Genomic DNA, 72,089 nt, shown 5'->3' on the forward strand with positions numbered 1-72,089 from the left:
TTCAAGAACATTCTTACTTCGAAAGTCTCCCTGTGTCCAGTTTTCTCCTTCAGCCATCCAGCATAGGTGTCCCTTCATATATTCTAGAATCTTCCGGAAACTGTTACCTCATTCTCACTCTTCCAAGTCTGGATCCATAGTCGCTAAATGTTATTGTTTTCTTCCCGCTGTTGTTGTTGTTGCCAAACCTTATGACTGGCAACTGGGAGTCGTAGGAAAGATGCGAAAGAAAGGTGACTGACTAAAGATGCTTAGAGATGAAAAGTTGGTTTTAGAAGAGGCAGGAGTTAAACAGATGTCTTGCTAACTCCGCAATGGCTGCGGTCTCCACTCTCTTCCCTCATCTTGCCGCCTCATCAAACTCAATTACTCTTAGCTTTTGTAATGTGCCAAGTGCCACAGCAGGTGACTCGCTTCTTTCCGTCTAGACCATATGCCTGCACCATTTAGAACACCCAGTAAGGTTGAAAGGTGTAATTTTTAGCAAACGTACGGGAATAATACGGTAATTAACGTTGACCGAAGTTCATAAGAACCGTAAGGGCCATTTCTTGTTCTGATAGGTCCCCAGTCCTTTACTACTGTCTCTGCTACATTGTATGCTTATGCGATTGTGTACAACAGTGGCAGCGCATATGAGTATCTTTCTATTACATGGAGTTTATTTTCAGATACTACGCTGGTTTTCATGTCTGTTTGTGTATGCGACAAGAACATATCAAATTAATCACTCTTGCCACCAGATGTGCGGTAATCAGTTTTTTGTCATTTTGTAACCATTATAATGTTCGTTTGATGAGACGACTTTTCTTTCATCCACAGCTACGGCTATGAGCCTTCTGTCACCACGTGCACGATCAACTGGCAGAAGAACGACACGAGTTACAAGTGGTACATCATGACCCTCACCGTCCTGGGATACGTCATCCCCTTGATCCTCATCTGCTCCTGCTACTACCAGGCCTCCAGGTTCCTCCACAGGGCTCACGAGTCTGGGGAGTCAGTCTATGCCTACGACTGGGCAACTGAAAGGAACGTGACGAGGGTATGTGCACACAGTACTTGTGAGCAAAAGTAAAAGAAAAGTTTGAACTATCCATTGAACAAGAGTTTCAGTAGAACCAGCTGTCAGCTGAATGATTCTATAAACCAAGATGCTATTCCAACGCTTCATGAAAGTTTTATCCCACGCCAGTTTTAAATCCTATACATATATATGTGTGTGTGTGTGTGTGTGTGTAAAAAGACAAATCTTCATCAAAACAAGATATGACACTGAAAACGGGGCACATTCTTTCTTTTTAATTTGACAAATAAGATATAAGCTTTCATCTTTTCCGGTAGTATTGCCGCGTGTTATATAGGTACATTATTGGTTATAATTTCCGGGTCGTCAGGATTTATCGTCGTAAATTAAACATAACAGAACTAATGTTGAATGAATGTGTAGATCTCTCCCTAAAAAAGGAATTTGTTTATTCCCACGTGCCATACCACAAAGATAATTTATGTTAATTTGTTTATTAATCATTTCAAAAATTCAGGGTCAGGATTTTTATTAATTATTACATAAAGTAGTTTTTATTCATTCTGTACCATTTAAAAATTTTGATACCCCTGAGATGTAATTTTGGTTCACTAAAATAGACTGCAGCATTTTGCATTTACTAAGCCTTTACTTTTTTTTTTTTTTTTTTTTTTTTAATTCGTTTGCTTTCCGTTGAGATGCTTGTTTACCCTTTTTAGATGGGCATCATCCTAGTGCTGGCTTTCATGGTCTTCTGGAGTGCCTACGCTGTCGTCTGCATCTGGACCGTATTCAGGCATCCGTATACAGTACCTCTCATCCTCACTCTCCTTCCTCCTCTCTTGGCAAAGGTAAGTTCGAGCTTCTCTCTCTCTCTCTCTCTCTCTCTCTCTCTCTCTCTCTCTCTCTCTCTCTCTCTCTCTCTCTGTATATGTCTTCTTATGGTGCATACAAGTATGAGTCACCTGTCCTTTTGCGTGTTTATTAGTCGTTCAAACCACCCCTAATATTTTCGTGAATGAACTCTGTGCCACGAGTAAAAGATTTTTGGGTGGCTGAGCAATTTTACTATGTCAGCAGAATTAGTTAAGGATATACTGATGTAAAAAGGCCTTTCATTAATTGGTTCATCGGCGTTTATACAGTTTTCTTTCAGAGTTTGAGATATATATTTGTTCATGTTTACACATTTACCTAAAGATTTGCTAAGCAGTATTTCATGTTTTTGCTGTTGAAAGTGATTGCATTCATGGCCTTGTAGTATACCTCATGTTTTGTGATTGAAATGTAAAATTTGATTACTTGGGGCATGACTGTAAAGTAACCATTTTGTTGGTCAACATGCAGTGATACTGTGCTCATAATCCAGGTACCCACTGTCAGTCAAGCGCTTGAATCTTTTCAATATTACTGGACAATGCAAATTGAAAACTTGGAATAATATAAAAAGAAATGGAATAATGCAGCGAATAAATTGGTACTTCTAAACGCTGAGGGTAATGGAATTATTTTAATAAAACGAAAACAATTACTCACAAGAACAAAAGCAGGGGCGACAAAACTTATCTTAACCCTTGAAAGCTATTGAAGTCAATCGCATTTATTTGATCATTAACCAAAGAAAACTTAATACGACCATATTTGATTTTGAGAAGTCTAAAGAAAGTGTAAATCCAACGAATATCTCAACAGTCATGGCGTTGCATAGATACTCATTGATGCCTTGGTAGACAGAACTGATACATGTTGATGAGAAAATTGATAGGGGAGTGGCACTACAAAGGTCACTTCCGTCTATCACAAGGATACAATTACTCCAGAAATGGCGGGAAGGAAGGTGAGCAAAGGGCGTGTTGTGGATCACATTGATGTAAATACTAAGGATGAGAATGAGAGAAAGGAAGTTAAGAAGAGTAGAGAGGGATGGCCTTCACAAGATGGAACATTAACACCAGTGCAATTCTGATGAGGTGATTATCTTGGAATGGTGCTTAAATTGGTCATTTGTTTGGGAAATGGGTCTGGGTCGAGTTGTTAATCTCCATATGTTGATCTTGGTATAACGGTGTTCCGCTAAATGCTGACTGATGTATGTCACAAATGCCAGTTCTTTGCAGTTTGAATGACACGCTCACATACTAAGTCGGGTATAATTTTTTTCATGTTTTCAAAACTTTTTTTTACCTCTTTACATCGCCAGGGAAACGAGTTCAAAATAACAGTAACGGTTTATGCTCTGATTCCTACAGGCATCTCCAGTTCTGAACCCCATCATCTACTACTACTCTCATCCTCGCCTGAAGAAGGGAATGATGGCCACACTTACCTGCTGCTTCCGCGACCCTCCTCCAGAGCTCCTGGAACTCCCCGAGACCAAGAGCATGACTGAACACAAATGACACTTCCAAGCAAGGATACTCGCGCACTCCTTGGGATGTATCCACAATCAATGCCTCAGGGACAGACCCAATCCGGGGGGCGTTGATTTAGATGGACATATTCCAAATCATGTGCATTACATACCAGAGGAGCAGTACGAATTGAGTCGTGAACGGTGGTAGTTTTAGGTGAAAAGATTGTGCGAGGTATATACTTGGTTTGTCTGAGGATACGAGCAGCTCATGACTGTTTTTGTGTGTCGCGTAAATCTTGTAAATTAAAAATATTACATTTGTTGCGTTTCATGCAGCAAAATCCATAAGGTATCAGATTTCTAATTCACTGTTAGGGATAAAGAGAGAGAGGATGCATATTCCAACCTCTGTTTGTGAATGCTGCTAAAATTTCCACTTCCAATGAAGAACGGTATATATATATTTGTGTGGTTTCGAGGTAAGAAAGTTTTCGACATGTGAAAAATTTATTTTTATAAAATTTTGATAGACTTCATTATATATATGATTAAGAGTTATTGGGAAATTAAAATTTCATATTTTACGTAGTTTGCATGACTCCTCGTTTTATATGCGGAAGAAATTCGGTAGTCAAGAATTTTAAGTGCATGAGAAAGCATTATGATTCACATGTTTGCTCTCCGATTACTCGCAATCGAAGGTTAGAATCCTGACTTTTTATCAGTGATGAAATATTTTGGAGTTTTATGAAATGAAGCATGAGTGAAATGCTCGTACTGTAGTAACTGTTTGACGAAGGTCTCAAAGTACGTATGTAAATTTTGCCTTTAACGAAGCTCTTGTGAGTAGCTTCTACCTCAGTAGCAGAGAGCTTTGAAGAAAGTTTTCTCATAGATTAATTGTAAACCATAGTTATGAAAAAATGCTAGCAAATAATTTGATTTTTATGCAGATTAAAACTAACCATCTGAGATAGACACCGCAGGAGTTTGTTCATGTAGCATATATAAGCTTAGAGGGAGTGGGTGCTCATAAGCTTTGCCCATTCGCTTTTATCAGCTGTTAATACACTTGTTGTAGAGCTACAATAAACTTTGCGCGCGCGCGTGTTTCTGTGTGTGTGCATGTGAGAGAGAGAGAGAGAAAGGAGGGGGAGTGAGAGAGTGTGACAGATCTCGCTGCTTCCATAAGTCAAGAACCCAGTTACGTCTCAAACCTGTCGCTGGTCTGAAGCCTCAAGCGCACACCTCTACCGACCAGGTCTGAGGGGATATTAGAAAGAGACACGATTCTCTAAGGCCATTAATTACCACAAAAAAGACAAAAAAAAATAAAAGCCTGGAGTTAAGGACAAAAAGCTGTTTTGCTTGAACGAGAAAGCCCTACTTTTCGCCAGCAGTTAGGCATGAAGCACGGTTACTGGGATTTTGACGTATATATAAGACATAAATGACTTGTAGGCTTTAGTAAAAAGATTAGCTGGGCTTGGAATCTTAGCGCTCATTACCTTCCATAGACATTGCTCAAGTATAAACGGGATGCTGCGACCCTGCTTATCTATCATCTTGAATTTGCCTTCAAGATTTTTCGTTGCTTTTGGCTTTTGCTTGGCATAACAGGAACTAAGTTTCTCGTCTTAACGACTGAGAATGCTTTTTGGTTTTCTTAGGTTTTTGCAGTAATGTTAGCACGCAAGCTTACACTGCTTTCCTTATTTTAATCCCAGTTCTATAGGAATTTTGTAAGCTTTTCAGTTTTGTTTCCTTGTGACTGACTATATTAGATTTCTCTGTATTCCCTGTCTTACCTTATTATATTCGTTCGTCCAAACCTGAATTCTGTACAGAGACATATCCCATATTTCATACATTCTATAAAAAAAACGAATTTTTAGACATAACTGTATGTGTATGGCTTGAGGGAGCGAACAGGATATTTCCATGAAAGATCCATTGCAATTTGGCTACAGAGTTCTGTTGCTGCCATGCCAAAGGACTTGCAAATTATGCTTCCAGTTCAATCTTCGGAGCGTATTAGTTTACTTCCTTTGTACTTGGGAGTCTTTGTGAGGTAATCTTCACTCCTCCCTCAGAATTTTGACATGTACTGAACGTCCATTCCTCTGCATCGTAATTCAAGTATTGGTTAGCAAAACAAGGGGCATGTTCAAAGTTGATAGAAGTGATGAAATATGCAGAAATATATGGCCGGGGTAAAGAGGGAATGACAGACATGCCGAGGCATTATGTTTCTTTCTTCAGTTTTCTCCTGATCTTGTCTTTGACCAAGTTCTGGGATAAGAATAGGTCAGTTCCAGCAGGTGGAACCACATATGTGAGGAACCTCACTGAATTAAAGGATTAATGAAGCCTGAAATTTACTGATGTTTGTCCCTGTATCACTATTAATCAAGTTTCTTTTCTAGTCTCATTGGTATAAGACTTTCTGTATATTTATACATACAAAAGTATTGACAAATGTGTTTTGTCATTTAAATTTCGTTTTAATTCAAAGATCTCTGATAAATGTATTATTTTGAAGTGGTAACGGTCAGCACATCTAACTTCGAATAGATCTTGCTGCTGTTGAGGAATGGAAGCATAGGCAATATCCATGTAATGATGTGTTTCTAGAAATCGACTCAGTCAACCCGGACAATATTTTTAAAATGAACTTTTGACAATTGCATGAGTCCTACAGTCCAAGGTGCTCATGACTTACATTAAAATAAAATACAAGTTATTTTTTTAATATTATAATACTGTATTAGGTCAATTGCAGTGAAGTACTACCCTAAGGGATCCACGCATAATCGGTAGCTTATAGGTAATCATTGTGTATGAGTGAATGCATACCTTAATAAATATACATGCAGTAACAAATACTCCTTATTTGCTTATTATATGTATATGTACACATATATATAATATATATATATATATATATATATATATATATATATATATATATATATATATATATATATGTATATATATATAACCTACGTTATCAGGTTTCCGTTATTTTTACCTTATTCACAATCTTTTTTTATTTTCCACAAAGGAAAGCTATTTTTTATGTCATTCCCACATCAACTTTTCTTTTAATGTTGCAATGTTTTATACTTAGGTATTAACAACAGCGTACAAAAAGGCTTTCATGACTTGCATTTTTAGTGGCGACAGAGACCTCTACTACTGATTTTTGAAAGTACATTATGCCCAGTAACGTTCAACTGTTTAATTTTTCTGTCCTCTTACAATTACTAATGTTTATATATATATATATATATATATATATATATATATATATATATATATATATATATATATATATATATATATATATATATATTTATATTTATATTTATATTTATATTTATATTTATATGTTTTTGGACGTATTAATACCAAAGTAAAGGACGAGAGATTTCAGAACCTATGTTCTCCGATCAAGCTAGTTGAACGTATGGCAAAATATAAAGATCTTTTGAGAATGGAATATTAAAGTACAAGTTTCCCCCAAAATGTAGGTTTTATTTTCACAAATGACGTGGGTGATGACTTCAGAAAGTGCTTTCTGGACTCTTAACGGTCTGCTAAAGCTAATGTCTTTCTTTACAGCAAATTTGACTCGGCAAACTTACAAATATTTTCGTTTGTGCACGTAAGGTAATTTTGCAACTCTTACAGTCTACAAAATTCTTAAGCCCCTTCTGAGGCAAATGTAAGCCCCCAGGTGACGAATTGTAGACACCTTGTTGTGTCCAAACCATCTTTGAATTGTTGGGTCTAAATGGAAACTAGATTTTAAGAAGATAGTTCATAATCAAAATCTATTTTTACAGAACCTATCCCTCTTAGAGTTACGGCGTTTCAGCCAAATTTTCCCTTACATGTGTATCTTACCAAGTAACGAACTTTCTGTTCGTCATTCATGTATATATATATATATATATATATATATATATATATATATATATATATATATATATATATATATATATATATATAATATACATATATATATGTATATTATATATATATATACATACATATATATATATATAATATATATATATATATATATATATATTATATATATATTATATATATATATATATACATATATATATGTATATATTATATATACATATATATATATATATATATATATGTATATATAGATACACACATATATATATATCTTAAGTACTATAGCTGTTAGGACCATTAATCATTCCAGCCTTTAGTTGTTCCAATTTAGTTTCGGTAAGATTAGAAATAAGTTTCTAAAAGCTAAGACATGAAAGTAGTCATGTTTAAATTGTACTGAATACACTGGGCATTCATTTCATGCCCAAATATTTAGTCTTCAACAGCAGTACAAAAATGTGTTTCTCAAGTATTTTGATTTGGTTAGCAAGAGTCTTTTCTCTGTATTTCCCAGATACTGTACCGAGTTTCAGTGGTATCTTTGTAATACTCTGTCAGTTTTTTTGTGTGTTTTAAGTATTTTTTAAGCCTAGCCAAAATTTCTGTCTTCGTATCAATATGTTGTTTTATACAGTTTTAATTATTTGTTTTCGTTTTACAAACCCTTTTTTTAAATTTGTGTGATTCGCTGTTCTAGAATATGTAGGTACTGTAATATTTTTTCTGTGGAATTCTGCTAACCTTACAGTTACGCAGTGACTTTTCTTTTCTACATTCAGGAGGTAAACATCGTGATATCAAACAGTACTAATTTTTTTATAATGACTAATAGTAAGAATAATAATATCCCTATTAACAATGTTTAAAATATTTGTATCTATGCTCGATTATACTGTACAAGCGCATATATGAAAGTGCAGTGAATGCTCTTCATGACTAATGTTTTTCAAATCAAACATTATAACTATTGCTTCGTCTCATAGTTGTAGGCAGGTTTTTTGGAGTAAACAGGGTTTTATATTTGTAGTCTTGCTAATATATACATATACAAAATATATACACGCCCTTTGTGTATGCCTAATTATATTCCTATATATATGAGTGTATGACAGTTATACGTATATTCTCGTATATGTACAAATGCATATATACATATATATTTGAATTTGATAACTTACATTATAAATGCATGCACAATTCCGTTGGTATATATTGTCACATATATGTGTATATGTTTATATATGCATACAATGTATATATACATGTATAGGATTATACATGTATAATTTCAAATAGCATATACATATACATATATATATATAACTAAACTGTAATAAGTCTTATATACTTTGAGAATTTTTCTGGTCTTGAGAAGTATTGTTTGTGAAGAGGCAGTCATAAAGATTTTGTATTCCTTCGAAATTAGACTACTCGATTTTTTGTCAAATTTATCATCTCCAACAAATTACGTAATCAGTAAGAAATTGGTCTTTGAAAAAAAATATCCGTTGGTGGAAGTGCAAATTCTAACTTTATTTTGTAAATAAGAAGCAAAACGTGGTCATACAGAAATTAAATCATTATTTTAAAACAGTGTCATGTGTTTTGACAACCGTATTTGTAGTATGAGTAAGTGAAGATAAAACAGAATGATAAAATATTTTGGTATGAGCAAATTGCGCATTACGGTAACGATTATTTTTGCATTATTTGTTATAGCAAGTCAGCCTGTATCATGATCAATTGGACCTTCTAGGAAAATCTCGAAATATATAAACAAATCCTTACATGTTGTTTTATTCCAAACCTTTTATGTCAGTTATAAGAGTAAGTCTGTTCATGGATATGTAGCATAATATTATAATGTTACAGAAGGTGCGAAAGTCGATGCTAAATGGCATCCTTATCCAGTACTCATCGCAAGATTTGAATTTGTTACAGCTGGTAATTGTAATAGCAAGAAAAGTTTAAGCTTATTATAGGAAAGTGAGGTTCGAAGTATTTGACTGTACTGTATATTTTAAAGTTCTTTTAGGGTTTTATTTGTGGAGGTAAGGTCCAAAATGAATGTGCTGGATATTATTTCATGGAAATGATTGTTTCACGGAAATAACAAAGATTGCAATGTTTGTAAGATATGAGTTTCCTTGAAATCAAGACTTGTAATTAATGTCTGACATTTTACGGAAATGAGGTAAGATGATGTTATTTGGAGAAGTGTAAAAGCAAGGTTTTATAAGGGGGTTGGGTTGTTGGAAATGGTGATTGAAATGCACATAAGTAGACTTTTATGTGGAGTCAATCCCTGAAGCAATTGCATCAGATAATAATTGTGAAAGAAATATTGAACATTTTTGTGAAAATTCTGTTGTACATACACACACACATATATGTGCGTGTGTGTAAGTATGTAATATGGATGGTGCGCGTGTTTGTGTGAGCCTCATGAAATGTTAGATATTTTGTGGATCTTACGGTCTAAAGTGATTTAAGAGACGTGGAAGCATTGTTAATGATTTAAAAAACATGCAATAATTCACAAAGCAACTATGCAGACTATGCTGTAAAAAGTCGTTTATGGCAAATGTATAAAATAATCTTTAAAATGTTCAGTTTAGACTCTAGAGTAATCTGTGTTAAAGAAAAATTTTGTACCTGGCAACATCTATAGACAACGATAAGGTAGTTTGATAGTTTAAAATCATCATGATAATTGATGGAGCAGGTGATGTGCTCAAGTATTTATTGGGCATGTATTTCCAAGGTCAATTCCTTATACTGTAGAGGTCTAAGCAATTCTAATCTGTTATTCATTCCCGAGAAATCTTCAGTAACTACGACGCACCATGTTAGCCCATCGACCAATGGCGGGCCGTTTCATATTCACCGTCACTAGTTGGTGGCAACGATACACAGAACTGCCTGCAGAAATACTACGCGGCTCACTAGGGTTTTGGGGACCATAGTTGGTGGAATGTAGAACTGTTAGTGTATTTGAATGTGGAAGTTTGTTATATCCGTCAGGGCAGTGTTTAAAAGAGTGACTTGGCCATAAACCCTACATTTCCGTTGCTTAGTCAGCCGGACCCTTTCAGCCTTTAGGTGAGTGTGTAATTTCTTTATTTATTGTTAGTCTGGTAAAGCCGAGGAAAAAATGCTCTACTTAACGACTTTTCTCAGCAGCTTTAAATATAATTTTCCAGTGAGACAAGTGTTCTTGTATTTTTTCTTGTTTGCTCCCATTGTAGCGTGGATTATTTACATAAATGTACAATCTCAACGCTAAATACGGTCGTCCTCCAATCCTGACATACTTTTAAGCTGTTGGTGGTTTTTGATTAAGGAAGTTGTGTAACTACTGGTGACACACCTGTAGAGTAAACTGTCTAATCAGACGTTTTTGGCAAAACGTTAAAAAAATGTATTTTTCAACGTTATTTTATAGATACCTGTATTGCAAAGTGAGACTCGAGACTAGTACTGGGTGCTAAAAAAGTGCCTGGTGCTCGCATAGAGTCTTGGTCGTGCAAGATGAGAGCTGTAATTTGTAGCCGTTTGAAAGAAGTGACCCTCTCAACACACACACACACACACACATGTATTGCCTCACCTGCATAGACAATATAAATAATCCTGTCAATTACCAGTTTTCCGTGATCAGTGGTACTCAAGTTTTGGTATCCGAAGCATATGATTGCAATGGTTTTGTTTTTGGGCCTTTTTATTTTTATGGTATGCTGTTAAGTTACAGTAAAAGACATTAAAACACACACACACACATATATACACATACATACATACATTCATACATAAGGAGCCTATATATATTGAGTGTGCGTAGGTGGTGGTGGAATACAGTATGGTTGAGGATGGTGAATTATTGCAAAACCTAGTGGCAGTGTTTGCCAGACAAGAAACTTCATTTTTATGTGACCAAATTTGATGTTATAAGGATAAATAATACCCAGAAAGATGGAGCAGTGAATGTTAATGCAAGTGTTGGAAGAATTTATGCGGCTGATTCTTCATTCTTATATATGTGTGTATATATATATATATATATATATATATATATATATATATATATATACATATATATATATATATACATATATATATATATATATATATATATATATATATATATATATATATATATATATATATATATATATATATATATATATATATATATATATATGTGTGTGTGTATATATATGTGTGTGTATACACATCCTCAAGGAACAAGGGAAACGAAGACCTCCATTCTTACAAATTTATTGTCGACGTTTCATGACACGTCACATTTTCAAGGCTAAAAAGAAAATAGGTATTATTTCACTTATGGACATTAATTGCTTTCAACATAAAATATAGGTTGTATTATGATGTGATTTACATGATTTTGAGGTTTATTTCCATCGCAAATGAATACTTATCCTTCCCCGGCAAATGATATACTGTATACAAAATTAATAAAATTACGACTTGTCAATAATGCACCCCCGACTCTCCATAGCTAATACGGCAAAACTGTAATCAGTAAACACAGTTTTGCCGTATTAGCTATGGAGAGGGGGTAATTCTGACAAGTCGTAAATTAATTTTGTATTATATCATTTGCCGGGGAAGGATAAGTATTCATTTGCGATGGAAATAAACCTCAAAATCATTCAAATCACATCATAATACAACAGAAAAAATATTTTATGTTGAAAGCAATTAATGTCCATAAGTGAAATAATACCAAAAATAATTTTTAACGGTATTAAAAGAATTTTTAAAAATCAAAATATTTAGAATTCACAAAAAATGGCAATGCAGCGTTAAAATTAGATACATATACAAACATAAAAAAAGATCACAAAAGATATAGGTCAAGGGAACCAAGACACAGACTCATCAAGCGAAATGAAAGAATAATACTGAGAGAATACAGAAAATAAGTATAAAGGAAAAGCTAAGCAACATATAACTGAGTTAACGACAATTGAGTATTTAACCAGGGTACCGTTCTCTTTATGATAATAGACTCTAGGATGGTTAGATCGTGATGGTTGGAGACCCGCCGTATCGTAAAATCTTCATCTTTGATGTTTGTTTTGCACCGTACAGCTTTGTTTCTGATGTTAGAGGCCTCTGGATTCAATAGCTTGCATCCTGTACAGTAGCTTAAGCCTCTATGAGAGTCAACTCGTACCCTCAACATGATGTCCGCGATGTAATCGCGGAACATACGTGGGATGTACTAGGAGGCTGTTGAGGGTACGAACTGACTCTCATAGAGGCTTAAGCTACCGTACAGGATGCAAGCAGAGGCCTCTAACATCAGAAACGATGCTGTGCGGTGCAAAACAAACATCAGAGATGAAGATTTTACGATAGTGGGACGGGTCTCCAACCATCACGATCTAACTATCCTAGAGTCTACTATCATAAAGTGACTGTGGTTAGATCATTGGATTACAAGTGAGATGCTGCAGTGTGGTAGTGAAATTAGGACTGAATGATAAACAAGAGTTTCTAAGGTAGGTCTGGACGAAGTAAAGGTTCTGTAAGAATAGGTTACGGGAATATTAGTTCCATAGTTCTTACAGAGGCGTCTGTAAGAATTACATGGAATTGTATGGAAGTGAAATATGGATGTTCAATCTAGATGACAGAGAAAATTTAAAACTGTTTATATGAATGTTGTTTTAGTACATGTGGTATAAGAACAACTGAAAGAGACAGGAATTTGGGGAAAAATTATCAAGTGATAAAAGGGTTAGCAGATAAGATTTATCAACACGCTTTGTGTTGGTACTGCCGTGTGTAGAGTGGCAGATAGCAAGTTCATGAAAAGGATATTATGATTCAGATGTGTTTGAAGGGAGAAGAATGAGACCTAGAAATTGCTGGATAGATGTCGTGGAAGAAGAATTGGAAAAGAAAGACTTTAATGTAAATGTATCGTTAGCGTGTGCCCATCAGAGATGAATATATTACGCACGGTGTGTAGGAGATTGATGGCTGCTGATAAACCTACTTTGTAATTGTATTAAGTAGATAATATTGTGGAAATTTTATGTACATGGGATTCATCCATGATTCAATAGGTAAAATAATGATCCGTGTTTCAACCATCGGTTAGAAGGGGCTGGGGGCTAATTACTGCATGCCCCGAAAAAAACTTGTTATACATATACAGTAGTCTTATTTACCGTGTCTCCTTGAGAATTCGTATATTGGAAAGTGAAATGTGTTTAAGGAGATGTATCAGCAAATTATCAATATTTTTATTATAACTGATGAGGTAAATGATTTTTGCGACAGTTGCAAGGTACAGAAGAGTTTTTCTTCGTTCGTCTTTCTTTCAGTTCCAGGGGGAAAAAAAATCAAATAAAGTACGAATATAATCAGAGACGATAAGATGAATTTCATTTTTACAGTAAAGTCATTGGAAGTTTTAAGAATTATGAAATAATAGTGATATTTCTAATTAATTAGTTCATAAAGAATCTACAATTCATATTACTGTCTGTATCTTTTTTACAAGTAACACTTTAAATTTTATAAATAAATTACACGATAATTTGCCAACTAGAACGTCATTCATTTTATTAAAATGAATTTCTATTATTTGAGACATTATAAATATTCCTTTAAAGGTACATAAATCCCTTAATAGATTACCATGAAATTATTTGGTAAAGTGCATATGGCTAATTAGTGTTTCAGCTGAAAATATTAATTTTACGGGACGTATTTATCCTGATTAGAAATGTCCTTTTTATTGTAGTAAAATATTCATTAGCTCTTATAATTGACTTTTTCAGGTTAGTCACTTCTTGCACGTAGATATAATATGGAGGTATCATATATTGAAAACAGTCAAAATTGATGGCGGTATCCTAATAGTTTGTAGTGTGCTGTTTTACTTTTACACGCCTGCGTTCACAACATGAAATCTAGTTGACATGTGGAAGTGGTGAAGCGTTTAACAGGAATCAGGAGTTTAGAGCTTCATTCTGCAATTTAGATTTGATCTTGTTGTATCTGTTTACTAATCATCATAGTTATCCTTGTGCTTAACATTATGGGGAATAATTGTACTCTACAAAAAACGAAATTAAAGAAAAGCCATAAATGTAAGTGATTCCCACACAGACGTGAGAAAATTTTATCGGGAAAAGAAAATTACTCCTGGGCGAGACAAAGGGGGTAAGACAAAAGAGTCGAGGGCCACAGACGTCCGATGTTCATTCAGATAAGATGGTATGTTGGATGTATCGTTCTTTGGGAATCTTCGTTGGATTGGTCGTTGATAGTAGACTGAATGAATTATCAGGTATTAACATTTCTTCATTTCATTTATTATTTCCAAAACATTATTCTATCAAGGTAATTATTCCAAAGAAGATAAGTTAAGACAGTCTGAGAAGGAGCTTAAGTATTCGTATCATAAGATCAAACCAATATGGATTAACGTTCAGGTACACCTGCGCAGTTATTCCTGTACAGTCGACCTGTGTAGGCAAACCTGAACATTAGTGTGAACAACCTGCACAGTTTTTCCCGCCTGCGCAGGCGACTATGGAAATAGCTCATCTCAATCGATATGCCTCCAGCCAAACGGCCGACGCAGGCGCACTTCAAAGGTTTGGCTTAGTTCGCTTCCCGTCCCCGGAGAGGTAGTGTGTAACAGTGAAGAACAATGTGGAGTTTTATTATTTTAAATTTAAAGTTTTTATACCTAATTAATGATGTATGGGATTTACTTGATTTTTGATAATTGATACGGATGTCAGAGTAATATATATTTAATGATTTTGCAATTTTTCCACCGGAAAAATAATTGTGTATAACGAAGACTGAAAGTGGCATTGTCATTCTTGAATATCTTGTAGATTTCATTGAATCTATATGAATGAGACTTTGCTTGGGCAAGTAAAATCTAAAGACTATCAAAACAGATTAAGCCTATGTATGTATATTCGTGGTTATAAACCATAGATGCAAGTCATTTTTAAGTGAGAATAAATATTCATAATGGCGAAATAATAATGTAAAACAAGAATAGCCCTATATGTTTCTATTCATGGTTATGCATCACACATATAATTCATTCTTAAGAACAAAATAATATTCTACTTTCCGATGAAACAGAATAAAACAATATTAGACTATGTATGTTTATTCATTGCTTACATCCCATGCAAGCCAGTTTTGAAATTAAAGTAGACTTACTTAATAGGCAGGGGAAACATCGTAAGAAAATCATTCTTAAAATGTTAACAAACCAGTATTAAGAATTTTAATGAAACAGAAAAGCAATATTAGGCCCTATGTACATCAACTGTGAAATGAAAACAAACAGTTACTAACTTAATTAAAACAATTATCTTACCATGGAACTCTCTCTTTACTCATAAAATATTCAATATAACATTATGAAGTCCTTAGGAGGCAAAATTAAACTCTTAAGTGAAGGTTTCCCAGCACAGGCCGTCTGTGCAGGCATAACTGCGTAGGTACAATTGAACGTTAGTGGCGGCCTTTAGCGCAAAATCAATATAAGAGAAAATATTTTGAAGGTCTAGATTTTTACCTATTTATCAGTTATCAAGAAGCATTCTAAGGATTTCGTTTTATAATTATATTGGGTGCGAATAAATGGTATGTAATTAAAACTTACAGTAATTTGCAATTTTTTCTGTAGCTATAGAGTGAATCGGTTTAGTTGATTACTTAAACTGTCCATAAACCAGATAATTCCTCTAAACTGAGATAGTTTCACTGTTATTGCTAGAACTAGTGTCCTAATTGTCTCTGATGGGTAGGTTTTCCTTAAAGCCTGAGATGATGCTAGAAGAGAATCACCAGTTGCTACGTGTCAGTGACATTTAATAACCCAAGTTAGGTTCTTGTCTTAGGCCTTTGGGTCATAAAAAAGACAGTTGTTGAGGCACTTCAGATACTAGTGTCATTGCAGTTCCAGTTCCAGAGAGCATGTGGACATATGGCATGCGCACACACATACACACACACTGAGGACTGGCTCCGTGTTAGGTCGGAAGAATTTCCAATAAATATATAGTTTTAAGCATTTACTTTCAGATAAGTCTGCTTATTAAATGGCTGTTTGGCGGGCGTGAAAAATTTCCTCCTAAATATTTCGTAACCTTGTAAAGTTTCTTATCACTCTTCCGTTCTTTATATTTGTACAATTGATTGTAATCTAACCATTTTATTAACCTGACATGCTAGTTGTCTTGTTACGATTGATTCATTTCTGGGTTTTCCAAAACTCCATTTACGAAGCCATTTACACTAATTTTTCATTGACCATTATCAGCTGTTGTAAACTCGCACATTTACATGTTATACGTTAGTCCAGTGGTTATGATACCAGACTTAAATTGACAGGTCCATGATTCTGCTCTCATTAGAGATGGAACGTTTAGGCGAGTCTGTTCTTGCCATCGTGACTTATGATTTAGGTAGTGGAACTGTATTGAAAGTCGAATCACTGGGAATGTTAGATATCTTTTTAATCAAATAATTTCTAATCGAATACAAGAGGATATAAAAACCTGAACATTAGGATATATTGGCAAATATTTTTGTGGCAATTTTGCTTTCTTGTCAATCATAAAATACCCCTTTGTATCGATGGCCGTAATTGTGGCGAAATGTTCCCGATAACTGTATTTTTTTCTATATAATGATTTCGTGCTTAAAAAAGCATTTTACCATTAATTTAAGCAATAGGGTGTTATATGTTCTTTATGTGAAGAATAAAATGATACCTTTTATCTAAACGCGTATTTTTGTTTAAAAATGACATCATGTATCTGTTCCTTTAGGTTATATAGCTCGCAATGGAACACGATTTTTCGTACAAAATGTTAAAAGTGGAATTGCCTTTTTAATAGATAATTTGGACAAGTATGCGCTAAATGAAAAATGGGCAACATTTTATAAATCTGACATTTTCTGATGCTGCCTAAAACAACGTATGTTTTCATTTGGCTCATTTATTTCATATATTTCCTACACGTTGCTATTTGCATTGTTTGGTTTCTTTCGTTATCAACAGATGTCAGTGTTACTTGAGGTGGCGTAACGAATCCTGGAAGTGTCGTTTGACTTCGAGATCCTTTGTTTGTTACCTGGGCCAATCAGGAGTCGATTTCTCTCCCTTTCTTTGAAAATAAGGACTGGGGCTTTTGTGATTGGCCGGAAAGACGTTGAGGTTTTCGGGAAAGGAAAAGACTTAGTTTCGCTCCTAGTTCATATCTGCCTATTGTGTGTGTGTGTTCTGTGCTGAAAGTGTTCTGAGAAACTTGGGTAAAACTTAGTTTTAGTTTTTGGGGAATTGTATGTTAATTTTCATAGCCTTTGGTGTCAAGATCTTTCATTTAAAACTTCATTTTTGGCCTGGTATGTTCTGGATGTTGGGTAGTGAAATGCGTTTTGCGAACATACGTGAGGTAAGGCCGTTGAGAAGACAGGCACATGGGCCGTTGTTGGGGTTACTGGTCGTTTCGGCCGTTAGCGACCCCATTTACACAACGGTACTAACTTTAGGTCTCTGGTTGGGGGCGGACCTTCAGTGGCCGGACGACCAAAACCGTACCCATGCATAATTATGCATGGATGCGAATTCTGACCTTCTGACGTACGTCAAAACCCTCGTCAGAACGAGGTCTATTCTGATAGTCATTACGTTTCTGCCAGCAAAGATGGATGAACGAAAGTCCGTGGTTATCTAGTTCTTTACTAAAAACATATATAATTAATTATATTATACATCATTTACCGTTAATTACAGGGCAAGAAATTCTGTAATAGTAAATTATGTCCCAATTACTTTTTAATTGCTTAAAATGTTAACCCCACATCAAAATTAAAAATTGTACTTACTGCTAGTGTTGAGTTCTGTAGCAATCTTCTCCCACTTTTTGCCGAGAAATATCTCTATGGTAATTTTGTCTCTCATTCCCACAAACACCTGTTCTCGTACACAAGGCTGATCAATTTATCGTTATCCATGGTGGAATAATAAAATCAATCTAAATTCAATGCGACGCAGGTCGCATGAAAAAATCAAACTTGTTTGAACGCTCAAATGGTTCTGACGACTTCGTACGTGTTCTGACGTGTTCGTTGCTGCCAGCCTTTGTTTTTCTTCGAATTCGTCAGAGGCAGGCGGCCTGAGTGAAATTAGGTTCGTCTACTCTCGGCCAGCTGAGCGAAACGTGGAAACAGAGAGGGAGCTGCGGATTCTAGCTCTTTTTACTGTAGCTTACGTGAAACGTAAGCAGCCGAGAAGGAGGAAAAGGTTTGGATAAAGGAATGGTTATCAAGAAGAGAAGTACTTTCACACACAAACCTGTTGTCACATTTAGTACGGGAGCCTCATGATTTCTTCAACTATCTACGAACGGATGACTACATTTCGCAAGCTTCTAGACCTTGTGGCACCACATATACAGAGGAACGACACGTGCATGAGATCAATATCACCAAGGGATAGACTTGCTGCAACTATGGTATTTAGCAACAGGAAGGTCTTATGAAGACCTGAAATTGTGTAGCAGTTTCACCACAATCTTTGGGACGCATAATTCCAGAAACTTGCGAAGTTATATATTAAGGAAGGCATATAATGGTAAGTTTAGCATATAATGGTAATTATGTATGAAAACAAGTTTTATTTTACTTATGAATATAACATAAAATATAGGTTTTTCTGTTGTATTATTGATTTGTATCTGAAAACAATATTATCCTTCCCCGGCAAATGAATATACTAAAATTACGGCTTGTCAGAATACTGCCCCCCCTCTTCGCTAATAATTATACACCCGTATAATGAAAGATTATAGTATAATGTTTATACATTTGGGGATTATTAGCTAGATGTGTTTTAAGTTATTTCTTAGGTTTTACAAACTTTAAAATTTTGATAATGTTTATCAAATATAAACAAGTTCTTTCTGGTTTTACAAACTTGAAAATTTTGATATGGCAAATATAAACTAGTTCCTGTAGACTAGCTAGTGACACTGATGATTGCTGGTTTTAAGCTGTATTGTTACAGTTGAGAGGTTGCTCTGTAAAGGAGATTATCCAAAATTGTGGTTTATAATTTTTTTTTCGGAACTTAAGGCATGTTAATTTTATCTGAAATTCCTTCTTAATCGTAACGTACTATATCTCCAGAACTTAAGTCATGTTCCACGTCATCCTTTGTCGTTTTTGTGTGCAATCTAAATTTTAATTTCTTTGAACTTTGCAAACACTATTTTAACTTGTCTGCTTTCGGTCATAATTTGCCAACATATAGTGAATTGATGGCAAAGAATTTTAAGTCTTATGAAGTCATGTGTATGAAATTTACGAATTCTTGTAAACTTAGCTAGTACTTTGTTTACAATGGCGGTGTTTACAATGGCTGGTGTTTATTTCTGAAAGACTGTTAATGCTGCCGAGTAGTACAGGTGTGTAAGGGGCCTGGCTAGAATGTTAGTCCTGGTGATTAGTGTTCAAAGGTAGGTGCTAGGAACTAGAACTACTTATTCAGAAATTACTTGAAGAAATTTTGTAGTCTTGATAGGGAAAATGTGTGAAACGAACATAAACGAAGGGTACTTTTAATTTTTTTTTTATTGCAAATATACCAACATTGCATATGGTTTAAGCCTTTAAATGTTAACGTGCTTTTAAAAAAAAATACCGAGAAAACAGAACCGCCGAAGGATGATTTGGTATTCATACTTTTAACTGCAGCATTGGTGTGTGGCATTAGAAAATTTTGCCATGTAGGCTATATGGCAAATTACGTCTTGAAACTGTTAAGGTCAAGAATAAGCTGGCTTTCAGTGGCGAAAGCAAGGCTTTATAGTTACCTCTTGTTAGGGAGGTGTTTATAGCCCGCAGCCTGGGTTACGGCATTCTAATTTATATCCCACGCTCCAGTAATAAGCATGGTATCGCTTTCCCCTACTGCGCCCTGACAGTTACTTCTGGTCGGCCGCCTAAACACTGACAAGTTAACTTGCTAATGTTGAAGCGTACGTTAGTGAATCAGGAATTGTCCTTGCTGTGGCATGTTACTCCGGGGATTGGGTAAAGTGAAATGTGTGCTTGTTTTTTAAGACACACCCCGCCCCCCGCTGTCTTGAATGCACAGTTTTCTTGTCTAGTGCTATTGTCTTAAATCAGTATTTGCGAGGGCAACCTGTTATTATTAAATCACATCTTTAAAGAATATCTTAAATGCAAGACGCCTGAGTAATTAACTTATTGTTAGTTTGTGCAAAGATTAAGGGATTATAACCTTGACTGTAACTATTCCTGAGTAACTAATAAAGTTAATTTTAATACCTATGATAAACCATTGCCGTTTCGCTCAACTCTAGTGAAACTGGCAGACGACATCACAGGCACGTTCTAAAGGAACTGGAGGTTCCAGAACACGAAATGGATGTAGACTACTTTGCTTACTATATTAAACATTTTTATTCTTGTAGTATTGCAGTAGCCTATACTATTTTGCCGGTACTCAAGTTAAGTATAGTTTAGTTTTACCAGACCACTGAGCTGATTAACAGCTCTCCTAGGGCTGGCCCGAAGGATTAGACTTATTTTACTGGCTAAGAACCAATTGCTTACTTAGCAACGGGACCTACAGCTTATTGTGGAATCCAAACCACATTATAGCGAGAAGTGAATTTCTATCACCAGAAATAAATTCCTCTAACTCTTCATCAGCCGGCCGGGGGAATTGAACTCCGGCCCATTGAGTGACAGTATGAAGCTCAACCGACTCGGCCAAAGAAGGGCTTTGCCGGTACTCAGAAAGGACATTTGGGTCTAGATAATAAAGGGATCTTGTCTTCTGGACAGCTGAGTCACTAAATGGACAAGAATTACTGATACTTAAGGCAAGCCTGCGTATTCATAATTCGACCTTCAGATCACATTGGTCTGGTTTGCTTGTGGCTTGGTAAGGAAGAGAGAAACCCATCTAGCAAATTGAGGCAGGAGGGTCAGTCGCTGTTCAGTATTTGAAAACTGAGCTTTTATTCAAAATTTTGATTAAGTTCATTATTTTTTTTAGTTCGTGTTCTAAAATATTTAATTTTGTAGATGTGCTCATAATGTTCCTTTTATTAGAGAAACTTTATTTGGTTAATGATTTAGACTGAGCTGGTTTTGCGTTGGGTATCCTGTATTAAAGTTTCATAAGCATCCATTCTGTTAGCTTTATGGATCGGCATAAATCTCTCTAAGGTATTTTCGGAAAATCCATTTTTTTTTTATCTAGTCCTTAGTACTAATGTTAAATTCCTTGGTAGTTGGATTGTTCTTGCTGGTTAGTTGATCCTGTATCAATTTGTCAATACATTTAGTCAGGACCCACTAAGCCTTAGTGGATCCCGCGTTTAGTATCCATACTCTAAAGAAATGGAGACCTTAATTTCAAAACTACCAATAAGTAAACTGCTTTCAAGCTCTTCACAATTTACGATAATGTCTGATATAGGCGACTGTAGTGCAAGTGTTTTCAAAGTTTTCCAGTTTGTATTTTTAGTGATGCACATTCTTTGCAACTATTGTAATATTCGCATTCTATAGATTGCTTGGCTCATACGGTTTACTTGGCAATATTATGTTGCCTAATATAGGCCGAGTCGATTAATGCCACACTGTCATCCTGATAGGAAAATCTCCCCTGTTAAATCCCAGTTAACTAGTTATCTACCGGGGTGATTATGGAGAGATTATAAAAGTGCTTTCAATTGTGAATTTTTACTGTAATGTAGAATGAAACATTAGAAACCGATAATAGATGGTGGTTAAACTTAGTATACTGGATATTGAGCATACATTAAAGTACGGTAACTATTGAAACTCTGAACGGCTATTATTTAATCTTTCAACTGCACTTTACACAGGTAGCCTTTTGTGAGGGCTTCAGATATGGATTTAGGTATTGTATCTTTTCCTACGGCTCCATTTAGGTGGATAAATGTAAGAGACGGCCGTACGAAGATATATTCTCATATATTTTGGCTAAATATAGAAAATGGTGTAAATAATGTAATAAGGTGCGATAATGAGATTATTTTTACTTTAATCCCAGAGGGGCTGATACTAACTAAACTTAGCAGAAGCTTCGAGGGGTTCCGTGTTTAATATGAGCCCCTCGGAAATGAAAGCAAAACTTGCTGTAAATTTTTAATTTTCTCTGTATATTTCTCAGATTCTTACCTGTACTGCCTCGTAGTACCATCCGTGCACCTCATGCGGTGCACTGTAGGCATTACTTGGTTTTTCGCAGCGTCCCTTCGGCCCCTAGCTTCAAAATTTTTAATTTTTTTAGTCAACCTCCATTCACATTGTTTCTTCCATCTTACTGCCCACCCTCTCCTAACAGTTTCTGAGTACAACTGCGAGGTTTTCCTTCTGTTACACCTTTAAAGCCATCTTTACTAAAAACTTCCATTTCAGCGCTGAATGACTTCGGAGGTCCCAGCGCTTGGCCTTTTGGCCTAAATTCTATATTCCAATTCCAGTCACCTGTACTAATTATATATAGCCTTTTCTGTATTCAAATATTAATCTTCGTGCCGCAGTTTCCTTTACATTTACAATTTTATGTTTGCTGAGTCATTGAATACTACTGAGGACTAGAATGAATGTCTTGTTTAATTTGGATTTAATATCCTACAATTTTTTCTAAGTTTTCCTGACACTTTGAAGTAGGATTTGATCTTGCTGATTCTTTGGCGTTCCAAATCTGCAATTGTTTTCATGATGGCTTGCAATATTTCACAAAATAGTTGTAAAATTGCCCTGACTATGGTCTGACTGAAATGTTCCTGTTTATTTATGGGTTACGACCTTGTAAGTAGTAATGTTAGGTGTAAAGAGAAGCATCTGTGCAGCGACCTTCGTAACGCACGAGTCTTTAACTTGTTCTCCATTACTTTTCTTTGATATTGTTTATCCATTTGATTGTAATTTTTTCAAATATCAGATTTTCTGTTCCATGGGAATGGCAGAATGTTGCCTTTTGACCACAGAAACAAATGTAAGAGCACTATTAGTAAGGTTAGTTCCACTGGTATATCAGCCTAGTACGTTGCTAAATCTGAGTGAAATAAAGTGTGAAGAGTGGAACCGGGATCCCTGTGGCCTGAAAGATTATTAATCAACCTTCTCCTAATCTTAGAACAGTGACTAAAGTCAGGCGGTTTTCGTATTCGCTTTTCGGAAAGCTAACAGGGTCAGACACTTGCTACAACTTGGTTTGGTAAGTTTCTTGCTTGATGGATACTGAACATTTTAGTACAGATTGACTGAATAACTGAATTGTTTGCGCTTGATTTTGCATTCGCTAATAATGAACTTTTGGTAATACTGTTTTTGTTGGTAATGACCATTTTAATGCCCAGTAATTTGTCTCAAACTAATTTTGAACAGGACTTCGAAAGTTTTCAGATTTACACTTTACCACGAGATGATTACCACGAGATGATCTATTTGGTTAATATGACGGCCACAAAATAATTTGATGGCGGTTGCTTTTATGGTTTTCATAGAATAAGGGATAATTCAATTCCTATATTTGAAGGCTACTTGAAATTCTATGAGCCGTTTGAAGATCCCATAAAAATTGTCAGGTTTAAATCCTTGCTACTTAAACCTTTATATTGTCCAAATTAGACTGCTGTCTGAATGCATGAAAACGTGGCAATGCATGAAAACGTGGCAGAGTAGATTTGGACGATAATAGGAATAAAATTCCAAAGCTAGTCGCTCAGCAATGGTGCTAAAGGTAGTCGCTCAGAAAAGCATTAATTTAGCTGTATTCTTGAATGGCCCATTTGTCATGCAAATAAGATGTGTCAAGCAGACGTTAGTTTTATTCGAAAAAGTAATGTGCTGTTACTCTTGCACTGGTTTCGTTAATTTGTTTGAACGGGTAATTACAAGAGTTTTGCTGGTTGTTGGTAACTAAATTCTCATCCTTGGACTAGGTTTTAAGCCCTACAAATTTAATGTCAAAGAGAGGATTTTTCATGTTTTTTTATGGAAACTCTATCTGCCTTTATATGGTACCTAGAGAATTCAGGTTTTAACTTTCGTTGCCATGTCTGTTTTTCAAATAAATCTTGAGGTTAAGAGGTCTTTAAATCTCGTGGGAAGTCTTTATTGTCTATAAAATAACCTTGTGGGTTTTTGTAATGGCTCTTAATGCACTCTAGATATTTCATTTTGTGTATTTTGGAGACTACTTTTCACGATTGCTAATGATTTGATTGATTAAAGTTATGTATCTCTAAAAAGGTATCAGTTTCATACAGCAATGAATGCCTCCCTTGTTAGGTCCCATCGGCCGGAACTGAATAGTATATAATTTGGGTAACGTGGTTTGTTCGTCAACGAAACTATAGTGCATTGATTTTTGAGTTATACGCTGCATGTTAATTTGTTTGGACTGATGTTTATTGTGACGTCTTTTTTTTTATATAACACCTAAGGATTTAGGTTGCTTGAATTAAGCATTTGTCCTGTTGAGTTCAATGGGGTTTTTAAGTGTCAAGTTGCAGCTTCTCGAAATTTGGGTAATTCTAAGCAGACTGTCCGCGGTGAGCTTAGACTATGGCCATTGACGTGTTTCTGTTATTTTACTTGCTTTACAAGAATTTAAAGTAATATTTTGTCGGCCGGCTGTAACTAAACTGTAATTGACATTTGAAGACTACACGACTTGAATTGCCTAACGCGGGGTAGGTCTAAGCCGGCATTCCGGTGTTAGCCCCCCCCCCTCCATAGCTAATACGGCAAAATTGTAACCAGTAAACACCCCTACGGTACGTTAGGTTGGTAGTTTTTAGGGGTGTTTACTGGTTACAATTTTGCCGTATTGGCTACGGAGAAGGGTGGAGGGCTCACCGCGAAATGGCGGCATAGATCTACCCTGTCGGTATGTAGTCTTCAAAGGTCAATTACAGTTTAGTTACAGCCGGCCGACAAAATATTAAAATTCTTGTAAAGCAAGTAAAATAATAGGAAAACGTCAATTGCCATAGTCTAGCTCACCGCGGGCAGCCGGCTTAGAACTACAGAAATTTGATATTTTAATGGTTTTAGTGTCATTAAATAATTAGTTTCCTAATAAAGATTACAAGAAAGATTCACTTAGGAAGTTTTTCTAGCATACTGCATAACGACCATCTGTGGTTTTGTGAATATTACGTCATAAAATTAAAAGGTTTAGCTGTAATTTTCATGATTGCTCCGTAAATGTCTGCAGAATCGACTTCGCGTGATACTGGTTAATGAATAACCCATTACGCTGCCATCGGTGATTATTTTTAATTTTTCTTAGTTTTGATTATTATAGTTAGGGTATTATTACAGTTTCGGTCAAATTCGGATATCTAATATTTTTTACTTGCTATCATATATTTTTCTCGTTTCATACGAAATACTTACGCATCTTCCGCAAATTAAGAGTTACAGAGATTTTGCCGATGTTTCCTAATCGCAAATGCGTTTATTATGTCAATGAAATTGATGCCTAATCGTCTTTTGTTTTTCGTTATGAATTATAAGTACGGTACAAATGCTGAAACCTGATTTTGCTTTGTTTCAAGAATATCAATTAACTGCGATTTTGGAATAAGCCGGCTTTCTATGCTGTTGGTTTCCGTCGTGCACGTCTGCATTGGGTGTTCTCTGTCTTACTTTGAGGCTATTACGTTTCCATGGACATTACAATGGAACTCCACAGGTTTGAATACTTTATTCGTGAACATTTAGTACTACCATCTGTTTAAGGTAAGTGAAGTGGTTAACGAAATGTAACATTGCAGTTTCGGCCGTGAATTTCACCGAAACTGAATCGACTTCCCTGTAACCCTGTGGCAAGCGTGCGCAGCGCAATTTACCGTTGCCAGAACATACGAGCTTGCAACAATCATTTGAAATGTAACCCATTACGCTGCCATCGGTGATTAAATCTAATCATTTGCGGTAGAAATAAAGGTCAGATTATTGAAAGTACACTATTTAAGCTTGTAATTTTATATCGGAAATGCGAATTTGACCGAAACTGTAAATTTACCATAGTTAGCTGGCTAATCCTCCGTTCAGAGGTCAGGATTCTTAATTACCGATTTTCATGCAACCCGGCCCAACCAAGACAAGGCCGTGAGGTGAATGTCCTGTTTTGGGTTTAGTAGTTTCGGAGCTAATTTATGAACTTAAATTTCCTATTTTTATATGCAATTCAAGTTTCACTGACGAGCTTGAGTATAAGGCTATGCTCAACATCGGTTAATAGCCAAAAAAAAGACTTAAATATTTTTTAGTTATTTGTAAGCTTACTTCATCTGGTATTACCTCTTTGCATGTGGATGTGTATTTCTGCTTTCAACGTAGAAAGAAAACCCGCGAGGTTGAATAAGATCTTGCTGAAAATCTTTATAAAGACCAGAAGCTGGAAAAATTAACTTTAGCTGAAAGTTTGAGGACTGTTTTGCAGGTAACCTATTAGACACTTTTATTGTAGAGACTTAATTTTAAGAGGTATTGACCAAGTTGTCAACGTTCCTCCAAGATTTTGCTGAAATAACTCTGGTATTCTCTTAATTTCGGTTTTGATGAAAATTCTTGTTTTAATATTTGATATTGGTAAGATGTGAACAATGAATTCACGGAACACAGATCCAATGAAGTACATCATAAACTAGTGTAGTAAAAGTTATTCTGAAAGTGATTGATATAAGTATTTTCATTGGTAAACTAACAATAGCATGTTAAATACTGAATTTTGAAAGAAAGTCTGCTGAAAGTCCCTACAGTTAATTGCTAGGGAACTGTTTAAGAATCAGGTTTGATGCTAAAGCATGAAGGGAAACTTAAGGATTTTGAGTGAGAAAGTGATCCATGAATGTAGTTAAATTATAGCCTATATAAAGCATGCACTGCACAATAACTACGATCAAGAGGACAAACTAAGTGTGAAAACTCTTAAATACAGCATATGGAACGTTGTCATTGAATTGAAGATAAAGAAAACAATTATAGGCTGTCCGTACAAATGGAGGAGCAAAGCAAATATCTTAAAAAAAAAAAAAAAAAAGTAGCCCAGGGAATATAAGTAAAGCAAAAAAACAGCGCTCATATTTAAATTGTTGAAAAAGGAGTATCTTTCAACACGACAGGTGGTGAGGCTAGAGCACATTTTAATATTCACCGAATTGAGTTAATGGCAATGATCAATTTATTTTTTACATATCCTTTACAGATTTTTCACCGGTCAGGAGAACCACTAACTATGGAACAACCTCCTTATCGAAACCGTTTTGATTTCGCACAAGAGTAAGTTTCATGAAGACTGCATAGCCTCGTTCTTCAAGTAAGAAATTAAATACTAATTTTGTAAATGGTACATTAACTATTTCACTGATTATTCTTATCCCGTTTTGGTGATGGGTTCGGTAATAGATCAGACAACTGAAATGACCTGCTTTCCGCAAAATTTTCACTTAACCCTTTTTACTAACAAATGATTGTAATGACGACGAAAACTAGTTTTTTTTTTAATCAACTTTTTCTAGAAAATCTTAAATGGTTACTAATCACCTTTCAATAATTTAAGTTTAAAATTCCTAGACTAAAATAGCTGACATCTTTCCTTGGCGTAAAATTTTTGAATATCGGTGGCGTTGCTTTTTTTTTTTTTTTGGAGGGGGGGGGCAGTTAGACGTTTGCCTTCCCCCCCCCCAGTTGTAATTCCCTTTGTAGCTAAACTTTAACCCTCTGGTGGTCAAAAGCAGAGTTATAGTTACAAGTTTTTAACACATGACATGCTTGTTCATGATATTTTGATCCAGCTTAATGCTATCAACTTATGTATGAAGGGTAATGCTATTTGCTACTGCTGTTTAGTTAATTTCCAGGTTGAGGAGATGAAGAGGAGGGAATGGGATAGGTTGAAATTTTGAAGAGGTTTTGGAAGGTCACAAGTCTTTTGTGTTATTGATGATATGCACTATTTTGATATATTTACGTAGGGGATATTTTACTATAGCTGAAAATGACAATTTGGTAGTAGAAATTAGGCTAGTGTTGAATATAAGGTTGTGAAGAAATTTACTTTACAGTATTAGATAATTTGCATATAGTAATAGTTGAAAATTAATTGAAAATTGAGTCTATCATTTCAAATACAGGTTAACAAATTACTAATACTATTATTTTCCTTCATTCACATGGCTATATACAAAGAGAATAGTATAATTTACTAATTACAGATTTGGTACATTAGTTTTGTGTAATTTTATTTGGCTTCCTAAAAAAATCTTAGCCCCACTTAGGCACCCCACTGATGGGATGGTAGCTACGCCACTGCTGAATATTTTTCTCACATAATTGTACTAAGGGGTAAACTGACAATATTAGCTGTTTTCAGTGAATACTGGAACCTATTAGTTCAAGATTTTATTACTTGGCACTTAGTGTACCGATAGATAGTTACAGTACTGTTCTTGCCTCTGAGTGAACACTAAAATGTTGGCGATAGTGTGTACTGAAACATGAAATGGAAGCTGAAAGTTTGTTAAACATGTCAACTGAGAACTGTCTATCCAAAGGTATTGCGAGAGTTCATAGAAAAATAAGTAATGAGAACTTAGCGAGGTAATGTAAACGAACGTGAAGCTCCAGATTAGTCCTGATAACCTATGCACTGAAATGACCAACTTAAACGGTCAGATAAGGAAGTGGAAGTTGAGTGGATATAAGAAAATCAAAGGCTTACATTGAAAAACTACGCTCTTGCGCACCTAAGAAGAGCATTATGCAGAGTTTTGAAGTACATTAATTTTACCAATTTTTAGGACTAGTAAAATTTAATTTTAGAATACTCTTGGGCCTTGTCTCTAGCGATAGAATTATAAGGGACAATGTAATTCATCACAGCAAACCAGTCGTACTTCAATGTCCGTGCAACAAACTTGCAGAGTATGGTTTTCCTGTAACCAAAAGGGAACATTACAAGACTGCCATGGAACTGAATAAAACATTTGAGTGGTAGAGCAGCTGTAGGCTACTTGACTTTTACTGTACTTTTATTTTGATGTAATGGTCTTTTGGTTTGCTTGCGCTTTCGAATTTTATCAAGTTTAGTCAGAGCTTTATTTTAAGATTCCGTCAAGTGTTACTATGATGTTGCGATTTTAACTACTTCTGCCAATTTGCATAAATAGGCATAAATAGTCTTTACATAATTAAGGTCTGGGATCTCGTAAATTTAGTCTTCCCATCATATTTCATTAACTCGTATCGAGTTTTAAAGCGGAACACAGTTAACTTTCTCGGTATCAGTCTAGGTCATGTAGCTAGTTCTTTTAAGAGGGAAATTCCTTGTGGACAGGGTGATTAAGGATGAGTTTAGAACCTTTTAAATATAATGCATAACTGATCCAGACCATAGCTAAACCCTACATACATAAAAACTTTTTTGAAATCCTGGGTGCTCTTAGTCTTCCAAAAATACTAATAAATTTCCAACGATCTGCATTCCACATAAAATCTGGGACGTGCTGCAATTTATCGTACTTGAGCAGTTTTAAAGTGGAGGTGGTGGTTGTTCAATGAAGTTTGACAAAAACAACGATGGGTTATCTTTTTCTGAAACACATTGACCAAAACACATTTAAGCCATGTGGGAATCGGGTTCCCTCTGATTTTTTTTTTTTCTGTATTTGGTCCACTCTTAAGAATACAATTGACTTTGCAGTCCAATTGTTGATACACTGGAAATGTCCAGTTTTGAAGCATGAAAATATATCTAACTTTGGTAAAGTTTTTCAATTAGATTTCATGAAACTAAAACCCGTATAACTAATAGAACATAAACATAAATGTATTAGCTACTTGGAAATTAACCCCTGAAACATGGGCTCTCAGACTGGGGTTCGTTGATCATAAGTTTATAAGAGGATTTAAAATGTGTTCCTATATAGTTAAGCTTTTGATTGTTGCGGAGGCAATGCATATGTTGTTAATTAGTTCTTTATATTCGATATTAGTTATAATTAAAAAGTCCCTATATATTCCCCATTGATAGCTATTGTGAATTCCGAATCAGTTTGAGATTCAGGTCGAAGGTCTGCAGTCAATAAAATAGAACTCCTGACTTACACTGGAGGGGGTACTTGAAACCGTACTGAGCTGTTTTTGTTGCAGATCGGTCTTCGTTGACGAAACGATTGAACCCTATTTCAAGACCAGGGCGATTTAGCTCATTCAAGACATCAGACTAAGTGGCTTGCACCTCATTCAAGCCTCCAGGCCTCGTCGTGATCCAACGAACTAACTCTGTCCTCTGCACTCAGTCCTGTCGTCATGGAATAATGATTTTGGTCGAAGAGATATTTATCAAAGTAGAACTTGTAGGTAGGTATTTCATGGAGTTACTAGAAGAATGAAGGTTATCTTAAAAGTGGAGCAACTAAGCTTCCAGAGAGAAGGAAAATTGTACTAATATCAGTATATATGAATCTAATGTTTACCAATATCAGCAGCATTTGGCAACATTTAGTATTCAGCAATTTAATTTTCACGGATATTTGATATCGATAACATTTAGCATTACTGAATATTTAGCAATTCAATATTTACGAATTTAACATTTAGCAGAATTGAGCAATAATATCTAGTTTTATAGTTCAGCTGATATAAAATGTGCAAAAGCAAAACATAGGTACACATACCCTCACTTTTCAACACATGAAAGAACCTCAGACAAAATTTTTCTAAATACTTGTGCTTTCAAAAGGTTTGCATTCATAGAATCTAGTCAGGGTTCTCAAAGGTTTAGCAGTAAATTTAGTACTGATATTTCTACTTTTGATTAAGCATTCCTGCCAATTTGATATCCCTTCAGTGACAGCTTATAGTTAACATACCGTAACATTTTATACTTCAGTGATTGCCTCTCTTCACAAACTTAGATTCCCTTGATCGTTGATATAGTTGTATAAAGATGTTTCCAGTTTAAAGATTATTGCTGTATATTTCAAGAAAAAAAATTATTTTAGACTTTGGAAATCTCATATCTTTTGAGTAAAAAAATTTCAGTACAAAGTCTCTCTCATTTCTGAAAGCTTTGCTTTGTTAGGATATATCTCTAGCTTAATTGCTGATTATCCTGTACTACTATCGACAATAACCAACATAATTGCCAACACTGCTTTGGTATCTGAAGACGGTATGCAACTTCAAACACACATTCAGCATTCTAGCTCTACCCACTACATAAGCACAAACGCCAGCACCAATATCCCAGCCAACACCAACACTAAATTTACAATAATTATTCAACGCGTTTGCTGCCATTTGTCTCCCACAAACAGCATAAACACTACTGACTGACAACGCAGGCGAACCCGTGACCTGATGCATTTAATCCTGAATATCAAAGCTTTTGGTTTAGATATAGGAATGTTGTTATAGCATTTGAGGAAGGTGTATTCAAAGTGACTGTAAACGTTGCTTTACCCTGGCATTGTATTGATGGTTTTAAATATGATTGTAAGATTGGTTTTTACAATAGGTGAGATTATATTTTATTGCATTGGTCTTAAATGGGCAATTATGTCAAAACGACTATGGTGTCGTTCCTCTCAATTTGCTGGTGGAAATGTGAAGTATGTAGGCTTGATATTTCACGATTGATTATTTTAAGATTTATTTCAAGGTTTTGTGTAATGACTTCGATAATCTACAATTAGATTGAATTAAAAGGCAAAATTTTTCCATGCTTTGAGAAAGCATATCACTCATGGGGAGAAAGAGGAATATGATCTCGTTTGTATATGTGTTCGTACCAGTTTTTGCAACCTTCGGGTTGGACTACGCAATATGTAAACCTGACAACTGTGGGACATGCCCCACCCACCAGAAGCGTGTGGTGGCGTGTCACTATGTCGTCATATGACATCAGATATTTTCTCTAGTTTGGGCACTCTTCTTCCCCTCTGCTTTCTCTTCTCTAACCTTTTTCTCTCTCCCCCTTCCTTGTCACTAACTCTCCTCCTCTTCTACCTTCTTTAACCTCATAGATTTTCTGTTAATTTCTTTCCACCCTCCCCTCCTTTTCTTATCTTCCCTATCCCCCTCTCGTCCACCCTCACCATTAATTCCTCCCTCAGGTCTTGTACATAGATTAGCAAAAGAAACTCTGTCCATATCTTGCTTGCTCTCTTAGTAGGTGTGAATTATCAAGTATTTTTCATAGAGATTTACCATGCTTGTAAAAGTTTGGCTGTTGATATAGGGTGATTCTTAAGACCACTTGGGTCATATCTAGGGGAGGGGCCAAGGTCACATTCCATAGGGGGGGGAGCGCTCCCTTTTCCAGTATGGGATAGCCTTCGTAATTCCACTTTTTTGGCATAGTGCTGATTTTGGGCTCAAATGTCTCGGAATAAGGTGACGAGAAGGTATTTTATTCTTTTGTGCTCAATAATGTATACAAGTGGCTCCCAACCTGGGGTCCGTAGATCAAATTGAAAATTTCATATATTTTCCTTCATCATGCTTTTTCTTTTCATAACTTTCATTATACACACACATACATGTGTATGTATATACACACAAGAATAAGCACAATGAGAGAAAAAGATAGTTACATACAGGCAGTCCGTAGGGAAACCCATTTAAATGAAAGGGGTCCTAGGTAGCGAAAATATCGGGAACCTCTGATGTATATAATAGCCTACAGCGAATATAGGAGATATCATAAGGACTTTCAATGCCTTTTCATAATATTAGTGATTTTTTTTTGTACAGTTCCAGCTGTCTAACGTCGCATAATGGACTGGTCGAAATGTATATGATGTCAACAGGTAACCAAGGAGGACTTGGGCTGTCCCTCAGGAAACAAACTTCTTTTCGGGATGCTGGGTATCCGTTGAATTTAACAACTGACCCAACTGTTGAAGAGTTAGTTCAAAATCAAGCAAAGTGGCATAAGAACTGTTGAAGGGAGATCCGAAGGGACTGTCTTGACCGTCTTATTCAGAGGCACAAAATCCAGTTTTATACCAGAACCCATCATAATGACTACTACTGTCTCATCGCCAGCTACTTGAATCTGCAGAGTCAGCAAGAGAGAGCCGGCTGACCTGCCTTTTCTGCAGTGACCCAGCTACACAAAGAAATTACATGAATTTCAAAAGGTGAGTAGTAACTAAAATTCTTACTGAAGTTTATGAAATGTAGCTTTTGTTTGAATACTAAAGTCTTAAGTAGTGTGTCATACTATTGGATGTGATCCCATTTACCTGTAATTATCTATTGAAGCTTGTCTTACAATTTGTAATCCATTTTTCAGTTGGACTTAACAGAAGAGCTGAAAGAGAAGGCGACTAGAATGGGAAATGACAAGGTTTTGACAAAAGTTGCAGTTGGAGATGTGGCTAACGAACTTGAGTACCACTCTTCCTGTCTGACTGGTTTTTGCAGAAGATTTGATAATTTTGTAGATTTTGAAGATGACTTTAATGCTCCTGACACCAGATCACTGGAAGAAGTCCTGTCACAAATTGATGAAGACGTATCTGAAGGTCGGTAGTTCTTTCCTCTAAAGGATATTCACCAATAGCTGACTCGCAGAGACAAACTGTATGGGTATAAAAGGGAGAGAAACATAACTCGATTCAAGTTTACAATACTCCAAAGATTCCCTGTTTTGAAAGAGGAAATTGGATATAGAAATGAAGTACTACTGGTCACCAAGGATTAAATGAAAAATGTTCTCTTCATGTCTTGCCTTCAGTTCAGAGAATTCATATTCTTCCATTTTAGCAAAGGCGGCCCTTATCTGTCGCAGAGAAATGAAGCACTTTCGGACTGCTTCGAAGGAAACCATACATTCCACGTTGAAAGGCAAGGGTTCAAGGAAAGGTGCCAACAAGACTCATTTCCTCATGCACTCAGGTTTATGATAGGTAAGAATAAGATGTTTTATAGAGAAGGGTACTATGCATTATTATTCATTTGTATATAGCGTATTGGTATTATTGAATGTAGTTCCTAACCACAACTATATACTCTACATTTGCTCTTTTAAAAGCTGTTGATTTACTTGGCTTTTTTAAAAGCTGTTGATTTACTTGGCTTTGTTTCATTTGCACAGGTATGATGTTATTTGGTCCTTCCTGGGAAGATGTAGAAGAGCAAGCAACTCTCAGCATTTGCCAACTAATTATGTTCAATTCCAAGATCAAGAAGTGCAAAACCACTGGAACACCCCTTCCAGTTTACTTAGTTTTATATGCTTATTCTTTGTTTAGAAACAGTCAGCTGATCGATGAACTAATAGCTTTGGTCTGCCTGTAAGCTACAATACAGTAAAATACATAGAGAAGATGATAATGGCTTTCTGTTACTGAGCAGTTTTCAAAGGAAGGAGTTGTGACTCCACCTGAGCAGTTTTCAAAGGAAGGAGTTGTGACTCCACCTGGACTTCGGATTGGGCTCTACACTGTTGCTGCATGTGATAATATTGACCACAATCCTTCCTCTCACACAGCAAGAGAATCCTTTCATGGCACAGCTATTTCTTTGTTCCAGTCTCGGGAGGAACCTGATAATGGACAGATGAGAGTTCGTTCTAACGTTGACAGTGGTTCTGGTGTACTAAAACTACCTTCTGATTATGTTAGTTTCTCCTTTAGTAACTGGTATCAATGCCTCTCTCCCTGTCTGCTCACCTATCACATTCCATGTTACTAATGATATATCAAATGAGAGAAGCAAAGAAGAGGACTGGGCACAAAAGGTAATCTCAAAACTTGAATAAGATGAAGGCACCTCAGTCACATGGTCAGGTTATCATTATTCTTCTCGTTGTAGTGAAGTCGTCCCATGTCTAAGTGGGCTCTATCCCCTGTTCAGAGAGTCATCTACTGATCCAGCCATGATCTTCCATGCTGTGTGTCTTGTGATGGTGTTAAATACTTACACCCTGCTCAAAAACCAGTAATTACAGGAGATCCACCAATTTATGCCATAATGAAAAAATTAGTGGTCTCAGCCTGGCTTTGTGGGGAACATGGTGGTGATGATGGGAGGCTTTCACATAGAGAAGCATCTCCTTAAATGTATGGGGGATCTCTTGGAATGGTCAGGATGGTCTACAGCCATTGTTGAGACTGGAATTGCAAGACAAGGTGCAGCTGATGCCTTACTTAAAGTTAATCATGTCACAAGATCAAGGTTTGTTTACTCTCATAAACTCGATGTGTGAACTCTCAGTAATGATTGTATGGTGTTCTTTGTTGTATGTATTGTATGGGCTGTCTGCTGAGAACAGTGTTGTGTTGTTTACTTTGCTGGTCCTAATTAGTTTGTTCTGTCCAGCTTCCTGGCACAATCCGTTTGTTCTGTAGTATTTTGTTGGGTCTTGTTTATGTGTGTCTGTCTTGGTGGACCTGGTCTTTGTCCTAACTATCCTGCTGTTTAGCTGTTGTATCTGTGTTATTCCATCCATTTTCCTGTGTTGCTGTTAAAGATCTACTGTTCACTAAAGTTGGAACTTTTTCAGGTATGCCCAACAAGTTACATATGTAGCACTGAGGAAGTTGTTGCAGGAGGCCTACAATGAATTTCAGCCAGAGATGTTACTTGAGGAATGGATTACTTCAATGGAGCAGTCACCAACATTTGTGTTCTGGCTGGCTTTGCTTAAGCTCCAAGAGATTCCTTATATTCATCCGTGCTCAGTGCACTAGTAACTATTCTCTGTATGTGGAAAGTTTACAAGCCATTGCTCCCTATTTTTTTTGCTCTTGACCATTATAACCACACAAGATGGCTTTCAATTCATATTTAAGATCTCATGGAACTCAAACTTCCACTCCAGGCCTTTCAAAATTGCAATTTTGTGATCAAGAGATCCAAGAAGTGATTCTCTGCTCTCGTGGTCGACCAAGCCCATGAACAACTCGATAAAATTATTAAAGGTACTGGTGGAATAATTGGCCTTCCTCAAAACTCGACATCACTAACGAAATGGTCATTGTGTGGACCTGTTCTTAGCCAACTCATTCAAGACTTCAATAAAGCAAGCTCTTGGGAGGAAGACACTGATGTATTTCACCATGATGAGGGAAAGAAACGGCATTCAAATTTTGCCGAAGATGTACGTAACCTCATTGATGTTATCCAGAGTAAGGGAAATCCATTTCTTTACCTCACAGATTTGGTCATCCTTGTTGGAGAGATAAGTGAGAACAGTCAAGCAGTGTTTGAACTGGAAAAGATTGGACAAAAGCAATACAGTGAATTTGTTCAGAAAGTAATTGCTGAGAGGACTGTGCCAGTGGATCATCCCATCAAAAAAAAATATTCTCTTTAAAATCCAAGCATGTTGGAAACCTCAAAGAAACTGCAGGTCTAGTGCATCCCTCTTCAGCAGAATGTGTATTGCCTCAGACAACTGAGGAGGAGACCTTGAAACCTATTTTGTGCATGAAGCACATTGCTTTCCACCTTCAATGGCCTACAGCAAGGAGAAAATGTACCACTCAAATAAGTCAAGCCATTGTGGAGGGGCCCTCATTCATTCTCTTACTCCTCGTGGAATTACCACCTTCCAGGATCATGGTTTAAACCAAATGCTTAAACTCATTCAAATGGAACTGCGCAAAGCTGGCTGAGTGGATGTTGTTTGGGACTGTTACCGGAAATGTTCAATCAAGGAACAAATTCACAGTGACAGAGGTAAGGGGTCAAGGTTAAAAGTTTCTCCCAAGACTCTGATCCCTAAGAACTGGGGTGAGTTTTTACGTGACAGTAAGAACAAGACAGCTATTTTGCTTTCTTACAGAAACTGTGATGCAAGGAGATAGTGGCATGGGAGATGTTTACATAACTGATGTTGACAACTACACAGTGCGCCATATTGGCCCTGGGGAAGAAATGGATGGTGAATTCAGACAGGAAGAAGCTGACAACAGAATTTTAGTACATTTTCTCCATGCACTGAAGTCTTCATGCACCTCTATTATTGTAAGGGCGTCAGATTCTGATGTTGGTAATCTTAATGGGCCACTATGGTCGATTCCATGGAAACAATGAAGACTTCCAAATTCATGTTCTTTACAGAAGTGGGGAGAAAAAGAATTCTAGATATTGGCTCAATGACAAATGCACTGGATCCTACCTGATCAGTTGCACTCCCGCTGTCATAATGGCAGGCTGTGACACAACTTCTGCTTTCAAAGGAAGATCACAAAATCAATTTGTTGTAAGGTATGGAAAAGATCTTCACCAGAACAGACCTAAGTTTTCTGTGATCTTGTGCAACAACCCTTCCAGACATTCAGCAAGGATTCAGCTATTTTTAAGGAACTCGAGAAGTTTTTTGTTAGGTCCAGATTTTCCTTCATGTATTCTATCAATGACTTCCGCTGCATTATGTTTTGTGAAAAATTCAAAACGTTGAGTACATTCCTCCAACTCAAAATGCTCTCCTGCAGCACTGTCTTCGAGTAGTGTATCAGTGTATCTGTACTGTTCTGTTTAGTGCCTGATAAACAATTTTCTTTCGAGCAATACTATTACTTTACACTCTTTTGGATATGCATTGTGATGTTTGTAATCATAGTTTCAAGGCAGTTTTGCTGTTTTCCATTTCTCAAGGCACTTCACAAGCAATAAATACCTCAGATGAAACATTCACAAAAGGTTACATTATGATTGATTGGCCAACCTTCTCTGCATTTCCTGTAGGACTCTGTAATCCTTCGATTTAATGGTTTCTCAGCTTCATTTGTCATCTCGAAATGCTTTGGAACTTTACTCCTACTTTTTCCCCCCAGTCTTTCAAAGTTCTTACACCTTCAAGAGGTGTCATATCACTTTCCCACAGTTTTCTATATTGTGCCTGGTCTATTAGGGGGTACTCATAAGTATTCAAGTTGCAATGATCAACTAATTTGTTTGATAGTGGATCACTTAACTCACTAAATATTCTTATTAGTGATTCCTTTATCTCCTTTTACCTATTGTTAAATATTTACCTGTATAAGCCAAGAACACGCCAAAAACACATTTGTACAGTGAATCTTCTGATGAGAAATTGCTCATGATCTTGATTGAAATACTTAGAATTATTTGAACTAAGATTTCCTTCCCAGATATTTAGCGTTCTCTGTTTTTACATTATTACATTTCTTGTGTTAATTTCAACTGCTGAATCAACATGGTCTTTGGCAAGATTGTATCTCTCATGCTTGTTTTTTATTCGAGAATGTTTACGGTTTATATCTAATAACTCATTTCTAAACTGAGTACTTCATATAAAATAAATTCTCTTTTCATCACAAATTTCATATCCAGCTGACATCTAACAAATTTTTTACTTACCACTGCCTAACTGCTATGAATGTACTGAGTTTCTGAAATCTGAGATAACCAGCCATGGCTGTTATATGTACATTACATAAAAATTTATAAATTTCACGTTAAATGTGCTGGTGTTTCCTATTTTGTCTGAACTTGAGAAATATTGAATAAAAAATTGGTATGTAACAAAATTCTCACATTATTAGTAATCAGATATCAAAGCGCAATAAATTTTTTGGTGCTGCCTCTTAGTAGGCTCTACAAAACTTTGGAGTTAACATCTAACTATTTTCTGACAGTTTGTTTTCATAATTTGGAATAGACAGAATGATTTTGACTATAAAAATGTCTTAATCCCTGAAATACATACATATAATAAACCTGGCTTTCAATGACCAAAACAAATTTTTTGTCTGACCTGTGGAAGGGCGACAAATTGTGCCTCTTTCCTTGTTTCTCCTTTTCAGATGTACATTAATCACATCATGTATTTTACCTGTCTTTATTTGAGATTCTTTGTGTACCTCATCTTATGCATCATTGTACGACCTTTCTGCTGATATGTATATCTACCTTTTATATGTCATGGAACAAATGTTGTACATATTTTTATGCTTGCTAGTAAACACAAGTAACGTATTTTTATGCTTGCTAGAAAACACAAGTCCTGTATGGATGCCACAGGGGGTCTCGGGTCGCCTGCTATCTTTCCCTCTGCTTTTTGTCTTATAAACACCTGCTGAGAATAATAATCAGTCTTTCACTTCTGACTTTTCTTGCAGCCTCACACTGGTGACCCCGGGTCAGGGACAGGTAGCATGGTTTTCGGCCCAGCCATTAACGGACTAACTATGGTCGCACCCTACCATCAGAGAGCTTTTAGCGGACTAACTACGGCATAAAGTTTAGGCCTCTGATAGCACCCTACCTGACGGAAACCATGCCATTAACGGACTAAATACGGCGTACCCAAAAGGGCATGTTTTGGCACTTCGTTCAACCTCTCGAACAAATCGGCACCATTAACGGACTCAATACGGCGCATTTTCCTGTGTTTTGGTGCGTGAGCAGTCAAGATGTCAGAAGTAGAACCTCAATGTGAACCCACGAGCATCATCTGCACGCTGCTCTCACCAATAAAGCCAGACAAGGTCAACTTCCCAGTCTTGTGCCAAAACACAGCATCATGGATCCGGTGTGCAGCTGCACATTTTCGCATGGTGGGCATCTCGGACGATGCTACAAAATCGGACATAGTCATGACGGTGCTCCCAGAAGTACTCAATAGAATCTCCCTCTGGCTAGACGTGCAACCTGATAAAGTCACATACACAGACTTAAAAAACAAACTGATGAATTCCTACTCCATGCCCATGTCCGAGAAAGAGCAGCTGTTATCCCAGCCCCTCGGAGATACATCACCCAGGGAAGCTTGGGACCAGCTGCGGGGGTTAGTAACACTCCCAGGTCACGATGAGAACAGAAGGAAGAGAACAATTGACCTGACAAAAGCAATCTTCAGTCTGTACCTCCCGCAGGAAGTTCGGCACCAGATAAGGGCTGCAGAGGACCTGGACATGGATGCCTTAGTCATTGAGGCCCAAAAACTATACAAGGCCACCAAGGCCTCAACACACGCCACTGCCCTGGGAACCTACAACCTGTCAGAGGAAGATGGCAATAACGACGGAGACATAACGCCATTTATAAGAAGAGACCGCCATTCACAGAGCACAGGACATGGCCAAACCCAGCGTGGTGTTTCTACCATAGAAAGTTTGGGACCAATGCCAGAACCTGCAGGCCTCCATGTTCTTTCACAAAAAAACAACAAAGGCTGCCACAAATAACAGCTGTGGCCGTGAAACCCAACTCCCCCCGCCCAGCAGGGTTTTTCATCACAGACGAGATCTCCAAACGCCGCCTGCTGGTTGGTACGGGAGCAATGCAGTTGGTTTTCCCACCATCCAGAGAAGGTTTAGAAAAAATACCTGACTCAATACCCTCCCTCATAGCAGCAAATGGAGCTCCCATCCACACTTATGGCACAACGACCCGGGCTATCTCAATCCTGGGGTGCAGATACCACTGGCCTTTCATCATAGCGGATGTTAAGTTCCCTCTGCTGGGCGTGGATTTCCTAGGGCACCACGGACTCCTAGTCAACGTCGCCAGACAATGCCACCTCGACACAGGGACGTGCCATTCCCACCAGCTCTCCACCAGACCCGGGATGCCCTCCATATGCTCTGCAGCCCCCAACAGCTACACATCCATCCTACAGGAATTACCGGACGTGTTCAAACCAGAACTACACCTGGGACTTCGGCAAAGCATGGCATCTTCCACCACATCACCATGACGGGCCCACCAACCCATGCTAAGTTCCGACATCTGTCCCCCCAGAAGTTACAAGATGACAAACAGGTCTTTGCAGAAATGGAATGCATATGGCATTTGTAAAAAGGCATCAAGCACGTGGGCGTCCCCTCTCCACATGGTAAAGAAATCTGATGGTTCATGGAGGCCCTGCGGGGACTACGGCGCCTGAATTTGGTAACCACACCAGATCACTACCCCCTCCCTAACATGCAAGACCTGACAGGCACCCTCCACGGAGCCAAAATTTTCCCCAAGATGGATCTACTGAAGTTGTACTTCAAAGTCCCTGTGCATCCCGATGACGTCCTAAAGACCACCATCATCATGCCCTTCTGGAGCTACACATTTTCCTTTTCCACTTTCGGTCTCAGGAACGCAGGCGCCACCTTCCAGCTCCTGATGGATACCATCTTGGGAGGTCTGCCCTTCTGCATCTGCTACATTGACGACATCCTCATTTTTTGCAGGTCCCCAGAGGAACACCTTTGCCACGTCCGCGCCGTCATGAAATGCCAGCAGGACAGCTGATTAGTTATTAGGTTCGACAAGTGCATCTTCAGGAAAGAAATAGTAGACTTCCTGTGCCACGAGATATCCCCAGCAGGAGTGTGCCTCACCGCCTCTAAAGTGAAGGCTATAGAAAATTTCCTGGAACCCCAAACCATCAAGGTCCTTCAGGAGTTCTTGGGAAGATAAATTACTACCGGTGCTTCATGCCAGACGTCGCCCACACCATGTACCCCAACGTCAATCCTGAAGGGGAAACCAAAAACACTAATGTGGGAAGCTCTGTAGCAGCAGGCATTCATCCAGACGAAAAGGGCCCTCTCCAGTGCCACCACCTTAACTCGCCACAACCCTGCCACTGCCCTCAGGTTGACAACGGACACCAGCAACATCGCCTGCGGTGCAGTACTAGAGCAACAGGTGAACAGCACGCCCCAGCTCCTGGCCTTCTTCAGCAGAAGTTTTTACCAGCCGAGACCCGCTACAGAGCCTTTGACAGAGCTGCTGGCTATCTACAAGGCCGTGAGGCACTTCAAGTACCTACTGGAGGGAACCGAATTCACAATCCTAACAGACCACAAACACTTGGTTCACGCATTTGCAAAACGGGATGCCTGGTCTGCATGGCAACTGTGGCGCCTAACCGCCATCTCCGAGTGAATTCAGTTGATGGCCACCATCAACTACATCCCTGGCAAGAAAAACCCAGTGGCAGACGCTTTGTCAAGAATAGAGACCAATTCCCTTCACCTCGGCACTGACTACAAAGACCTCGTGAGGGAACAAGCAGTGGATCCAGATACGGCAGACTACAGGACAGCAGTGATGGCTCTCAAATGGGAAGACATGCCCTCAGCAAACTTGGACACAACTCTACTCTGCGACACCAGCGCAGGCCGCCCACGTTGAGGAGGAAACAAGTGTTCGACATTGTCCACAGCCTCTCCCATCCATCAGGGCGCACAACCACACGCCTCATGACTGAGAAGTTCATCTGGCACAGCATCAACAAGGATGTCCACCGGTGGGCAAGGAGCTGCATCCCATGCCAGACAAGCAAAACATCCCGGCACACTGCATCAGAGATCTGCGATTTTCCTCGGCCTCGTCAGCGATTCATCTACATCGACGTCATCAGGCCCCTTCTGCAGTCGGGGGGAGCCAGATACCTCCTGACGATCATAGACCGCTCCACCTGCTGGCCCGAAGCAACCCCCATGGATGAGGCATCAACGACATCATATGCAGAAGCCCTCCTCTCCAGTTGGATAAGCTGCTTCAGAGTGCCAGGGGACAGGGAACCTGCCTTCCTGTCAGAGCTTTGGGTCTCCTTGGCACCCCTGATGAGTACAACTCTACACAGTACAACGGCATAAGACCCCGAAGCGAATGGCATGGTTGAGAGGGTGCACCGCTCTCTTAAAGCAGCTCTCATGGCACGCTGCACCGACGAGAAGTGGAAGGAACAGCTACCCTGGGTTCTGCCGGATCTCCGCACCACACCAAAAGCAAATGGCGACGCTTCCCCAGCTGAGAAAGTCCACGGGGAAACACTGGCCATACCCGGAGAGCTCTTCCTGCCGTCGGCCAACAGCGCCGACACCCCCCTCCCGAGGTTGAGGGAACTCGCACAAAGGTTCGCACCCTGCCACAAGACCTTCACCGACAGAACCGTCACCTTCAGCCCACCCGCCTTATACTGCGGCACCTACGTCTTCATCAGGGTGGACGCTCGCCGCCTGGCCTTAACCAGGCTCTAAAGGGGGCCCCACCAAGTAATCAGGCAGGCCAGCAAAGCTACCTTTCCATCCACTTTTTGTCTTATAAACACCTGCCGAGAATAATGAAGAATCAGTCTTTCACTTTTGACTTTTCTTGAAGCCTCACACCATAGTTACATGACCATGAAATTTGTTTCCTCACTCTCTAAGCAAAAGCATGCTCCACGATTTATCCCAAATACTATAATTGTCTAAAATGTCTGCTCTATTAGTCACAAACAGAGAACAAGTGTTGGTTTATGCATTTTATGCAGTAATTAACCTGTAGTAGTATATTTATATCAAAACAATGTATAAGAATATTATGCTACTAGAATTTGAATAAAGCACCATTAATATTCAGGTAACTTTAGTTTGCTCATTATGGTGACTTGTGACATTTATGTAAAGTTACCATTTCAAGTCCAGTACTCTTCATTATATCAGGCTAATAAAAGCAATAAAACCATACACATGTCCATAAGATTCTATTCATTAAATGCTGCTTAATGAGTGAAAAAGTAGATATCAATATGGAATACCATTCTTCCATTCTGACACGCGTCACCACCTCGACTGCATTTACGGCTCAGCACAAGCATACATAATCAGTAAGAAAATGCTCTGAAAAGTCATGTGTTAGTTCGTACTAACAACTTGGATACCAATAGTTCGTACTAACAACAGATACCAAGAGCAGCAGCAGCCAGTGACCTGTCTCAAGATTACAAACTCTCTAACCTTTCACAAATTTAAAGCCATCTATACTTAATGTAGGTGGAAGTGTAGGGTCCTAAACTAAAGCTCACTGTACTGATCAAAGCTAATAAGATACGGAGCATACTGATGACATGAATTCTTACTTACACCTGAAAATGGAAAGAGGGGTCACAAACATGTCCAAACTTATGTCAAAGGATCACAGCTATGTTTCTTTAAAATGAAAAATACAATAACCTAACTACACAGCAAATATTACACCTTTAGAAATATCTTTACATATCTAATAATATACCAAAAAAATTTTAAAATGTACCATAACTACAGAAGTATATTAAACTCATATATCTTAAGAATTTAACAACAAAAAGTACTGTCCGTTACGTTGAAATACTGTAAATACTGTACAACCCAACTCAACTAAAAATGACTAGCATCTTAAAAATTTATCCTGGATCAAAAATTGCAAAAGTTGCAAGGAACTTATTGAACTTTACCATAAAAATTTATCCTGGATCAAAAATTGCAAAAGTTGCAAGGAACTTATTGAACTTTACCATAAAAATGCAGAGTTAAGAAACAAAACAGAATATACAATAAATTTTTTCTAACATTTACTGCAAACCTACTGATCAGCATGAACCTGAGCCACTTTTTCTTACTGTAAGCTAAACACACAGGAACTAAACAAAAAACACTAAGGAATAGAATATTTAAAAGTGGTTTTCAAATAATATAAAGCAACCTGCCTTCAAAACACTTATTTCTCATGAATGTTAGGGCTGTAACAAATTTCTCATGAATGTTAGGGCTGTAAATTTAAATTAACAAGTTCGGGGGAGAAACACTGACCTGGCAGCCTAAAGTTCAATGTCTGTCTGGTATGTTGACCACAATTTGATTTTTTAATTTAATGGTTGAAAGGAAAGCACTGATTATGAAAAGATATACATGCCTATCTAGCTGGCTACCACAATTAGCTTCATGTCGATTGCCTCTTCAAGTTTCTAGTATGACTCGTGGACTCTATTTGAACTTGAAAGTTCCATACTGCTTAAAACTTGCTGAGGAAATAAATGAACCATAAGGCCTCACAATGATTGTCTTATTCGTGCAAAGGTACTGTGCAAACTGCTAAACTGGCAGTAGACATTTAAAGAAATTGGTAATGGAGGTACATGAAGATAAAACACTAATCATCGTAATACCATTAGATATACTGAAAAGGCATGTGTGTGTGTTATGATTCTGATCCAGATACAATTATGTACCATGATTGAGTAATGTTGCCAGATATTCATGATTACTTCCTAGAACCCAAGTGTTGCAGAACTATATAGTTCCGGCTAGATTAAATAAAAAAATTATAGTACTAAGGCTGGGAATAGTAAGGTCCCTTCCAATTTTCTGATAAAGTTGATAAGAACAACGATATAAAATTTGCTGTGACATCGTTGTTACTTCATCACAGTATGAAGCAAAAACTGAAGCTTACAGGTGACCATTATCTAAGCGATTGATCTCAATTAAAAATCATGCCAGTAAGCTAACTAACACACTTGCTAGTTTTCAACCTGCAGTTCAACACCTGGATACTACATACATCTAACACTCGAGTAGCCTTGCGAATTGCAAACAATGTAATTCTTTATAAGAAACAAAATACAACAAACGCATCTGAAGTCTGTAACCATTACAAGAAATTTATTTGTCCAACTGAAATAGAAAGTTTGGCCACTGCTGCAATGTAGTACACCAATAAATACCAGCAGGATTATTAACAGGCAGAATCCTTTCCTGCTTTCTTAAGAAACTTAAATAATTTTCCTTTTCATCATAAACTAACTATAACAGCTCCTCTACAAGGCTTGAGCAGTGATTTATTCACAAACAGGACATACAGTACTGGTTAAATGGATATCCAAATAATTTACGAACAAAGCATACATTAGCAAACAATAACTTACCTTAAAACTAAGACTTCATTACATAAACTTAAGTCTGCAATTGAGAAACATCAAAAATTCAAATATTTTAACTTTGAAAGCAAGTGATAGATAATTTTCGTCCTTTTTCTGGATAAACAATATTAAATGCATTCTGCTTAATAAGACAACACATAAAATTCCCAAAATAATATTCAATTACAGTAAACAAATAATGTACATACTGACTCCAGGAAGTTTTTCCTTGGAAGTCACAAAAAACTAATTTGTTTCATATCAAAACCAAGCCATAATGCTTGCAAAGTTTCTGTGGTGAATGTACCATTGAAAACATACACCTCATAACTTCTGATGATAGCTTGAGAAACTTATATAAACAATAAATGTGCATTTTATATCTCCTAATTTCTGATGACAACTTGATAAATTTATATGAATAAATAAATTCGCATTTAACACCTGTACAATTAGAATGACCTTAAAAATACTAATAAACAATGTAAATCTGAGATGTACCGCAAAGCTGTTTCTTTAACTATATTTGTTACCAAAGTCCCTCAAATCATGAAGAGACTTCCCAATAATGACACAAAAGGAAAGCTGGATATAACCACTAAAATCACTGCAAAAATGGAAAAATTCAATACAAAACTGTCCTTGTATTTAGGTTCTGGCCAAAAGTGTCCAATGCCTTCACCAAAGTACATTATCAAAATGGACTCCTGTCACTCATTCCAACATCAGGACTTCAAAAGAATGTCAAGGTTCTATTGAACATTAAAAGGAAACATATATTTTGAGCAACCTCGTTAAAGAGTAATTTTTTTACCCTTTCCTTTGCTAAGCACCTTATGTGACATCTGGCTATACTGGATCTAGTGAACTATGTGAAGGTCAATAATTTTGGAATACGTACAAGATTGTGGCATAAAGTCTTACTCGTTTCCTTACAATGTAATGCACCAAATACTGGTTTTAGATACTATTATTAAAACACCCCTTAAAAGAAAACTATACATAGGGTAAGGTTGTACGGTATATAACAAAACCTAAATCTACTTATATTGGCCTTCAATTTAAAGACCCCTAAAGCTTTAAAAACGACACAAAGCAAATTATCCAATTATGCACTTAGTATGTGGTACAAGATGACAGTTTACTGAAAACTGACCAAGTAAGCAGCTGGCTGTTACTTGCCACAACAGTGATTCTGATTATTAGTTTCCTGTGATATCTCAGATATGACTTTCTTAGACTGCTTGTACAGGTTGCTTACACAGTGCATGCTGTTTGCAAAGACAACTAAGAAACAAGGCATAAATAAATTACAAGATAAACTTAATAAATCTTCCAGAAATATGCAAAAATTGAGACTTCTAAAAATAGATGCCTAACTCTCAAGAGGACTAAGAACTTGAAACAAATGATCATAGAAAGAGACAAGATCATTTGTCAAGGTTTGAATGAATGAAATTGTCAATAATGAGGATCCTAAGCCAAAGTGTTCCATTAGAATGTATTCAGTCAGTAAACAATCCAATACAAATGTTTGCAAAAAAGTGCCTTTTACAAAAATTATCCAAAATGCAACATGCATTCAGCCTTATATGCATACACATTTGTATATGGTAAATTCAATATTAAAATGAAAATATAATTATTCTTTTTCATTATGTCTTGACCTTCATGGATGAGTTGCTGTGAAATCAGTAAATAGGCCAGTAATCTGCAAAGGACCAAAGTTACTTTTGGTACTTTAGTATGATCGTGCACATCTAATAACTGTATCCAATAAAAATTTAATTATTCAAAATTTTACTACAGAGGTTGTCTACAACCATATACCATGCTCAAAAAAAATATGTCACAGTTTCAGGACAGCCTTTCATAATAGCCTCCTCATCAAACATAAATATTTGCAGCATCACATTCCTGAACTTTTAAATACCACTGTTTATATAAATTATCCACAATCATCAATTTTTAAATTCAGTAGAGAAGTATGGACAGTTCTTGGTTCTAATCTAAACTAAAATAAACATAAAAGTATATCATGTACACTAAATTATACAAAAAGCCTGTCAACCAACCTAGAACAATAAGTTTTTAAATTCAGAAAAACTAGAGGAAAATGAGCCATAAATATCTTAAATTCAAGAAGTTAAGTAGTTGGTATATTACTATGCATATGGCACAAAATCAGACCTAGAGTTTAAATAGTGTATGAGGGCAATATAGACAATATCCTAAAATACTGTACTGTACTTGTGGTTTACTAACGTAAAATTTTCAAAATGACAAAAACCAAATACTGTAAAGAACTAAAACTCTCTCTTATTTCAAAACTAGGTTAATGAAGTTGAACTGTTTGGACTATGGACTAATAGCACTAAGACTGACTGCAAGGCCATTTTATCTCGGTCAAAAACTGCATATCTCAAACTTAATGCACTACCAACTACTATAGAATCAATCACAAAAGTCACATTGGAATATCATATCAAAATCCTTATTTCATAATACACAAGCCAAAATATTTTTTAGTGCAGTCAGTGGTAATGATAGGTTCTGATAAAGTAAATTGAGAGAGAATTTCAATTAAAATAATAGCAGAACGGACAATGCTTCACAACAGGGAAAATGAATGCACCTTCAGAAATGTCACTGTTGTCATTGCAAAATCAATTTAAAGCATCAAGGAGAAAGAACTTGAAAGAAAAATTGCTTGTGTACAAGGAAACACAATGAAGGTTGTAAATATTTTTCATATATTATAAAATAATTAAATACAGGGCAAACAGTTTACCAAAGACTGGAAGGATTATGCATATATTACTAAACTGGAGTACAGTATATAGTATTGGGAAATGAAAGGAATGCAAAACATTCATTTAACTTAGAACAGATTACTACCTGTCATATCAAAATGTCATTTGGATTTCAATATACTGATTACCTAGGCTTAATTTTTTTGTGTACAAAACCCAAGCTGGATTTCTACCGAGAATATTTGAACAGAAAGAATGCACATTCTAACAAAAAGACATTTTGCAAAGGAATTTATTCTTTAAACACAAAGTTGCTTTAAAAGATCATGAATGTTGAGTTGTGTGGGGAAGTTGGAAAGGAAGGCCAATAACATCAAAAGAAGTCTGATGTGAGGTTTGAGGAGACAAATGTGGGAAGCCTGGCAACTAGAAAGAGGTACAAGAACTAAAAATACCCATGTCTCAAAGCACCTTAACTGATTCATCATAAAAAGCCTGCTTCAAGTTTGTACAAGTCGGAAGGAGGGAGGTGAAGTTTTAAGGAAGAACCACAATACTATGGAGAAGGGAGGATATCACAGATGACCAGATCACGGATGACACTCTTAGCCTTTTCCTTTTGGAAAGGTCTTTAAAAGCATGTATTATTTTAGACGTTATCTCCTGCAATTTTGGCAATGATTCATAAACATAACTTTAAAACTACTGCAAAGATCCCCTCTACCCAGAAAACAGAATCTATAATAATCTGACTCAGCGAAAGCTCTATACATTTCCTGTTCTGGGAATATGAGAGTGAAACAGAAGAAGATATTACTTAAATAAGAGCTGGCTGCCCAGCCAAGTTCTTCCAACCAATAAACTTACAGGTTTTAGACCAAGCATTGAGTGGTTGGGAGAACACCATATGATAAAAATCCATTTAAAACTTGGTTAAGAATAAATAAAGGCCCAAACAAAATCCAAAAGTAATACATAAGTATTTTGAAGGAAGATGAATACATGCAAAGAGCAAAATCCTTGAAAAGCATTTTGTAAATGAAAAAAACGGAAAGGCATATGATCATAAATGATTGAAGCGTAATATATCTGAGGGTGAGGGAGTGGTTTGACATTTGAAGGATTTAAGATTAAGATGCAAAAGACCTGGAACTACACCTCACTCAATGAGTATCTCTATTTATGGGATTAACTATAGTGGACGGATCCCGTCATGAGAGGATCTAAAACAGGTTTTGGGTGGTGGACGGATCCCCTCTGAGGAGTATTAATGTTATACGCCATACGATTTGGCTGTACCAAGCGGGAAAGAGTTTCCATCACTTCAGTGGCCCATAAATAAATGGTGGCAACTTTAGAATTCACGAAAGGATCTAAAACAGGTTTTGGGTGGTGGACGGATCCTCTCTGAGGAGTATTAATATTATACGCCATACTATTTGGCTGTACCAAGCGGAAAGAGTTTCCATCACTTCAGTGGCCCATAAATAAATGGTGGCAACTTTAGAATTCACGAAAGGATCTAAAACAGGTTTTGGGTGGTGGACGGATCCTCTCTGAGGAGTATTAATATTATACGCCATACTATTTGGCTGTACCAAGCGGGAAAGAGTTTCCATCACTTCAGTGGCCCATAAATAAATGGTGGCAACTTTAGAATTCACGAAAGGATCTAAAACAGGTTTTGGGTGGTGGACGGATCCTCTCTGAGAGTATTCAGCTGTACCAAGCGGGAAAGCCATCAATCCCAGGTGGCAACTTTACAATTCAGTTCAATCAGTATTGTTCTTTGTTCTTGACTTGATTGGTGAATGTCATGCTCCTCTCTCTCCCATGACGTATTTTTATTTATTTGCTCATAAATATACCCAGAGATTGCTGTTGGTTTTAGTTTTAATTTTTTTATGATATGATGTCAGGTATAATTGTAATTTTGCAAAAAATATTAGAAAAACATATATACCTCCAAAAATGTTACTGCATCCCCCGATCTCAGTAAATTTACATAAATATTTTACGACAATTATACTCAGAATTTGTTACTGATTTTAGTTCTTATCTGTCATGATACTGTATGAGCTGTAATTATAATTTTACAAAATAAAATAAAATAAATTATTAGAAAAAACATGTATAACTTGGTAAAATTTACGAGTGTTTTGTAAAAAAAAAAAAAAAAAAAAAAGAGGCACTGCACAGGGTTGTAAATAGTCACTTCAACTTCCCATGGAAGGTAGGGAAAATTTTTTAGCATTTTTTTTCTTACACCATATGCATTTGCATATCTTCTGCTTTCCCTTGATGTGTTTTTTCTTAAACTGGCCAACCTTAACAAGTTTACCCGGTCTGGGGGGTTGCATGATATATAATTAGCCCGTACCTTAAGGGCTAAGACTGTTGTGGCAAAAGTCAACCAGTTGTCCATATGCAATGCAGCTGTGTAGTCTACATCATTGAAGCCAATCCTGACTGGTAGAACCACACTGCTCACTACCCATCAGAGGTTACAATTCAAATACAAAAGCCAATCAGAGTCAAGATAGGAACTTCTTTATCAAATGTGGATATTTACTTTAGGATGGGAATAGTTTACACCATAGTTCATACAAATACACTGCATTTTGAAATTTTTGTAGCTTTTAGCCTCATTCATTATACTGTATTTGAGGAATATATTTATTTTCTTTGTTACCACTTATTAGAAAATAATTTCAATCCACGTTAGAAACAAATTCATTTATTGGAGAAGCTCCAAACTCCTCAAATGATGAAAATTTGATTTATTTTAAACTTAAAAACACATATTTTGCAATCAATTCATAACATTTTTCTCCAAGAATGTCAAAGTGATGAAAAACTAATTACCATATTACACCTTAAACCACCAACAATACATTTTTTTTTTTAAAGTAAGGCGTGTGGGTTAGAGCTGGTAAAATAGCTTTACTATCAAGCAATTACGAGATTAAAAAGGGTCTGATTTGAAAAAAAACTCTAAGTTCATAATCAACATACCTGTCTAAAATAAGAGAAGCTGCACAAAGGCTTCACTAAATCACTTGGATTAAAAACATGTTGACGAAATGTTCTACAACTTGTAGGCATGAAACTGAGTTTTATGAGCAGTTAGACTTGGATTTGGGGATCCCAAAGACCATTTCTAATGATGCAATGGACACTCCTTTTATATTTATACCTCATTGATCAAGTGAGCTACATCCATTAAAAGTAACTAAGTTGAAGTTGCAAATATATTTGAGACTAAATAATATATATAAATATATACATACTTAATTTAAGGGTTATTTTTTAAATACTTACCTCTCCATTGAATAGCTTTTACCTCCGCACCAGCGGTAGTTCGACAGGTTGAAACAAAAAACAAGAAAACACTGTTTTCTATGAATATCTGTTTTCTATCCATCTACAAACACCCGTAGCCGGACAGTCTACTTCTGTCCACTTTGAATGTGGGTAGGTAGGGAGGGAAAATTATATAATGGAGAGGTAAGTACAAGTACTTAAAAAATAAATCTTAAATTAAGTATTTATATTTTTTAAATGAACCTTACCTTTCCATTATATAGCTGATTCCCACATTTGAAAAGGGAGGTGGGCAAAATGGAAATCAGCCAACCCTTAAAGGTTACTTAGTAACAAAATATTTTGTACAAAAAAAAAGTGTTTGTTTTACCCAGTGAATTAAATTCAATCCACAGGCTATTACTGTAATGCCGCCATAGAAGGATTGTCACTCAGGTATGAGATCCTAATCATCAAGATAGCTGAGGTCTCTTTGGAGGATGTCCCCTTCAGCAAAAGGAGGGGTAGAGTTACTGTGCCAAAACCTTGCAGAGCCAATGATGGATAGCTAACAAGTACATATGTACAAAAAAGTACACTTCTAATACTCAACACTGAGTACCTCCAAGCTTCCCAAAAACCTCAACCAGGTTTAAAAGGCAATAGACCGAAAAAGGCTACCTACTGATTCAGAACATAATATCCCCTGCACAAACCAAAGGAGTTAATGCTCTGCAATAATCATATTTAATCTCTGCACCATGAAGATAAGCCAAGCAAGTACAAGATTACCATGCCACTGAGTGACTTCAATATCTTATGCAAGGATAAGTTTTCAAATTTAAAAGCTGTAGCCATTGCTCATGTGTCCAGTGGCTTACCTTCCATTAAAGATAGAAATTTGCATGAAATCCTTATCCAAAGACCCAATGAAAAGGATATTACATTCCTACTCTTAAGAAACTCCGGTTTGCATATCACTAAAGACAAAACCTGTATATCAGGTTTAAATCTTTTAGCGCAATTCCAACAATCCTTACAGACAGTACTGGACCCCCAAGGGGTCAAGTTCCTCAAGACCTAGTGACCCCAGGCTAGGTAAAGTTGTAGGTAAGGGCCTAGCCCAAACCTGTACTTAGCCCAAAATAAGGCAAAAATAGTTGCCTTGTCTTTAGCAAGGCCTATCTTACCTGACTAAGACTGTGGCTCTCTCACTCTTTAGCTGTGCCTAAGGCTACTGTGAAGTTTCCATATAAAATTCTTTACAAGGAGCTTGTTCTAGATGGTTCAAAGGTCGACAAAATTATGAACCGAAGAACTGCATATAAATTCCAGGGTAAAGCATGGAGCAGAGACCTGGGAAACTCCACTTTAACCTTGAAAAACATCTAGATGTCTTTGTGCTCAGATAAAGCTATAACCAAAGCCTTGAAGGCAGTTACAAAGAAGTTTCCTCAAGCTTGAGAAAAACAGAATCCTAACCATGTTGTTTATAGAGGCATTGATTCTGGAAAAAAAAACCCTTAACGTGGGAGCATGACTTACACCCTGACCATTGGTGTTGGAAGAAACAATTAGTAGATTCTCTCCCAGCACTGATACTGTAATGGCATTACGTGTACTACAAGATCCTGCCTTGAGCTCACCAAAACCATGGGCCACACTAGGCAGTCAGCAACACGCCTTTTCCCCAACGAAGGCCGCCCTTGCCGAGGCAACCGTCTTAGCCCACCAGGACCCCAACGCCCCCTTCCAGCTGACGACGGATGCCAGCAATGTTGCCTGTGGGGCCGTCCTGGGGCAGGTCGTCGCTGCAGCCCCCCAGCCCATTGCCTTCTTCAGCAGGAAGTTCAGCCCCGCGGAGTCCCGCTACAGCACCTTCGACAGGGAACTTTGTGCAGTGTATCGGGCGGTACGTCACTTCAAATTCCTCCTGGAGGGTATGGCCTTCACAATCTGGACGGACCACCAGCTTCTGGTCCACGCCTTCACAAAGCAGGGGGACGCATGGTCTTCCAGGCAGCAGTGGCATCTCGTGGAGTTCACCTGCACAATCAAGTACCTCCCTGGCAGGAGGAACCCTGTAGCGGACGCCCTCTCGAGGATTGAGCTCAACACAGTGCAGCTCGGGATCAACTACGAGGACCTCGCCTGGGAGCAGACCACCGACCCAGAGGTTCCAGCCTACCGCACTGCCATCACATCGCTCAAGTGGAAGGACGCGGCTATAAGAGGTGCAAAATAATGAGCAGGTGGACATTTACTGCTGGTTTATTGGGAAACCAGGCCACTTATACAGTGGCGTGCGGACATTATACAAAGGCATATAATAGGATACAGGTGACCCAAGGTCAATTGTTCTTAATGTGACACAGGACAGGTAAATACAAATAACATGAAAAGTTAAATTACACGAATTGACGCAATAATACTCTGACACATGTACAAAGTAAACAGGCATAAATAAATCAGTAATAGATACGTATTTACATAGATGAAATGTGGCTGATTAGAAAACCCGTTGAGCGGGAATTTTACAATACTCACCCCCCCCCCCAAGACATGGGTGCCATCTGATCAAACTAGGTATCTGCTGGGCCGCTGGAGAGTGCCGCGGCTCCACGAAGTCAGCTGGGGGTGCGGTGTGAGTGGGAGCGGCTGGCTGTGACACTGTCTGGGTGCTTCCGGGGGCGGCCATGCGACTTTCTTCTGGGTTGGGCTGGCTGCTGGGGCGACAGTCGCTGCGTGGTATCGTTGACGACTTCCTCCAACAGGGCAGGCTTGAGACGGTCAACAGACACCCAGTCGTCCTTCCCGTGCATGGCCAGCTGGAATGCTTTGGTGTTCCACTCCAGCACGCGGAAGGGCCCCCTGTAGGGCCTGGTTAAGGGTGGGCAGACGGCGTTGTTCCTGACGAAGACGTGGGTGGTGGAGGACAGGCCAGGAGGCGTGAAAGGTGTCGTCCTAACGGTATATGTCCGCTGGCAGGGGGCAAACTTCCCGACTGTGTCATGGAGCCTCTGGACTGATAGGTTGTGGCGATCTCCCGTGATGAGTTCGCCTGGGACTACGAGGGGCTTCCCGTAGACTTTCTCTGCTGCGGACGGGTCGCCGTTGGCTCTGGGGGCGGTCCTCAGCCCGAGGAGGACTCAAGGCAGCTGGTACTTCCAATCCTCGGCGGTGCAGCGGGCCATGAGGGATGCCTTTAGGGACCTGTGGAATCTTTCCACCAATCAGTTGGCCATGGAGTTGTAGGCGCTGGTGGTGTGGTGAGAGGTCCCCAGCAGGCATGCCAAGGCGGACCACAGCTCTGACAGGAAAGCAGGACCCCTGTCAGTGGTTATGTGGTCCGGGACACCGAACTGGCTGATCCAACTGGAGAGGATGGCCTTGGCGCACGCACTTGCGGTGGCTTCTTGCATGGGCGTCGCTTCAGGCCACCTGGTGGAGCGGTCGACGATCGTCAGGAGATATCTGGCCCTGCCTAATGGGGGAAGGGAAAGCAGGACGCTTATAAAGCGGTGTGCAGACGTCATACAAAGGCATATGATAGGATACAGGTGACCCAAGGTCAATTGTTCTTAATGTGACACAGGACAGGTAAATACAAATAACATGAAAAGTTAAATTACAAGAATTGACGCAATAATACTCTGGCACATGTACAAAGTAAACAGGCATAAATAAATCAGTAATAGATACGTATTTACAAAGATAAAAATGTGGCTGTTTAGCGTGACCCAGTGTTGTAGGAAAGGCACCATAAAAAAAACGGGAGGTTCACCATAGAAAACCCGCTGAGCGGGGACTTTACTTTCTCGCGTAAATGCGTACAGCCATAAACAACCGACCGACAAACTGCTGTTTTGTTTATCACCGAATCGGATAACAACAGCACTTTTGCTTGTATTTCAACCATCGTGCGTCAATACACAATTACCGTAGGTTATAGTACAAATGACGTTAATTAGAATAGGACTGATATATTTTTACATTATACCCTTATTCGGTATGGATAAAAGATCGGCAAGGAAATATACTGCTAAATTTACTCTGCAAGTTGTGGCTGAAGCTGGGAAAACAATGTTCAAGCTGCTAGTGACTATAAATTATCGTGCATCGGCAACATGGATGAAACTCGACCATAATTAACATTGGAGGGAAAGTATTTTAATCAAAACTATTGGGCATGAAAACACATTACTGCTATTTTTACGCCGACAAACGATAAATACGTAAAGCTCGTATTATGATAAAAATCAAGTGAAAATAGAGAAAGGAATCTTGATTTTTTTACACGAAACCAACGTCCCCAAACGGCCATCGTCAACTATTAACGAAATAAATAGCTAAATCAATTTCACAATGATACATATTTAAGTTATATTTTGACTTAAAAACACTTCGTACAAAATAACGAAAAATAACCTTGCCCCGTATAAATAAAGTATCTACAGATTCATTTACGCTAACTAGAAGCAAGAAAGCTCTCTGGACTGAGTTAAATGCGGCGAAATAAACACCGTATAAACATTTCCAAACCAGTTAGGCTGATCGAACAGACCTGGCCTCTGCAAGAAAACAAAATGGTATGAACATCATATGAAGATTTTGTTAATCTGGTATTGCAGCCTTTGCTGCAGTACTGAAAATTGGGTGACCTAGAGTCTGACAATCAAAAACTAGACAAAAAGTTACAAAAGTTAATACTCACATAGAAAAAATTCCTGAGGGCCACTTAGCCTAACAGTGATCTTCATTAGCAACTACCGAACTATGCAAAAGCCGATCGGCAAATCTGGTTACGAGAAAAAGCCGATCGACATAAAAATCACAAAGAGTAATCAAAATCAGACAGAAGTCAAAATCGGTTACAGAAAGTCAAAATCAGTTGATAAACAACAAAAACTAGTGCTGAGGGTAATCAGTTAGAATACTTCACTGAAAAGGGAAGCTAACAAGACGAATTCCAAAAAACCAAGCTGCATTCCTACAACTGTGTGAGCTCTATGACGGCAGAAAACAAACTGAAGTTACTGAACCATCTTTCAAGGGTTGTTCCTCTCCTTCCCAGAGAATGGGCGGGGTCTAGTCATCGTCTTGGACGGAAGAAGTAGAGTACAGTATTGCCGCGAATTTCGAAAATTCAAGCTGCCATCGAGTAGAAAACTACAGCGATGTAATTACTGGGTGAGCTACTTAAATAAAACTAACTCTTGCCTGATCAGTGACCTAGTTCCTGCGATCACTTGGAGAGATGTGAAACAACCAAGAGAAAAGAAAAGCAGATGGATTACAATTATGTATGTAACCATTTAAAACATTAGGTTGTCAGTGTCATCTAACTGGATTGGAGAGTTGCTATCTGGTAAGCAAACTTGATTCAGATTAAGGTCCCCACTTAACTATGTCAAGCATCTATGCAAGTGTGCTCAGTGACTGATTTATAATAGAATTCTGAAGTTGTTAGGACCCCCATTTCTAAGACCTCTGAGAATTTGCTTACAGTAAGTCTGGATATCTTCTTGGTTTTTTTGTTAATTTTCACTTTAACTCCCAAATAATATCAATGTACCTTGTAATACTACTAATACTGAACATAGCTCTACCAGATTTTGTGATTTGTCAATGCATGCATACACCAACTGTGACAGACACTGCATATACACCTGACACTCACATGTGTGATACAGATGCACACATGGACCAAATTCTCACCCTTTTAGTTCAAGATCACATTTCTCAAATTATTACCATACAAATTTATTCAAATGACTGCAAGCACCAATTCCCCATTAATCATAAGCAAATTATAACAATGTACTATCAAATCAATTTTTCATAATTTGTATTTTAACATATATCTTTCACATTCACAATTGATCCCTGATCCTCTTTTCATGCCATGAGCAACCAGATATACTGAACATGTAATAATGTGCCTAGCTGCAGAGCTTCTCGGTTCCAGAGGTCCTTTATTCCTTATGCAGTTTGACTGTGGAATAGTCTCCCTGAGGACGTTGTGCATTTAGAACTTCAAAAGTTCAAGCAAAGATAGAACACATTATTACCCTAAAACAATTCTCCTTCTATTTCAATAATTTACTTACATTTTTATCTATTTGTCTAATTGGTTATTAATTTACTTTTTCTATTCTATTGACTGCTCTCTTCTATCTGTATTTCCTATTATCTTCTGTTACTTTTTTCCAATACACACCTTATTCATTGGAAGCTTGAATTTCGAGTCAATGGCCCTTTTGGGCTTATTCCAATTGAATACGGTTCATGTTCTGAATTTATAATTATAAATAATAATTGAATTTAACCTAACCTAGTCTCGGGGACGGGGTTCTTACCTAGCTGGGAGGGGCTTCAAGCTGTGTCTTTACTTTGCCTAGACACCTTAACTAACCTGACATAAGGGGCTGTGCCCTTACCTACCCCTAGAGCTCCCACTTAATCTAATTTATAGGGATGGGGCCCTAATCCCCCCCAACCACCTAATCTAATCTAAAATGCTGAGTCCTTATCTAGGCCTAGACCCCTACCTAACCTAACCCAAGGCACAACAAATGAACAATAGTAAATGTTGTGAATTAATTAACTACACCTAACCTAACCTAAGGCACCAGGCTTTTACTGTTGTAGATGATATTAAATTGTAAACATATCATAAACTTACCTTAATCTGAAATAAACTTCATATCAAGGGGATTACTGTAATTTCTTTTGTGTTTTCCCCAACCCCAAAAACCCTGTTTTCTCACTGTGGTCCCCCAAATTCTAAGAAAATAGGAGAGAGGTCCACTATCTCTAAACATAATCATTTACTAACGAAATGAATGACATATCATAAACTCCAATCTATCTCTAAACATAATCATTTACTAAATTCTAAGAAAATGAATGTCAAACATAAATGTTCAATATGTTCAAAGCACACATTAAAGCATAGGTAAATGATGTTTGCATGTCAAAAATGTGATAAAAGTAGGTAAAACAATACCATCCCAATAATGTACAATTATTCAGAAGTGAGACGTTCCCTTATCTACACCTATAGGTACTGAATACTATTTGGTGTTGCAATGCCTCACAAGTTTCTTGCATGTAATTTACAGTGTGTACTTAAGTATTAACACTCCAGTAGTAGTTTTAGGTGTATTTAATTGTGGAGTTTTATTAGGCTATCCAAAATATGGTTTCTGCTAGGCTATGGGGTACTTTTCAGTGTATTTTGTTAATGGAGCTGTGTTAATGTGCGTGCACTGTTTGTGGTTACCAGACACAAGTCAACAATCATTTTCCTGGACATATTTTCATCAGGATTATGTGTTTGGCCCTCTGAAGGATATTATCACATAAATACCAAAACACCATTGTCTTTTGTTGTCATCCATTTCTTTGTACCAAGCACATTCACCTCCTCCACAGGGTGATTCTAAGGAAGAGCTCAGCACCAGGTTAATTTTTATTAATTAAAATTTTGCTCAGACAATATTATATGAAAGCCATACAGGAAAGATGAATTGAGAAATTCAACAAAATAATGTGAACAACTTTCCTTCTTATCCTTCTTGTATGTTTTTATGTTATTCCCCAAGGGGCTGGTACTAAACATGGCATCCTACAGAGCTCTTCTATGTAAAAACATGAACAAAAGATGCTGAATTTCTCAATTATTTTGGTAAAATTTTCAAGTTATCTCACCAGCACTGTATCATATACACGGTTTTCTATATGGTTCAGTAAAAAAAATTTCATTAAAAATTACAGAGCTCTTGGGGACTGTGTAGAACAACAGGAACAGGTTCCCCAGACGAAGACCTAACATTTCCTAGAAAGCCATGTCCTGACCTAACCAGACCTAACCTGACCTCACTTCACTTAGGGCACTGTACCATTACCCAGCCAGGGAGGGCTTCACCCCACCTGGAATCTCCCAAAGTAACACAAGCCTAAACATGGGAAACATGGAGTAGGCTAAGCTTTGGTATTTCTAAGTAATAGATACATGGCGGGTATTTAGTGAGAAATGGCAGTTTCTTATAGTATTTTGGTTGCTTATTTACAATTTAACGTTATTTTTGGGGGGTCGGCTGTAATTAACTTGTAATTAACCCCTGAAGTCCATATGCGATCTTCACAAGACAGAGCACAGCTACGTCTGTTTTGAACGGTTCATATCCCGTCCAGCAAGTGCAATACCTTGGAAACTGGTTTTTTCTACACTTTTAGGGCTTCTGACACTGGTGTTGTATTTGTCTGTTGTCAGCCAAATGGAATGTCCCTTCACCATGTTTAGTACTGGCCCGGGGGCGGGGCGGTACCCAAATGTTAACAACTTACTGCACTTGCCGGATGGGATATGAACCATTCGAAACAGACGTAGCCGTGCTCTGTCTTGTGAAGATCGCGTATGGAAACCCCTTGTTGGATGGACTTCAGGGGTTAATTACAGGTTACCAGCCAACCCCAAAAATAATGTTAAATTGTAAATAAGCAACCAAAATACTAAAAGAAACTGCCATTTCTCGCTAAATATCCGCCATGTATATTACTTAGATCTACCTAAGCTTCTGCTTGGAGGTAGTGTAAGAGCCTGACCCCATCATTCTGCAAACTACCTGAGCTATTCCTTAGAACTGCCCCAAAATGTTCCATTCAGCCATAAACACTGTGGCAAAAATGCAGACTGTCTTGGCCATGAGTTGGCCACAATTCGCATAAGTAGGCTAACTTACACACCTCTTTGGTATTTTATCATTAATATAAATTTTAATAAGATAGCTGGTCAAGATCCCCTTACACACTGCCCATTGCAAGACCATTGTAACTAAAGTTACTTTTAACCACTTAGCCTACAACACTGCAAGCATTGGTTCAGGGGTAATCCTATAGTTTAGGGGTCCAAATTCAGTGCGTTATGTAGTCAAGATCAGCAAACAGGTTTATCAAATATTTGTTGAATCATGGAAAACAATTAAAAAAATTAGCAGTTTATATGCTAGCCTAACAGAAGTAGATATTGTAAAAAAAAAAAAAATAAATCACAGGGAATAAAGGAGGCACATAGAAAAAACGTCTTCCGGGATACGAACTCATAATTTTGAGAAAATCGTAAATCTCTGCTTCTGTACGCAGACTGGACCTCTGGGCTAAACTGTAGGATTACGGTTCAGGCTATTCAAATTTCTGGTAGGCTACAAGCTCAGATAGTCCAAGCCTACAGGTCAATGTGCTCTCTGCTCAGACTAGCCTATACATCAAACAACAAGCCAAATGTAACAGACTTTGATTACTCGCTCGATTTACAGTCGCACTTACTCAACAATGTGTTGTTATATGCTACAAAAACTTTTGCTTATTTGCAGAAAATGGCCGACTCCGATTACCGTTACCGAAGGGATCAGCAAACGAAAGAGAAACAGTTAAGCGAGAGTATTCGCATTTTAGTGCGAGCTATATCTTACCGTTGTAAAGGCGCCTCCCTGAAACCTTCGAATGTCTTGGTTGGGTCATATTTTTCTGCCGGTCAGAAATTTCCAAATGTTATTTTTCATTTCCCACCAGCATAGTTTTGTAGCCATTTGACCTTTTAGTCGTGTAAAGAATACACAAATGATGAGAGAGAGAGAGAGAGAGAGAGAGAGAGAGAGAGAGAGAGAGAGAGATTAACTGCTAGAGGCATTTCTAGTTTTCTTACTTATAAAAAATATGATGGTCAAACTTGTTCTTTGTCAAATGTGCACTTTCATGAATGACAACAACACCAAATTAACTTTTTACTTTCTTCTGGCTTTGTTTGCTATTCGCGTTTTCATTTGTAGAGAAAATCTCTTGCAAGGTATCAAGCTAGCTAAGAAAGTGACCTGACTCGTCCCGTAAAAGTGAGTATAAATCATTATTACTGAAAATGAGGAAATATTTTTGTGAGAAAGGCCAAATAGCCAGTCTTTCGCAAAACAGAATGCTTAAATGACAATGATGCACATCCAGGATTATACAAACAGAATGTTATGTTTACGTTACGAAATAAGCCAGCAAAAACGGTTAAACTCAGTGTGTGAAAACTGGATCATAAAAAAAAAAACTTCTCGCGGCCTCGGCAACAAATTAATGATCTTGGTTTGCCAGCTTCTAAATAATCATCACCATCATCAAAATAAATCCTCCCGACTCGCAAGGCTAAAACCGAATCCTAATTCTTGATTTGGGCCTTGTGATATGATGAGAAGTGACATCATGAGAAGTGGTATGGGCTTAGGAGAAGGACAGCTCAATTTCTGTGATGAAAGCAGCCGATTATCTCAGTCATGCAAATGACCTGAAGGATCGTGGGCTCACACCAGGCGTCGCAACCGTTATGTAAATATATATAGCACTCTTCCTATATTTTGTTTGAGATTTTTGTTACCTGAAAGAGGCTCTGACAAGTAATACAACATTTATGGAAATGTCAGATTATTATGAGGCAGATTGATGCTTATTTATAGCAAATAATTATTTAACAAGGTTGATACTTGTGGCAAATTGTTACCGACACCGAGGACCGTTATATATTTTGAATTATGTCTCAGGCAATTAAATTGTTTTGCAATATTTTTTTTATCTTTATCAAGGAATTAATTTCTCTGAGTGCATATGTCAGTTTAGGTCAAGGATAGTTTTCATATTTATTCAAATGTTAAATTCGAGGAAAAATGCAATAATAAGACTCAGAGGAGCATCATCTGGGCAGCTTTAAAATTTAATTCCAAGGATTCATTTGGGAACAATTCTCAGATGCCCACATCTGGAAGAAACGTGTGTCCAATCCAAAGAATGTTCGCATTAAGAGAAATAGCAAAATACGACTTTAGAGTTTTTCCTTTGACTTTTGCTCTCTACTGTGTAAGTCTTTGTATATCTGCGTATTTCTAAATCTAACAATAAAATATTTTCTGTATATTTATAAATATAGCATTGGGATTTTCCTATGAAGCTGCAAATCTTGCAATAGGAATTTTTCATTTTTATTTATTAGGATTTGGTCTCTACATTTCTAATCCCAGCATTAAACTTTGTCATGTGTGTATTTATCCGCAAACATTAGGATTTGTCTTGGTGTTTCAAAACACACTCTGGCTTTTATATGGTTACAAAACGAGAACTAGTTCTAATCACTCTGGCTTTTTGCATCTTCTTAATCCTTATTGGCCAAAGAGTTAAGATCCCCTGCAGTTAACAGGTTAGAAATTTCTCTTAAGTATGTTCTTATTGTGTGTTTTTTCATATCAAACTGATGTGACGTTAGCTATTCATTCCCAGCTACTGCACTGGCTTTGGCCTTGTGAGGTAGTTCAGTCTCTAGACTGTCATAGTTCTCGATGCGCGTATTCATTATCAGCTTGGAAACCGAGAGTTCTTGATTATATATTGACTGATTATATATATATATTTTTATTTATATACTGGTTGATATATGAACCTATATCCAGTTCTGTACACAATCTGAGAGAACATATAAAGAGGTCGGTGCTACTCTGACTTGTTATCTACGCGTCACCTCTAAAGATGCTAGTACTAAACATGGCGGAAGCTCATTGGGACGCCGTGTTTAGTACTAGCCCTTCGGGGATCAAAGATATCGTTATTAATATAATTTGTCGACCACACAACATAGAAATGGGTCTATATAAAACTTTGATCCCCGAGGGGATAGTACAAAATACGGCGTCCCATTGAGCTTCCGCCATGTTTAGTACTAGCATCTTTAGAGGTGACCCGTAGATAACAGGCCGAAGTAGCACTCCGGATATTCCTCCCGAACACCCCAACATATTAAAGATGATTAACCATTCATTTTTTTTTAAATAATTAGAATGCTTAGGTGATATATTGCTGAATGTGTACACTTAACGGTACTGAATATAAAATGATCCAAACGAGTTGAGAATGAATATCAGATATGAATGTTTCTCGAAAATGTTATCATTGTTTTGTTGAGAGAGAGAGAGAGAGAGAGAGAGAGAGAGAGAGAGAGAGAGAGAGAGAGAGAGAGAGAGAGGAAGCTAAAAATAGTTCAATTATCTGTACCACTTGATTTGCAACTTTCTCTTTTTTAAATCTTCTTATCCACCTAAAATATTTAAAGTAAGTTAAAGAAAGGCGCAATAAAACACAAAACGAAAGTGGTTGAAATCTCTTGTCTGCTCGAAGATTATCCGCCTTTAAAGCGCTTTTTAGTCACAGGAGTTGTTTGATTAATATTCAGGGGGCAAGTTACTATAACTGGGCCGTTCAGTCCCGACATTATCGGGTGCGTGTCGAGACAGAGAATGAACGGCTGGAGAAATATAATGAGTGAGGAACGAAAACGACTTCAGTCATTCTCTGTGATCAACATAATCTTCAAGTAGCCATTCCATTTCCCCTTTCAATTTTCATTGATCACTATATTTTTGGGTCTGAATATAGCCTTTTAGCAGTGTTCTATCCATCCCTGATTAGGTTTAAAAGAGAAAGATGGAAGAGGTCTGAGAAAGAGCGATGAGCATGTAATAACCGTACATCATCAACTCGAATAAGGTTTTATTTAACAATGATATTTTTCTATTATTATGTAGGTTTAGTCATTTAGAATGTGAACAAGAAATGTTACATAACTACAATACATTATTTCCTTTTGTAGTTAGTTAGTTATAAATGATTTGTTTAACCAGACCTCTGAACCTAAAAAGAGTTCAGAGGTCTGGTTAAACAAATCATTTACTGTATAACTAACAACTACAAAAAGGAAATATCTGAAGATTTCGGGAATGACCTGGATTTTTGTGAAGATATCTTTCAAAGAAGCAAAATCGCGGCCTATTTCCTTCCGCAAACCTTTGTTCCAAGGGAGCCTTGCAAAGGCTTTGTTCTATGGTTTCGGAACACATTTGTCCCATTAGGTTCATTTCCCAGTGGGCGGCTTCGTTTTTTGCTTCTCTGATAAAGTAAGGTTTTCTTTTTCTCTCTGTCATATTTCAGAGCTTGCTCTGAACATGGGCAGATGTGTGCAATATTTTTCTGTTCGTATGGTTGTGATGATGTCTGTCTAAAAATTAAAAAAAAATTCTTCTCGAAATGTATCTTAAATGCAGAGGACAATAAGATTAACTCTGTGCCTATATTTGATGTACTTTTGATAAAATAGAATAGATTTTCCATCTACTTTCTGTGCATTCAGTAAAAAAATTACCCTGAACTATTGAAATTTTCATATTGGAAAATAATATTAGTGACTGGTGAACTTGTTTTACTCGATTGCCTTCTTGATTATTAATTCTCTGTTGTTGAAGGAATAAATTCAGTCAGTTGAAAAATACTTCAATGTTAAACTCACTGCTTCGATATTTTTTGTTCCAGATATATTTCTAGAGTAATTTTAGGAGCGTATTATCACCTTAACCAAAAGGCCTACAGTTGTGGTGTCTCTCTTTCTTGAGCTCTCTTTCAAGGGATCGCCACCGTTGGTGTCAGTCCTCCGTCCTTCGGCGTGTCTTTTTTGTAGGATGATGTTGCTGGCCTCACATGCACTTCTCTACTCTGGTACCTGATACGCTGCTCAGGACAACTCAGGCACGCACAACAGTATTTAAAAGAACTTACCTGAAGAGTAGTTGCTTGCTTGAGAATCGAACTTGGGACCTTATGCTGATGAGTACAGTGTCGTAGTCATTATCTTCTTCGTTTTTAACATGCTTTTTTTCCCCCATTTTTATATGGGGTAAGCACGGTGCCGTCTTTTGAAAGACTTTGATTTGGCGGTGGGGTAGGCCGTAGCCTTGATCGGCTGCCTTGCCTGACATCGCTTAGACCCCGGTAGCGAATGTGTACATGTTACCAAATCCCCAGCTCCCTTTCTCCCAGCAGCAAGGAGAACTGGGCGGGTACGACAGTTCGAACGTGAGGTGTCTGTCATGTTTTTAGAAGATGTTGGAATGGCTTTGTTGATGTGTGTATTAGTCTGTAACACCCATTTGCTTTTCAGCAAACCTATCCGTTGATTACATACGTAATCCCGGGGTGTTGATTGAACCCTCGCCACAGACTTCTATGAAGTCTGAGGTTGCTGCTTCTACCAACCAAGCCATCGAGGCTCCGTAGTCATTATATATATATGTATGTGTATATATATATATATATATATATATATATATATATATATATATATATATATATATATATACACATACATATAAATGTATACATATATATACATAAATATATAGCATATATATATATATACATATATATATATATATATATATATATATATATATATATATATATATATATATATATATATATATATATATACATATATATACATATGAAATTTTTATCACACCGTGATTTATATACAATCATGAAGCTACAAATGTCGCTTAATATCGAAATTCACGCTACCTCGGTATATCTTGATGGCTCAATGGTTAAAACGTCCACTGGAGTCACTGAATAGGTTTTCGTCACGGGTTCGTGTCCCGACGATTCCAATTCATTTATCATATATAAATTCCCCTTCGGCGACAATTCTCCCACGGAGATATACCGAGGTAGCGTGAATTTCGATATTAAGCGACATTTGTAGCATATATTATATGATATATATATATATATATATATATATATATATATATATATATATATATATATAAGTTAGTATATATATAAAACAAATGGCAAAACGAAAGAGCGTCATATTTTGGGTAGTATGCCCCGCCCCTTTTGAACATTTTGATTTTATTTGTTGGCCCAGAGGATCAGGGTCATCATATTTAAACCAGGACCCAAAAAAATATAGTCGATCTTTTCTGGTTTCCGTGACCCTTGTGACAAATTCATGATCTTCACTTATTCAAAGTCGCTTTGATTTTTGACCTTTGAAAAAAAACATACTTCCGCAAAGAATTTGGTATCACACATCAGGTGAGAAATGGTACACATGCACACACACATTTATATATATAACCTCACTGAACATTTATGGCCAGCAGAACTCAGCTATTTTTAACCACATAAATAACCATAATCACAGAATAAACTGGAATTTGTCAAGTATAATTTACAGCAGCAATTGTCGGTTCAAAAGCCAGATGGTAGAATCAGCACTGATTAAACAAAGAAATACGATGAATCTCTCAAAAGGAGCTTGGGACTCAGATATTATAGATAAAATCTTCCTCCAACCAGTGATTAAAAAAATTAAGAAGCTGTCAACTGGAGTGACGTAACGGCTGACCTCTGGAAGTCTTGGTATAATTACAGCTTTTCTGTAACTCTTATTTCATTCATTACCTACCTGTCGAGGGAGACAGTTGTTCTCTGAAATATACAGCATTAACTTTCTACCTTTTGGCATTTTTATGGGCTTCTTTTATTAGATGGAATGCTGTTTTAACAGAAAATATTTCAGTCATATATATATATATATATATATATATATATATATATATATATATATATATATATATATATATATATATATATATATATATATATATATATAAAACACACAAACACATATATGTGTATATACATATGTATATATACACACACACATATATATATATATGTGTGTGTGTGTGTGTGTGTGTTTACACACACATATACATATATACATGCATATATGCTATTATAACTACTAAAGTTATTTCATTTTTCTCGTAAAGTGAATTTTCCTTTTCCTTTTCTGTATATTCGTTGGCAGCCTTAACCACCTCGCACAAAATGCGTCCCTTTTTCATCTCAGTGGCTATGCCTAGATTAAGAAACTCCGCAACTAAAAATAACTGATCTCTCTTTAGCCATATAAATTGCTTCCCAATTTGGGTCAGCAAGGAAACTGGCAACGGCTGACTCTTCGTCCTTAAAGTAATGCATGATTATAGATTTCCTAACTGGGGACCAGAAACTAACAATCAAAATTAGTTCAATGATGATTTGTACACCTCTCTGAGAGTCTTCCCACTAAAGCCTGTGTTTGTTAAATGAGATCCTGTTACGGTCGCCACAATTTGTTATGAACTTCAAAATTTTGTCCAGAATTCACATCAAATTACTGTTTATTATATTCAACAGGATCTTTCTCTCTAAAGCAGTTGCCAGCAACAGCCAAAGATTTAGGACAAAACAACTCTAAAAAGAAGAGACACTCAAGAGAGGGATAACAAAACCAAGTAGAGCTTAACAGTTAATCTAACACAAAAAATTCTTGAAAACACAAAGGATGTTCCAGAAGAGACTGATCAAGGGACTGGAATGTCACATGCACCTATTAATCTCATTCACTACTTTCATTCTCCTGGCTAACAATCACAAAATAGAGCTAGGGAAAGAACAAGTGGAAGGCAGATTACAGCACTTACCCAATGACGATAATGAACACTTAGACGATAGTTGAAGGGGCTAGATAGAAAAAATATCGTAACAATAATAATCGGGAATAATTTAAATGCAATAACTGATACAAAATGAAACCTTCACCTTTAGAATTATATATGCAATACACACGTAATTATATACACATAACTGACGCTGTCCTGAGGAAATTTAAACAAAATTGGGACGATGAGCAGATGAGGATCCCGCACAATTGCGTAATTCATAAATATGATGATGATAATAATGGTGGAGAGCTAAACAAGGAATGCCCACCTTTCTCTGGCCGCAAAAGGCCTCCTGACACTCCAGGAGAACCCGACAGAACCACTCACAGGCGTGCAAAAGGGACGAACCCACAGCACTGCTCGCAAAAGGGAACGCGAGACAGGCTCCACAGCTGTAATCTAGCGCAGGGTACTGGCGAATTAGCGAGCTCCGAATACTCTGGCCTTGACCCGAAAAGGCAGTCAACTGCAGGTGCTGCAAAGTTCAGGGTGCAAAAGGCAAGGACCGGGCTGGGTCGCCTTTCAATAGAACCGAAACATTCTATCTCGCCTGACCAAAAAGTCCCCTCAAGTCAAGTGAGGGTGACGGAGAAGCAATGATGAAAATGTGAACAAGGCAAACACTGAGGACGAAAACTCCGCTCGTCGGTATGAAAAAGAGAAAATCCATCTGGTAAATATCAACTGCACAATTATATTCAAACACTTGAAGGGGAGCAAAACGAGTCCTAAATCAGTTTCTGGTAACGAGCGGGGAATAAGATTAAGTTCAAAGACAAACTACCTGAATTATGTTTTGAGAGATGAAAGCTTCATTTGACAATAGAATGGAAGGGGAAAAATCAATTAAGATACCGATTACTTTATGTCATATGCCAGGGGTGGCCAAACCGCGGCTCGCGACATGCGGCTCTTTGATCTTTAATATGCGGCTCGCGCAAAATTCTAGAAAATTCGAATATTGAATTAATTCCAAAACCTCTGGTTCCGGTATCATCTGATGTGCAAATGGAATTACAGGTGGACCTAGACCTAAAGATGGGCCAGAAATCCCAGTCGACAATAAAGTTCTGGAAACAAGTTCCATAAATAAAATATCCTGAACTAAAGAAAACTAGTATGCGACTCATCTCAGTTTTCAGCTCAGCATACTGTTGTGAATCACTGTACTCTGTAATGAAGTAGGACAAGGCATCGTGCAATCCATGCAAACCAACACCTGACGGAGCTAATTCATACTGGCCTGACTGCACATAAGCCTGATTTTAAACACTAAAGGCAAGATGGAGACCAATACGACCACTACTAGAAGTAAATAACGTCTTTAAAAGCCTGAAATTTGTAGCGTTGGGTTTTTGTTATTTAATTATAATAAGACTAATTTGTAATGGGGAAATATGACCAAATATCTCTAATTTTTCGGTTTGCGTTTTCTTTATATATTTGTGTCTTTGTGATTAATGAAAGTAATACAAGTTAACGGTTTAGAAACTGCATGTATGTGAATAAATATTAATGCATTTAGAATGCATTTCTTAAAATTTACATATAATTTTTGTAACATAATGTGTGTTAAATAATATAAACTTGTGGAAATTTTACTCATGTCCTGCGGCTCTCAAACATCTGAGCTTTATCATTTGTGGGTCTTAAATTAAGGAAGTTTGGCCACCCCTGTCATGTGACAGTAATTTTGACTAAAATCACTATTCCAATATACGTTACCCTGCCGTAGAGTTAATGCACTTGGCATAACGATTTTTTTATATAAATTACCTACTTGAGCAATAAACAATAAATTACTTTGTTCTCTATTGATTACTGAAACAAAGGCAACCTATTAAAATCCACTCAAAAAATCCACAACTTGTTGAGTAGAGTGTAATAGTACGAACCTAATATGAAACAAAGTCATGTGTACCCTTCCGTTCTTATGAAGTGTCTGTGTGTCACTGATTTCAGCAAATACTAATCATTTATCGGACTACATGGACCTGGTAGAACAATTCTCTCCACTCCCCATCTACAGTATATACCCCATACAAAGCAAACTGAAGGAACTTAATTGACCTGTATCCGTGGGTCACTTCCTGAGACTTCGTATGGCTTCATGAAACAAAATTTTGCTAAAGGAACTCAGAACTGATGAGAATTTGTGGCTGCTAAGATTCTCCAAGTCCATGAAGTAGTAGTATAATTAGATATTTGGAGTTAACACGTACATGGAAACGATATTCAAATTAAAAATGATAATAAATTTTTTCCCCTAGTACTCACTTGCAGATCGCAGACGCCAACAGTTTCCCTTGTAACGTGCTGAGCTCAGTAAATATGTAGAAGGAAATACAAATCGGGACCTGATGTAAAACCATTTACACTTGTGATATAAAAACTGAGACGACCAATGGCACGAGTACAAGGAGAAGAAGCCAAAGTGGAAGAAAAGTGAAGTAAGCGAGGTTATGAAAAAGCTGAGAATTACTGATTCTAAAAAGAACATTACTAGACTTACATACTGTTGCAGTGATAAATGAAACTGATCTGGAAGAATGAAATTTTGATGGTTAAATGTCACCTTCGAGGGCTTCCTGCACTGTTGATGACATGATAACTTAAGCAAAGAGCTCGCCAAATCAGGGTGTTATTAAAGCCGAATATGAGGACGACGTACAAAAAGGGAAAGGACTTCTCCTTATATAGAGAGATTGAACACGAAAGGAATGTATTTGATTGCATATGAGAAGGGTATAAATCAGACAGAAAATAGAAAATCCTTTGATAGCAGTAAGGGTAATGAAAACAAACTTTGTGAACTACAATGAAATATCGAAAAAGGGTGCGTTAACATTCCGTAAGGTGACACGTGCAATTAAAAGACATGAACCATTAAAAGTGGACTGTGCATCCACAAATGCTATGGATGTTAGACAGAAACTGATTATGAAACAGGAATCAAATGGATGAAATACCTTCCGACTTCTTTAGTTTATCCTATAACCTTTTCTTTTCTGTCTTGCTGTTAAATACAGAAAAGATATTTTATATTTTTTGTGGGTGCGTTTTTCTGAACAAGGCTGGAAGTTTTCCTCTACCTTTTTAGAGGCAGAACGTTCGTATTGCCATCCGTTAATCAGGCAAAGTTGAGAAAACAGATCCATTAATCTCATTGTTGCGTTCCAATTGTTTATCATTTACTTTCGATATATTTGTAGAAAAAAAAACAAAATAACAAAATAAGAGACTTTAGTGAAGAGATTCTATCATAAATAATCTCCATTAATTGTCCTAAAGTTCCTAATTACTATCCTCATCTAAAAGGCGTCCGATGAAATTTCGTCTCCACGGAGCCTTCGTCAGAGATATCACACAAGTTTTCTCTCTATGGTAATAGTGATGAACGGCTTAGGAGATTCTGAATAGGAAGCTATTTTTCAGTGAGAGATTAATAACATTTAACACATTTAATTTTGAGAGAATTTTCATGAATATATTATGAGGGCAGGTGCGAGTAAGGTTCGGAGTTCACAGTTCACTAATTTAT

General features: G+C 37.3%; 3 protein-coding genes across 6 annotated transcripts in view; all 3 read left to right on the top strand.

Annotated features, from left to right (window-relative positions):
• LOC136841683 (visual pigment-like receptor peropsin) overlaps window positions 1-5,837 on the top strand; it is a 754,051-nt gene extending 748,214 nt beyond the window's left edge. Inside the window, exons 7-9 of one of the 2 annotated variants that reach the window (XM_067108876.1) lie at window positions 823-1,045; window positions 1,747-1,878; window positions 3,277-5,837. In XM_067108876.1, the coding sequence (XP_066964977.1) occupies window positions 823-1,045; window positions 1,747-1,878; window positions 3,277-3,426 (505 nt within the window). In that variant the 3' untranslated portion in view covers window positions 3,427-5,837. The remainder of the gene's footprint in view (window positions 1-822; window positions 1,046-1,746; window positions 1,879-3,276) is intronic. The other variant, XM_067108875.1, reaches the window with a different exon arrangement.
• A 1,695-nt stretch (window positions 5,838-7,532) lies between these two features.
• LOC136841680 (uncharacterized) lies at window positions 7,533-40,594 on the top strand. Of its 3 annotated transcripts, XM_067108874.1 has the most exons (7): window positions 7,533-10,418; window positions 27,631-27,741; window positions 30,576-30,785; window positions 33,183-33,571; window positions 33,727-34,342; window positions 34,531-35,612; window positions 35,941-40,594. In XM_067108874.1, the coding sequence occupies exon 7, from the start codon at window positions 39,821-39,823 to the stop codon at window positions 40,592-40,594; it is 774 nt and encodes a 257-aa protein (XP_066964975.1). In that variant the 5' UTR covers window positions 7,533-10,418; window positions 27,631-27,741; window positions 30,576-30,785; window positions 33,183-33,571; window positions 33,727-34,342; window positions 34,531-35,612; window positions 35,941-39,820. The 3 variants fall into 3 exon arrangements, with proteins under 3 accessions (XP_066964975.1, XP_066964973.1, XP_066964974.1); XM_067108872.1 differs by having other exon boundaries at window positions 34,531-40,594; XM_067108873.1 differs by lacking the exon at window positions 7,533-10,418 and adding an exon at window positions 26,530-26,865 and having other exon boundaries at window positions 34,531-40,594.
• Window positions 40,595-42,469: 1,875 nt separating this feature from the next.
• On the top strand, window positions 42,470-43,009 carry LOC136841929 (uncharacterized). Its single transcript, XM_067109345.1, has one exon. It carries the CDS (start codon window positions 42,470-42,472, stop codon window positions 43,007-43,009), a length of 540 nt encoding a protein of 179 aa, XP_066965446.1.
• The last annotated feature ends 29,080 nt before the right edge of the window (window positions 43,010-72,089 follow it).

This window comes from Macrobrachium rosenbergii, chromosome 9 (genome assembly GCF_040412425.1).
Source record: "Macrobrachium rosenbergii isolate ZJJX-2024 chromosome 9, ASM4041242v1, whole genome shotgun sequence".
NCBI classification, from domain to species: domain Eukaryota; kingdom Metazoa; phylum Arthropoda; class Malacostraca; order Decapoda; family Palaemonidae; genus Macrobrachium; species Macrobrachium rosenbergii.

Excerpts from the sequence above, each read along its gene's own strand:
- LOC136841680 (XM_067108872.1), top strand. The coding sequence starts at position 39,821 with ATGTCAGAAGTAGAACCTCAATGTGAACCCACGAGCATCATCTGCACG.
- LOC136841929 (XM_067109345.1), top strand. The coding sequence starts at position 42,470 with ATGGGAAGACATGCCCTCAGCAAACTTGGACACAACTCTACTCTGCGA.